Source organism: Canis aureus, chromosome 5, assembly GCF_053574225.1.
Source record: "Canis aureus isolate CA01 chromosome 5, VMU_Caureus_v.1.0, whole genome shotgun sequence".
Taxonomy (NCBI): Eukaryota; Metazoa; Chordata; class Mammalia; order Carnivora; family Canidae; genus Canis; species Canis aureus.
The window spans coordinates 81,255,568-81,326,007 of record NC_135615.1 but is presented as its reverse complement, the minus strand read 5'-3'; the positions used below and the strand labels follow the sequence as shown (position 1 = coordinate 81,326,007).

Here is a 70,440-nt window from a genome sequence, read left to right as displayed (position 1 = left end):
AGCGGCGAGTCCAGGCCAGGGCACTGGACGCAACTTTGGAATTCCTCACCGAGCTCTGGCTTTGGGAGATGAAGCCGCCCCGTGTCCTTCCTCCCTGGTGACCGAGAAGCTCCGGGGCTGGTGCTGGCCGCCCTGCCCGCCACCCTGCGCTCCTGCCTTGACTCTCCTCCTGGCTTCTCCCTTGGTGGTCTTTCCCCGTGTCGGCCTTGGTCTCTCCGCTCCCCCTCGCCTGGTGCCACAGGATGAACGTGGACCCTGCACGCGTGAAACCCGGATCTGAAGCCCCGTCTCCCGCCGGCCAGCTGGGCCCCGGAATGTCGGTGTCGCGCAGATCGGCCGGAGCGGCCACGCGGGGAGGAGGAGGCGGGGATTTCCGCCGCCCGCTGCGGTTGCGTGTGCTGTCCGGTTACCGACTGCAATGACAGTTGTGTCGCTCACGCGATGCACCTCATCCCTCTGCGTCGCTGCCACGGGTACCTTCGGGGAGGAGGAGAGGGATGTTGGCTCCGACCAGCCTGTCACGCCGGCGCTGTCTTCTGCGCCTCGTCCCCTCACTCGTCTCCTTGCCCCGCAGCAGTGGTCCACGTGGATGACGTGGGTCTGGGAGCGGAGATTCCTGCCTTTGCAATAACGCTGTTGAAAAATCTTCTCTCGGTGAGAAATCAACTTCCTAAGAAACAGCTCATCTAGAGAGCGACTGTGCACGCGGCCAGGGGATGGTTGGTTGGGCGCCACCCCCCAACCCGCCCTGGCTCAGCGGAGTGGAGCGTCGACGCTGTCATAGGTGGGATCTATGGGAAGCCAACTCTGGGAGGGGGTGCGCCATGGGGTATGAGGGCGTGTGCTCGGGAGCCATGCCTGGGGGAAGGCGACGAAGGACGCAGGACCGGCCAGAGGGAGACTGTGAGCTGGGACGCCGTCCCCCATGGCCCTAGCCGGCCAGCGCTGGGATGGCTCTTCAGAGTCTGCCCAAACTGGGGGTGTGCGGGGCCTTCATTCCCGTGTGCTAACCAGTCAGTAGGTGCAGGCCGCCGCGGAAGGGGAGTGACCCTCGGGAGAGGTGACTCCTCAGCCGAGGCCATCCCTGAAGGGGGCTGACGGTCAAGGTTTGTCAGCAGCCTGGCAGCTGGGACCCAAGCCCCCGTTTCTTCCCAAGGACCATCCAAGAGGTGCATTACAGAGATAACTACAAAAGTTCTAGAATGTCTGGTCTAGCGGAGTCCTGACCTCCTCAGGCTGGACACAATTCTGCTTCTCCTGACTCTGGTCTTCCCAGCCCCACTTGCCCTTTGCTGCGTCTTTTGTCCTCAGGATCCCGATCCCCCCACGCCCACCCCCGCTTCAGACTCAACCTGGCAACTGGACGTGGCTTTGAAATACCCAGGCATGTTCTGGCCCTTGCCTCTTGGCTCCACTCCGACCCCAGTGACCCCTTCTCTAGAGGAAGGACGTAAGCCTCTTCATCAGTCAGCTCCTGGATTTTTGCACTTATGGAAGGGAGCCATGTCACCAATCATGCAAAGCAGCCGATAATGCAGAATCATTTACATTTGTCCTTCAGTTGCGTTATGTGATTACAAGGGGATGGGGAAAGTGTGGTGGGACTAAGGGGGTGCACCCTGGATCCCGCCTGCCTGTGTGTGTATCTCGGCTCTACCACTTACTAGCTGCATGACCTTGGAAAAAGCACTACGCCTTGCTGGGCCTCGGTTTCCTAACCTGTAGCAAGGAGGCTTTAATAACGGTACCTGTCTTACTCAGCAGCTGTCGGCTCTGTGAATCCTTATGTCAGAGCCTCAGGACGGTGGCTGGCACATACTGTCCTGAAATCCCGGACAGTAACCAGTGGACAGGGCATCGAGGACCCAGCCCCAGGGACAGTCCTATCTCCCCGTCACATGCATGTTTTCACCAAACGATAAGAAACCGTGTGAACTCCGTCCACGGTTGTCTGCCAAGGCCTCCTGGCGAGTTAAGGCCCCGAATGCACTAGCCCAAGGATTCTGGGATATCAGTCTTGATCCCCGAAAGGTAGCAGAGAAAGGGCTGAAGGAGCCGAAGAGAGGAAAATCTGCATCCCGAGTCTGCCTTCAACAGCCACATGTACTCGGGGGTGGGGACAGTCAGAGCCGGGTTGTCCTCCCTGCTCTGGGACATTCCTTTCTTATCTGTGAGGCAAGGGGGTCCTTGTCGGGCTCTAGCAGACTCTGGGTCTTGTTGGGCCTCTGGACACGGAGGCCGTGGATCCCAGGGGCCAGCAGATGGCACCCTCTATCCTGTGTCCATCCTCGGGGCAAGGCTTCCCAACTGGCACGCCCTCAAGGACACCTCTGAGCATCTGTAAGGCCATGCCAGTGAGTGGAGTCCTTGAACCCCGAGCATCTCTGCTCTCCCCACCATCCCTCCTTACCCACGTCTCCGAGCCCCAAGCCCTGTGACTCCCATCACGGTGGCTGGGGCTGTCCCCCTGCTTTGGAGATGGAGGTTTTCCCTGCTTTTCGTCTGGCCCCCCGTCACTGCCTGGTTCTGCAAGGCATTTCATGACACTGTCCTCGTCCCCAGGTCTGCACTGCGGGGTTGGGGAGCCACCAGCCCAGGCCCCTCCTCCCCGTCCGCACCCCTGCATTCTCCTGCTGCAGGTGCACGGTGCTCCGAGCTCCCGCACCCAGGAGAGCAGCTCGGGGAAGCAAGGCAGTGGGGACAGAAGGGAAGGAGCTCCCCCAGCCTGGTGTCTTGTCCTGCAGCCCCAGTTCTCTCCTGGAGGGGCTGGTGTTTTGCTTCGAGCTGGAGGGGATGCTCTGGGAGCCACAGGAGGTGAGGCGGTGGAAAGCGGCCCTGAGAGGCGGGGGCGTGGATGACTTCACAATTATTATCAGGCACCGACTCTGGGCCAAGCGCGCAGCCAGCCCACGGTCGGCGATGCAGGTGCTATTGTCACGAGGAAGTCAACGGCCAGAGAGGTCAAAGCTTACGGACAGCGCCGCAGCTAAGAAGTAAGTGGCAGGAGGGAGCGTCGCAGAGTCGGCCTGGCTTGGGAAGGGAGTCAGACCACGTGAGGCGGCGGGAAGGCGCCTCGGGCAGCGTCATCCCGTGGGTTCTGCTCTGCCCCTGTACTGCAGTCCCGTGACCTCCCACCGGGCACTTGCTCCCCTTGGACCTCATAGCTTCCCCACTTGAAAACGGGAGCACTGGACCAGCACGCTCTCGAAGGATCCTCCAGCATTAGGAGTCCCCGAATAGACATTCCCTGGGATTAACGCTTGTTAAAAACTGTTTGCAAGAACCCAAGAACCCCCATATGCGCAAGCCCAGCCGTATGCACCAACGGAGGAGGCGGCAGCCTGCATGGTGTGAAGGACGGACGGCTGCGGGCTGCGGGCTGCGGGCGGGGCCGGCCCGGAATATCTCCGCCGTTCATCCCGCTGCCAGAGCGCCTGCAGTCCCGCTGCTCCAGAGTCGTGCCTTCCCCGAGTCCCTATCTCAGAATGCCAGGACCTGGGCGGGCGGGGAGGGGAGGCGGCGGCGGATTTGCCCCTTCCCTTCTGGGAGGAGCTGTGCTTTGGTTTTGATGAACATGGAAACTGGTTTGCACTTCCCGAGTTCAAAATAATTCTCCTGTGGGTGAGAAAAGGCTGCCCGACACCAGCTGGGGAGGTAGGGGGGACTGGGGAGGGCAGCAGGCGGCCTGCTGGCTGCTCTGGGAGGCAGCCCTGGCTCTGGATCCAGAACGGACCTGGGTGCGAGTCCTGACAACTGGTGACCTTCGGGGTGGGCTCCGACGCCAAGTCCCTCACTTCTCTGCGACTCAGCTGGTGGAATGTCTTCTTCTGGAGGAGGTGGGATCCAGCCCAGCAGCAGCCCGGCCAAGTGAGCATGTTCCCAGGAGATGCCGGAGGCTGGAACCGGGGAAGTGCCACTCCCCTCCCCTGGATCCGCTGGCAAGCCCAGCCCCGCAACCCTCCCCTCCCGCTCAGTCTGTCAGCTGCTGATGGACAGGAAGCTGTCATCCTCTTCCCTCATCCAGCATCACCGTCACGTCCCCCACCCGGCCCCCTCCCGGCTCCCGGAGGCTGGGAAGCCGCTCCCGATGAGGAAGTGCTCTGGACCATCTGTAACCAAGGGCAGCAATGACCCCCGCCTCGCACGTTGTGCCGCACAGGTGGGGCGATGTGCTGGCGCGTGACGGGGGCTCGATGTGTGTGGGTGACGCCCCAACCATTTCTGTCCTTAGGGCCCCCCCGTGTTTCTGAGCTAGAGATGAACATGGGGATTGGCCCAGATGGTGGGCTGAGGCCTGCGCCATAGCCACATACATCCTCTGTCATAACCAGTGGTACCTTAGGCCCTGGGAACCTCAAGAGAGGGCAACCCTCACAGTCACAAAATGATGGGCTACAGGGGCTCACAGTAGGTGCTCAGCGGGTTGTATTATACTCAGGAGAACACCTTGGGGTCCCTCCTGTGGCACCTCTGGGCTCTGGGGGATCTGGCCAGTCCCTGCACAGCCATCCGATCTCACCTCCTGCTACTTTCCATCTGGAGCATCCGCGGGCCTTCCTGCCTCCCTGGAACATTCCAGGCGAACTCCTGCCTCCAGCTTTTATTCCTTGTGGCTCCTCTCTCTCTCGGGAAGATCTTCCCAGATACCGTGGTCATTCCCTTGCCCTCTTCCCATCTTTTCAAGTGTCACCCCAGCAGGGAAGCCTTCCCCGACAACCCTGGGGACCCTAACTCCCTTCGCTCTCCACTGACCTCCTCCTTACACCCCCGTACGTGTTTCTTTATCTGCTTAGTGCAAGCGTCGAGTTGCAGGGGTGGCGATTTTCACAAGGCTCGTCCGCTGTACACCCCGGGGCCTAGGTGGGTGTCTGGCCCGTAGTAGGTGCTCCGTAAACACGTGTGGGATGAACGCACAGACATGTGAGTGAACACAGGGTGGGGGCGAGAATTTGCTCAGATCCAGCGTTTCCTAACACGGTGCTCCAGATCTCGAGGGTGCCACAGGCTGTGCAGGGATTTGAGAGCTCCCCTCCGTGGTTCAAGTGGAGCGAAGGTGATCATGCATTTACCTGGGATTAAAGCCACATCGGCTGCAGCTTCATAAATGAGGCTCCCTCTGCAATAATTCACCCCGCAAACATGAACTGAGCACCTCCTGCAGGTGGGGCGCAAAGCCAGGCGTTAAGGCTATGGCTTCGAGGGAGACACACAGCTTGGGCCTTTCGGAGCTCACGGTATCACCGGGGAACGGACCCCACCCCACTCAGAGTGGGGTCCCGGGTCCCTGCACCGACAGGGTCTCTGAGTCCACTTCGGACTTTCTGCCTACAAGGCGATTGTAAGATCCTCTCCAGTTCTGTAGCTACTGGGAAGACTTCAGGGACACAGAGGTGTGGGGTGCTGCTGATCCCGGGGTGGGGGCTGGGACGCTGAGGGACGGCTCACCACGGGGGCTCCGATGAGGGTAAACTGAGTCCCAGGCCCTCCCTTGCTGCCCTCTCCGTGGGGGCGACCGCTCTTTTCCTTCATCAGCATCCTGGCGCGGCACCCCCGGAGCTGCTTTCCCTCGAGTGGTGAAAGCCAGGCTGTGTGCCAACTTGTTAGGAATAGCTTCCCAGCTTCTCGGAGCCGGGAGGGGGCCGGGTGGGGGACGTGGTGGCGATGCTGGGTGGGGGAAGGGGGTGACAGCTTCCTGTCCATCAGCAGCTGACAGACGGCTGAACAGGAGGGGAGGGGTGCGGGGCTGGGTTTGCCAGGCGGATCCAGGGCAGAGGCGGCTGTTTCTCCCGGGTACCAGCCTCCGGGCCTCTCCTGGGAGCACATCAACCCCGGGGGGCTGCTGCTGGGCTGGCTCCTACCTCCCACATGCCACAGCCCGTGTGTGTGCTGATCCCGCACTAGAGGATTTGGCTTGCGGAGGGAAGCAGTCAGAGCAAAGCACAAAAGACCTTCCTGGGAAGAGCGGTGGCTGTCCCTCTAGAGCGCCCTCCCTCCCCAAAGCAGGAAGCATTTAAGTCAGATACAAAGAAGGACATCCTGACGCGGCCAGATGCCCAGCAGGGACCTGTGTGCTCAAAGAGGAGCGCGGACACCTGCCTGGAGACTGTGGTTTCCCATTTCTGAATCGCCTGTATGAATCCACATTCATTCGCTCATTCATTCACTCTCCCCCACCTTACTCTGTGCCCAGGGCTGCGGCCTGGGGACCTCGAGATACGAGATATGTAAGACAAAGTCCTTTCTCTCAAGGAGGGCAGGAGCAAGTCAAGGCAGGCGCCCAGCCAGCCGTAACACCCTGGGGCTGCTTGTGCCGTCACGGAGGGGTTGATGAGGGCAGCAGGAGTCAGCAGAGAGGGAAGAGGTGACATTGGGGCCAGGAGGATGACAGGAGGCTTCCTGTAGGAGGTGGTATCTGCCCCGGGCTGGGTAGGATGTCAGAGACCCCGGAGGAGAGGACAGTGTGCCCAAAGACCTGGAGGCGGGAGGGTGCCGGGTGCAGGCAGGAGCGGCTGGGGCGCCACGTGGCCAGGAGCTGTGGGTGCCAGGGAGGGCTGGGTCACCTGGCCCACGTCTGGCCCATCAGTGGAGTCCCTCCTCCTGGCTACGGGATTGGCTCCAGAACGGCATGTGACCCAAGGCGGTCCATTGAGACTCAGCCATGGGACTCTTGCATCATCCCCTCCACAGCTCCGGTTCCTTCCAACCAAGGAGGTCTGCCTTAGCTCAGGCGGCTCGAACAGGACACCATGGACCCTACGGCTTTACACAACAGACCTTTGTTTCTCCCAGTTCTGGAGGCTGGAAGTCCTAGATCGGGGTGCCAGATGGTTGCATCCTGGTGAGAGAACTCTTCCCGGCCTGCAGATGACCGTCTCCTTGCGTGTCCTCACGTGGCGGAGGGCAGCAAAAGCTCTGGTCCCCTCATCCGGGTATAAGGGCACCGATCCCATCATGGGGGCTCCACCTCCACAACTTCAGCCAAACCCCATGACATCCAAAGGTCTCAGCTCCAAACACCATCCCACGAAGGATTAGGGGTCCAACATGTGAACTGGGGGCGGGTGGAGGTGGGGCCGGGGTGGGGGCACAAGCATTCAGACCAGAGCAGAGTTATTTTATGTGCATGCTCTAACGGGAGAGAGGGATGCGGGCTTGAGCTCCAGTCAGTCTCATGCTCTCCGGTGGTCTTGGGCACACTACAGCCTCCGTCTGGGTCTCAGTTTCCGTGATCGTAGAATAAGGACCTCTAGCTAGGTGACCGTGGAAGCCCTACCAGCTCTCCCACTCTGGCGTCAGACGTCTCTAATGCCACCTGCTGTCCATCCTCCATGCCACCGGCTCCTACGGGGGTAGGGGGCAGGTTCTGTGGACTGTGTGAGCACATGAGCCCAGGGCCTCATAACAATTGCTCTCCGCGCCTTCTTAGGCCTTGCTGTGCTTGCGCTTCCACCCCGTAACAAGATTGGGGGCGACTCCTTTGATGAGACCTTGCAACTCAAAAGGAGCTGAAAGCCTGCCAGGCGGTGGGGCTCCGAGACGGCCGGCGCTCTGTGTGTCACTGGCGCAGCCCAGCCCGAGCCCAGGACGTGGAGGCCCCGGAGACTCTGGCTCCCCCGGCATCTCCCCCATCTCTGTTCTCCATTAAGACCAGGAAGTTCATTATTTCCCTGACTGGCTTTTCTGGCAAGACTCAAATTAATTTTCCATCTCTCCCCCTCTCCCAAGCCTTGCAATCATTAAATGCCAGGGAAAGTTAAATAAACAGCTGATTTACAGACGCATTTTCTTTCTTTCTTCCTTTTTTTTAAAAGCAGGGACCTCTATTAATCAGTTGTGCAGGGAGCAGTCTGATTAAGCAGTTGGCGCACCCTTCAGATGAGCGAGCCTGAGGTCAGAGGGCCTAGAGGCTGGCAAGAGGCTCCTAATCAGGAGCTAAAAATAACACAGGCTCCTGCCTGCCTCTCCCCCTCTCCCCCCAGGTCCTGGGTCAGCCCGGCCTTTTCTGCGTGGAGGGGTGAGCCCAGGCACCTGGCCCCAACCCCCTGGGCCTCCCCACTGCTCTGAGCTGCACGGATTTTTTTCATTCAGCTCCACCGCTCTAGAGAGACTCAGAGAGGGGAAGAGAATTGCCCAGGGTCACACGGCAGGGCTGTGACAGCGCTGGGATTAGAACTCTGAATCCCAGTTTGGGGCTAAGGGATAAAAGAGGTTTCCAGATTTGAACGCCTTGAAGAATAGGACAACAAAAGAAAATACATGGCAGAGAGAGCACATGCACGGGTCCACTGTCGTGTACACAGGTGCGCGGACACAGCCCCACACAGAGGCACCCCAGCTGCGTGTGCTTGTATGCACACTTGCACGAGGACCTAGCTCCTCAACGGCCTCTGCTTTTCAGCCCTGGAGAGCAGAGTGGTCCTCTGGTCTCCCAGCGCTGAGTCCCCCCAGACACAACCTCTACCTGGATTGTCCTGGCTTGGGTGGAGGACTTTTGCCCACTTGCCCTCTGCTTCACCCAATCTGGTGCCCTTAGGTCCTATGAAGCGGTTTGCAGCCTCACTGTGAGGCCGGCCCCACGAGCTCTCAGTGGGCAGCGCTCACAGCCTTGGGCTCCTGTCTTGCCTCTTCTCCCAATGGCCAGTGACCCTGGGACCCTCAAGACTCATTAAGGACGGTGAACTCCCCTTCTATAAAGTGCAGACAAAAGTTCTGGCTTCCCACAGCTGTGGCAGGGATGACATGCGAGGGTTTATAAAGCACCTGCTACCGTATTTGTTCAGCAAACATGTGTCAAGGGCCCAAAGGGGTGCTCCTGCCTGGGCACCTAGCAGGTGGAAGCGATTGTGTCATCTGGCCATGAGGCACCTCCTGAGCAGTTGCCTGAAGCCAGGGCAAGTAGCTATAGACTCATGGGTGTCTCCAGGGAGGATGGCCCAGGATGGCGGGGGAGACAGACAGTAAGAACCTCATTCCAAATGATGCAAGGGCACCTGGGTGGCTCAGTGGTTGAGTGTCTCCCTTCAGCCCAGGGCGTGATCCTGGAGTCCTGGGATCGAGTCCCACGTCGGGCTCCCTGCATGGAGCCTGCTTCTCCCTCTGCCTGTGTCTCTGTCTCTGTCTCTCTCTCATGAATAAATAAATAAAATCTTAAATGATGTGAGAAACACTCTAAAAGATGAAACGGTGGTCAGAACAAAATTCAAGCCCACAAATCTAGTTGCTTCTTGTGTGCCTGGGGGCTCCCCTAAGGGCTTTTTGCCTCTTTGTCTTAATAAATTCTCAAAACAACCCAAGAGGGGAGTGCTGTTATTGCCCTCCTTTTACAGGTGAGGAAACTGAGGCACAGAGAGGGTTAGTAACTTGCCAGGGGTCACACAGCTGGTGGGTGGTGAAGAGGTCAACAGGAGCCCAGAGGAAGGGTTACTAGCCCCAGAGGGAGAGTCAGGCAGGGGAGCACTTCCTAAGAGGAGAGTCTGAAGGTGGGCCTCCAGCCCTCAGACCCTGACACCCTCCAGAGATTCACCCCCCCCACCTCCTGACCCAGAAGGGGCAGCCCTGTGACCCAGTGCCCTTGGACCTAGCTGACTGGGCCAAGATGGGCACCTGACCAAGGAGCTCGCCAATCAGACTCTTGCTCTCCAGAATTTAAACAAGCAGAACTGGAGAACAGCTTTTGAAGCCCGGAGGTGATGGAGGAGCTGGTAATGCAGCAGCTGAAGGGGAAGGTAGGGGGATGGAGTGGGTCCTGGAAGAGGCGGGGCTGAGACACTGCAGGAGGGTCTGGGGGTGCGAGGGAAACAGTGGGAATGAACCTGGTTTGGATGGATTCGTTCCATTTCTGACCTAGAGGCTCAGCTTTTCTAGCTTCTGGGGTTCATGGGGGTGCCCTCCTGGCCTGATAATCAACCCCTCTCTCCTTAAGGGAAGCTAGAGCTTCAGTTTCTTGCCACCAAACAATGCCAGCCTAGGACAGGCGAGCGGGTGCGTCTGTGCCAGCCTGAGAAGACGGGAAAGGGCAGGGGGGAGACGGGGAGAGAGGCGCTCACTCTGGGGAAGTCTGCGGCTGGCACCTGGCGGGAGGTGGCCTTGGGGAAGGGTGCTGGGAACAGACAGCCTGGCCGGCGGGCCTCTCTGCTCCAAGTTGGTGTCCAGCTGTTGATGGGGCTGGTCCACGTGTGAGGCTGCTGGGTGCTCTGCCTCGGAAGAGAGGCCCCGGGGCTCATTTTCAATCAGGCCCCGTCCCCACCACACGCGCAGAGTTAATTAAACATAGCCTTCCCTTCTGCCAGGAAATGAAAAGCAGCCTCCTGTTAGAACAATTAGTACCTGCGGCCCCGCCCCCCTCTTCCTTCCTCCCGCCTTCTCTTAATACCTGGCCTCCATCATCTCAGACTCTGCTTCCCACCCATCAGTCAGCACCAAGAAGCCAAGAGAAAAGAGGGGAGACGGGACAGATGGCCACTGATCCCTCCCGGGACAGGGTGACTCTCCCTATCAGCAAGGGCCGGGGTTGGGGGGGGGGTGGCCACAGCGCGGGGGTAGAGAGTGAGGCCATTGAGTTGTTGGGAGCAGGTGTCCTAACCTCTCTGCTGTCTCCTCCATATCACAGGGATCGTATGGCCTCCCAAGACCTTCAGGATCCAGTGAGATCTGTGTGGAGAAAGTGCCAAGCCCAGTGCCTGACATGGATGCATCTTTTTTTTTTTTTTTTTTTTTTTTTATTTGAGGAGGGAAGAGGCAGATGGAGGGGGAAGGAGAATCTTAGGCAGACTGCACACCCAGCACAGGGCCCGATGTGGGGCTCGACTTCACAACCCAGAGATCATGACCTGAGTTGAAATCCAGTCGGCTGCTTAACCAACTGAGCCACCCAGGGGCCCCGGCATGGATGCATCCTTCGGCTGTTTCTGTGCTGCTCCCGAGGTAGGTGGGGCTAGGGACCTGTGGTCCACAAGCCTTGCTGTGTGATGTCAGGCTGCTTACTTGGCTTCCCTGGGCATCCGTGGAAGGGGAGGCTGTGGTCACCTCTCTATGTAAAGCAGGTTGCCCAGAGAGCAGGAGGGCGGGCAGGATGGCACAGAGCTCCAGGGCCCGTGGTCTGGTTAAGACTTGCGAGCACCCCATCCCCGCTGGCTCTCCGGTTTCCTGGTTGGGCCAACTCGAACAGGTGGTTCAGTCCCCGAGCCTCAGTCCCCTCGTGGGATGGACGCATCAGCATGCCTGATGTGGTCACAGCAGTGCTTAGCTCCTGATGAGCGCTTGGTAAGCATCAGCTATGTTTCTCTTCGGATTCGTGCTTTCACTGCGGTCCAGCCCCTGCCTTCAGATGAGACTGCAGCCCAACCGGAAGCCTGTCCTTGGAGGACGAATCTTGAGTTCCCATCAAAAGTGACTCCGGAAAGAAGGGTCACTCTCTTGGCCAGCCGCATTCATGTCTGGGATCGGGAAGGGGAAGGGTCAGGGGAGGTTTTGGAGGGGCCAGTTTTGTCCTCCTTAAGCCAGAGCTGGGCAAGCTCAGCAGGCAGGGCCAGCAGGAGGATTAAGTGGGATGGTTATGCGAAGTCCTTGGTGCGTGGCTATTCCCCCTCCATCCACGGCCTCCCTCTAGTGACTGGTGGGCCACTGCCACCTCGAACGGCACCTCCCCGGCAGACCGGAAGCACCGTTGAACACCTGCTGCATGCAGGCATCATGCCGGGTGCCCCCAACGGACACGGAGGCCCGAGCTGGGATTGCCTGCGCTCAGAGCAGAGGGGCAAACCCCAACATGCATTAAACTAAGCAGTAGCTTCGGGCTCTGGGATTTGAGGATGAATCCTTCTCGGGGGGCAGCACATCCAGAGCAGAGTGGTGAGATGCAGATGCAAGTGCTAGAGGGACCGAGGGACAAGAAGAGGGACCCTTTTCAGGATGGGATGGTGCAGCCTCGCTCAGGGGTTGGCCCTGACCCAGCCATTGTGACTGGAAGTGCATCCTGGGGTCTTACCTGAATCCTTCCTGCTGCAGCCGGGTCTCATTTCCCCTAATCCCATCCCGCTAACAACAGACCATGTGAACTAGGGGCCAGCTTGGCAAAGGTAAGGTCAGACTAACATACAGTGAGAGGATTTCCTGGCGGGACTCAGAAATAGCTGAGGGGGGAGGGGCGGGGAAGCAGCCCCGGTGGCGCACCGGTTTAGCGCCGCCTGCAGCCCAGGGCATGATCCTGGAGACCCTGGATCGAGTCCCACGTCAGGCTCTCTGCATGGAGCCTGCTTCTCCCTCTGCCTATGTCTCTGCCTCTCTCTCTCTCTCTGTGTCTCTCTCATGAATAAATAAATAAAATCTTAAAAAAGAAAAGAAAAGAAAAGAAAAGAAATAGCTCGGAATGCCACTCCCAAAGCAGACCCAGCCACAGTGGAAGCCCTGGTACCTGGGGCCTTCTGTGGTGGCTGCTTTGCGGTGACATTGATGGCGGTGGGTCAGCAACAGCCACGCTGGACAGCTGGACAACTGGACTGTTGTCGCTAAGATCAATCTCACTGCTTTACAACTTTGAGATGGGCTGTCATTAAAATTTTTTTTTTTAATTTGCGTTTTGCCAGAGATGGGGCCTGGACATACTGTGAGCGGACTGACTTGTCTGTAGTCTTAGATCTATACCCCTTCCCCAAGCCTCTAATTGTCATTGAGCTAATGATCAATGAACTTGGCTGAGCTGTCCAAAGCCGCAATGGTTGGGGCGGGCTGCCCGTGAACGCAGCTTCAAAAGCAACCCCTGATGGGAGAAAAGTGACTTCTTTGGTCTTCAAAGGGCTCATGAGCAGAATGTCCCTTTCAAGCAGGTCATGTGTAGGCTCTGAGGGGAGAGACACCAAAAGGCCACCGAGGTCCTGACCCCCAGGAAGCTCATGTTCTAGTCTGGAGGGGAGACACGCGAGCAGCACGTGAAGTCTCCGGCCCCGACCCCCGGCGGTCCCCCGCAGCACACGTCGCCGTCTGTCTCCCTGCAAAGCTCATCGTCTTGCATGTTGTCTGTCCCCACGCTGTGGGCAGGGGCTTGGTCTTGTTCACGGCTGCGTCCGGAGCACCCGGCCTACTCCCAGGCATACAGCAGGTGCTCAATAAACATATGCCGAATGAACAGGTGAATGAATAAAGGCAGGGAGGATGGCTCAGCAGGTCTTTCCCGGGGCGTGGGATGGCCCCAGCCGTCACTTGGGCTCTCGCCCTGTGGCGGGGTGGACACCCCCTCTCCTCCCTGGCTCTGGGGTGCTCTGTCTCCCCGGCTGTCCCTTGCCTGACTTTGGCCTGGAGCTGGGGGCTGAGCCGGGTTCCCAGGCCCTGGCTCTATTCCTTCCCTCCCCCCTGCCAGCCTGCCTGGGCGGAGCAGGGAGGAGAGCCAGCCAGTGGCCTCCCCGGGCCCGGCTCCTTCGGTGGCGGGGGGCGGGGTGGTCAGCTTCCATGGTCTATCTCTGCTCTCCCGTCCTGGAACGCCCCACCCTCCCTGATCCTGCCCTTGTCTTGTGGACAAAACCTGTGCCTGTCAGTGTCAGCGTCCAAAGGTTTATTCCTCAAGACAGACTTGCCTTCCAGCCACCGCTCACCAACATGTGACCTCGGCCAAATAACCGTCTATTACTGAGCATCAATTTATTTATCTATAGAATGAAAATAAGTAAAGATACTAATCGAATCCCATTATTTTGCAGCAAGGTTTGGTGAGATAATGCACGTGACGCACTCGGTACCGTGCTCAGCACGTAAGTAATTTATGCTTCTACTTACGGATTTCTGCTGCTACTCTTGTCATTATCATAATCTTCAGTGTTTATGTGCTGGGCACTTGGTAGGCGCCAACAAATCGATCAGGGCTTAGCCCCTTGCTCTCTTTAGAAGTCAGGGCTTTTATTTGGTTGTTGTTAGGACGGGGAGCACAGTGAGGTTTGGAATCCACCTGTTCTGCGGACCTGGAGTTTACCCTCCCGGGTGAAGGTCTCCCTCTGGCAATTGTCAGAAGAGCTCTTCTTGTCGAATTAATATTGACTAGAGGAGAATCCTGGCGAACAGGTGTTCAGAGTCCTCCTCTACCCCTTTTTTATCTGCATTTGACGGGAGTGAGCATCAGAGCCCGGAGAGGTTTGGTGCGTTATCTATGGTCACCCAGCGTGCTGATCCAACCGACCCTTCCAGCTTCTGGTTCAGGGCTCCGAGGGCCAGGCTGTTGTCACCCCCAACACCACTAATTGCATCATTTACGTGTGATTGGGATAGTTAGGTCTTCTTGTCATTTCTACAACCTCCCTCTCTCAGGATCCTGTACCAGCCCCTGGAGCAGGAAGGGCAGGGCAGGGCAGGATCAATCCAATGTCATTGCCATCTTTCAAAGGGAGGCCTGAGGCTCAGAAGAGACTCAGCCTGGCCTAAGGTCGCGCAGAGTGAGTGGCTCTAGGTCACCCCACCTGCTGTTCGAGCCTGCAGAGCAGGCCAGCTCTGGTGTGAGGCTCTGGCCCTGCTGCTTTGTGCTGCTCGGCTCCCAGCCCAGCAGCCACCTGGCCCAGCTCCTGGACCCCCGGGCGCCGCTTGCAGGAGACCTCAGGAACTGCTTTAGGGACCCGAGACCCCCAGACACCAAATAAGCGATGGCTTTTTTTTCCTTCTCTCGAGGAGCAGAAGAGAGTTATAGCTTCCGACTCTCGACTCTGCTTTGGACCAAGTTGCACAAAAGCAACAGGCATCCCTTCCTGGAAGACAGATGGTGTCTCTGTAACGGGAGATGGGAGCCCAAAAGGCTGGCAACTTCCCTGGGAAAAGTTTCTTCTTGTTTAGAAATCACCTTGGTGGTTTTAAAAAAAATAGAATTCATGGAAGAACATGGTGAAATTCGTCACAGGGACTCTCCAGGGTGTTAAAGGAGCTGAGATTTCAGGTCATTCCGGGGCCCATCATATTTCTCCCCCCGAGAAGGGCAATAAAAGAGGTCAGACCAGCTCCCCACACCCGGAAGGTGTGCTTGAATCTGTCCCCACTGCTTGGCTGCGGGCCTTGGGGAGCCCCTCTTTGACTAACAGGAGCCCCACTGGCTCTAGGGCCCAGAACCCGCCAACCTCTTCTGAGGATTAAAGGACTTGGTGCAGGTAAGGCACTTGGACCAGTGCCCGGCACCTGGCGGACTCAGCGCAAGTGTAAGCGGTTGTTACTATTATTCACAGGATTCCTATAACATCAGGCTGAGGGTAGGAGCCGCGTATGTATGAGAGCAATACTTGAGGGTGCGGGGACGCCTGGGTGGCTCTGCGGTTGGGCATCTGCCTTCGGCTCAGAGCGTGATCCCAAGGTCGTGGGATCGAGTCCTGCATCGGGCTCCCCGCGGGGAGCTTGCTTCTCCCTCTGCCTGTGTCTCTGCCTCTCTCTCTGCATCTCTCATGAATGAATAAATAAAATCTTAAAAAAAAAAAAATACTTGAGGGTGTTGGAGGGACTCAAAGCAGAAGAAAACCCTTTTGGTGTCTGTCTCTCAACATCCTGAAGCCTGCATATCATTGCATTTAAAAAGAAAAATAACAACGACAGCAAAGCAAAGCAGGACCTGACGCAGAGAAGGGGGCCTCCAGGACCCGGGCAGGTACCTGGACGTTGGTCCAGGGAGAGAACAGCCCAGAGGCAGGGCTGTGGCGCCAATGCCCGTTTCACAAACCAGCTGTTTCCCGGAGCCACACAGTGTCCCGGGTCCCTGGGCAGCAGACCCGGAGCCCATTGTCGGGGCTGCCGTGCCTACCGGGAGCAGCAGGGGCCTGTGCTTGAACGTCGGGGCCGTGCCGGGCGTCCGCCCAGGGGGCATCGGGGGGTCTGGACTCACTAGGGAAGTGTCCTCTCTGCGCCTGGGCACTTGGTGTGGTGTCCAGACCCCTGAGCGGATGAGCTTTTCCTGGGAGCTCCAGCAGCACCTCAGCCTGGGGTAGGAGGGGAAGTGGTTCCACCACCTGCAGGATCAAGGCCACCTCTCTCCTCACTGCACCTGCCTTCTCTCTGCTCTTGTCTCACCCAGAGATGGTCTAGAAGAGACCCCCGGGGAAGTGGGGGCTGCGGGAGATACCGTAGGCCTCTGTGCTGCACGGACCCCTTCCCGGCTGTGCCCACCGCGGCCCAGTATTGAGGGGCCCAGGCCAGGCTGGGGCAGTCCCCTGCGAGTGCAGCAGGACGCGGGGCCCCGGAGCAGTGACCGCAGTAGGCACTAGACCCGTGTCCATGAAGCACTTGTTTCGCGCTGGACGACAAGAGCAGAATCTCTTTTAATGCTCCAAGTCATCCCATGAGGGGCGTGTGACAGCCCCGTTTCCAGATGACAGTAACAGAGGCTCAGAGGAACAAAGCAGCTTGTCCCAGATCATAGTTTGAAAGGAGCAGATTCAGGGTTTGAACTGAGCTACGCGTGTTTCCGTTCTCAAGCCCTGCACTGCCGCGTGCTTTATAAAGTGGGAAATACTTAGTTTTCCTTTTAATTAATAAAAATTCCTCATCTTTTTTTTTTTTTTTTAACAGATTCCAAAGCTTTCCCTGCCCATTCATTTACTGGATCCTACGAGGACGACTGGGGGATTGCGTCCTCCTTTTACCAGTAGGGGAACTGAGGCCCAGAGAGGTAAGGTGACTCGGCCTGGGTGGGAGCGGGGACGCTGGGGCTCCTGGCTCCTCTCCCCGGAGCGCTGGGTTAGAGGCGGGCGGTGCTTCTGGGAGAAGCCATCGGGGTGTTCCGCCAACAGAAGGAATGATTATCATAAGCTCATTTCCCAGAGTATCATTCCCCTCTTTTCAGAGATTGGATTTTGGTCGTTAATAAGGGCCACGCTCCCCAGCCTTCCATCACCACCTCCAGTTTTTGAACCTCCTCCCTCCGCTGCAATTTAACCGAGTTATTCATTAACTGCTATGCACCCAGGAGGTATTTATATCAACTGCGCATTTGGAAATTCAGCTGCGCTTGAAATGTGGGTAAGAAGCTGATGACCTGCGTGGGGGCCGTGGGGGCCGGTAGGATCTGAGGAACCTGCTCCGGAGGCCTCACCCTCCCACGACCCTGCGCGTGCAGAACAGCACCCGGGGCTCCGAGAGTGGACGCCTCGGGAGGCGGGATTGACACCTGTGAGGGTTGTCATGCCCTGGCTTAGGTTTTGTCACTGGTTCCCACCACCTAGCCAGAGTACTTTTTTCTTTCCTTCCTTCTTTCCATCTTCCCATCCTTTTTTGCATCCTTCCTTCCATCCATCTTTCCTTCCTTCCTTTCAACCATCCTTCTTTCTATCCATCCGTCCATATTTCCTTCCTTCCTTCATTCTTTCCTTCCTTCCATTCATCCATCTTTCTTTCCTTCCTTCCTTTCTCCTTCTTTTCCTTCCTTCCATGTATCTTTCCATCCTTCCATCCAGCCATCCTTCCTTCTTTTTTTTCTTCCTTCCATCTTTCTTTCCATCTTCCCACCTTTCCTTCCTTCCTTTGTTCCTTCCATCCTTCCTTCCTTCTATCCATCTTTCCTCCCTTCTTTCCACCCTTCTTTCTTTCCTTCCATCTATCCAATCATTCCATCCCTCCATCCTTCCTTCCTCATCCTTCCATCCACCATCCATCCATCCTTCCATTCATCTTGTTTCATTACTTCATTAATTGATTTAATGACTGGCTACCATAGTCTGCTTGAATTTTCCTATTTTCCAAAGCATTTATCACCATTTAACATGCTGAAAACAGTGATCTATTGATTAATCTAGTCAATCTGTCTATCCTCATCATTGTTTATTATCTTTCTGTCTCCACCACTATTTGCCCCTCCCTGACTAGAACCAAACATCCACAAGGGCAAGAACCTTTGTTTTATTTACTTGTATTCTAAGTGCTACCCAGTAAACACTTAATAAGTGTTTGTTAAGTGAGGGAATAAACATGGATATGATATTAAACAAAACACAAATTTAAAAGAATTAAGGTAAATATATAAAGAAATGCATTTGTCTGGATCCCTAAAGGCACTATTTTCTTCCATCTGCCTCTAGTGCTTCTTATGTGGGAAGGTTCGAGATCACAGGCCAATTGGAGGAGTTCTTACCCGACATTCTGAGCTTCCAGCATCTGACCCCTGCCCTTTTCTCGTCACCAACAGGCCTTCCAGTTAGTTGGACTTGCTTGTGCTTTCCAAACACACTTTGAGTTCTCTTATACCTCAGGGCCTTTGCACATGCTTTCCCCACCCCCTGCAGGGATCTCTTTAATTCTCTTGTCCATCTGGAAAACTTTCTGCGCACTATTTGCTAGGTTCAGACTATACCTCCTTTGCTATAGTCTTCCTAGACTTTTTTTTTTTTCTCATTCTGGGCAAAATTAGACCCATCCTCTGCTTCTTGTGATTTCCTTTACTGAAGAACACTTCAGATGGTGAATTTGCTTTTATTTCTGTCTGTATCCTTCATGGCATGGGAGTGAATTATTGTAATAATAACTATTTACAGAATTATTATAATGATAGTGGCTACTGATTATTTGGTACCTATCATTTACTGTTCCAAGTGTTTCAACATTCAATCCTCATAATAACCTTATGAGGCAGGAGTTATTATTTTCCCCATTTATAAATGAGAAAATCAGTGCAGAGAGATTATGGTAATTTACCCAAGATTACACCTTTAAAAATGGTGGAGCCAGAAATAGACCCTGGGCAGGCTGACTTCAGAGTCCCTGAGCTGTGTCTCTGTGACATTGGACAAGACCTGGAACCTATGCAGGTCCCAATTTTCCCATCTGTACAATGAATTATTAGTACAGGATAGTGTTTAAGGACTCTTTCGCTGAGGATACTCTTTGGTATCTCTTCTCTCTAGAGACGATATCTCCATGCAGCAACCTCTTCCATGTAGAGAAATATGGTGAGGACCCCATAAGGTTGGGAGTAGAGGATGCAGCAAGCATTTGTTTCTAGGACAGTTTTGGTCTGGGAGGACGGGCAGGGAGATGGGTGATCCTGTGAACATATCAGACCATAACATAACACTGGACTATGTTATATTATATTGTTTTCCCTCCATTCTCCTTTCTTTCTGGCCCTTCCCATGGTTTCCCTGTGGGTTTCCTAGACTTAGCCATGTGACTTGTTCTTGCCAATAGAATGCAGTTGGAAATAATTGTGTGCTTATTCCAAGACAAGATCTTTGGAGCCGTGGCAAGCTCCTGCCAGCACTGTTGAGCCTCTGTTCTCCGTGAGCAAGTCTGAGACTGGAGGTTCTGTAACAAAGACACATGGAACAGACCCGGTTTCTACTTAAATTAGCCTGGAATCGGCCTGGCCTAAGTTAACCCAGCCAAAACCCACCAAACTATAGCTGATCGGTAGGCCTGTGAGTATGAAACACATGTTTGTCACTGCGAGTCATTGAGAATTTGGAGATGTTTGTTATGCAGCTTTGGTATAGCAGAAATCTGACTAATATATAGACCAAACACCAGACCAGCGTTAAGTGCAGCATCCTCGTTGAATTATATTGTCCTTAATCATAAAAAGGTCTCCCTTAAAGTCACATTAACAGTGATGTTGGAGCAAGCAGATAATATTCAGACTTTCTGAACTCCTTGCTAAGCAGAAGCAACATCTTGCAGGGTTGGGGTCGGGGGTGCTTTAATGGACCAGACCCCCATATAGTGGCTTTTCTTTGTCTTTGCTGTCATGTAGCTAATAAAGGTTTACTTCCTCTGCTAATCAAACATGCTTCCAAAGGAAGTGCCTGGTCTCAGTCTTCTAGAGGAAAGGGTCTGAGTGGGCAAGGCCTGTCCCCTCTGTCGCTTTTGGCATATTCATTTCAATCCATAGTGAGGACCTCCGTGGTTTGATCCAGGGCAGGGAGGAATCTGGTTTGGACTATTGGAAATATTAAGCAGTGAGGGAAGACGTCCCAGCAAAGAGGTTGATGTGTCCTCCTTGAGTCTGTCATATGGCTGTGGGTGGTTTCAGTGGTGTGTTGAGGAGGAGATGGAAATGGTGGGAAGGGACTTGAAAGGTTTCTGTGATTTTGAAGCCTACACAATCTTTGTGAAAGTCTCTCTGATTCAGGCTTGGCTTGGGCATTGCCTCTTCCCATGATTCTGCACATGCCAATAAAATCTCCTACGATCCTGCCAACCTGTTTTCTTAGTCCTTGTGACCCAGGCTTCAGGGGCATGCTTACAGTGATGAATGGGTCCTGTGGTCACGACACTGACACGTTGTCTCATGGGATCCCATATTAGTTTCCTACAGACGCTGGAATAAATGTCCACAAACCCAGGGGCTGAAAATGACATTCATTACCGCTCCTACAGTCCTGGAGATCAGAGGTCTGAAATCAGCTGGAGTCAAGGTGGGAGCAGGACTGGTTCCTTCTGGAGGCTCTGAGCTTAGGCTCTTTGCCTTTTTCAGCTTCTAGAGGAACCTGCTTCCCTTGGCTTGTGACCCCTGCCTCCATCAGCCCAGCCTCTTGCTATCATTCTTACATCTTCCAGTATTGACCCTGCATCTTCTGTCCCCCTTGTGATTACATTGAGTCCACCTGGACAATCCAGGAGAATCTTCCCATCTCAAGAGCTGCAAAGTCCCTTTTACCATGTAGGGTAACATCTTCACCAGTTCCAGGAATTAAGATGTGGACACCTTTGGAAGGGATATTTCTGCCCCAAAGACCCTGCAGGGTAGGGAACACAGGTACTGGTACCCGGTTATTTCCATTTTACAGTGGAGAAAACAGAGAAGAGTAGGTTGAAAATCCAGGACTAGAGCCCACCAGACTTATGAATCCTATTCTTTAAGCTATTAATAATAATAATAATAATAATTTTAATAATAGTAATATTCATTCAATGTTTGCAATGTGCCAGCACTTGACACCTTTACATGTGTTAAGCTCTATTATTACCCCCATGTTACTTAGGGAAGCTTAGGGAATTGGAGAAACTTGCCCAAGATCACAGAGCCACTAGGTGATGGAGTTGGGATTTGAACCCAGGTCTTCTATAACGAAAAATATGCAGTGGATGCTGTTTACTGGATCGTCTTTACCAGACCAGCCCACCCATCCCAGCTACTGTGAGGGCTGACATCTAACAGCGTACAACTGCCTTCTTCCCAAGAGAACTACCCTTGGCTTCCAGGAGCCACTTTGCTGGGAAATGCCTGGAAGATTGTCCCTCCCCCAGGGGTTCCCCTAGGAAATAGCCGTGGGTAATGGGTACGCAGTGCTGACCCACTTCCCTCAAGGTGGGACAACTCTGCGGTGTCTTTCATACTCCAGAACTCCCCAAGGGATAGAAGCTAGACTCCAGCTGACCCCACCTCTTTATTTAGCTTCTTCTCCCTCCCCCATTCTACTTCACCCACTCTCAGATTTCTCCTGCAGGCTCTCCCAGAAATCACTTACATGGGCATTACAGTCTCAGGCTCTACCTGCAGGGAACCCCACCGAGGACATGGTCTCAGTTACGGGTAGGACAAGGAAGCAGAACCAGTAGGACAGCTAAAGAGTAAAGGATTTGTTACAGGGATTTGACCTCATGCAGTTGTGGGAATTGGTTTAACAGTCAGCATAGGGTTGTTGCCTCTGCCTTCAGTGCTTATCCTGAAAAGAGCCAGGCAGGCAGTTTGGGGATAAAAGACAAATATACAATGGGGCAAACAGTGACGTCTGCAAAAACCTGCGATGACCTGCAAAGAAGCTGGGATGCTTTACCCGGGAGTTGCAAGGCAGCCGGCCTGGGGCCTGGAGGTGCTGGAGAAGGACCTGGGATGCTGTGGGCCCCATTACTACCCCACCCCTACGAGAGGTGAGCCTTGTGCTGATCCTACTCTGACCCACAGGCAAGCCTGGCTGCTGCCTCATTTCCTTTCTGCCTTCTGATGGGTTCCTAAGCAAATCCCCTTACTGCCAGTCAAACTCAGAGCCCGAAAGGGAAAGGGATTCTGGGAAATGTAGTTCCAGCTTCCTTAAACTGACCCCAGTATAAAATCATCATTGATCACTCGTGTCAGCCCGGCACACGTACACACCTCTTTCCACCATATCGAACTTCCAAATTAGGGTCATAGTGGGCATGGAAAGTACAGCCCGGGGATTATAGTCAGCAGTATTGTAGTGACTTTCTGCAGTGACTATACTTACCACGCTGAGCCCTGCGATTGTTTAGAACTTTCGAGTCACTACGTTGTACACCTGAAATGACTATAACATCGAGCGTCAATTATACTTCAATAATAAAAATAAAACATCCGAGCAAAATCATGCTTCTTCCTCATGCAATGGAGCTATCCCTGGTGCAACTGAAAACACGCTAACCTTCCCGGAAGAAGATACAAAATTCCTTTATCTTTGGGTGATGTTCATACCTTCTCTAGGTGGCTCACAATCCTTCATAGACAGTCTATCATTTAAATACTGAATGATAAGTTGGCAACTGTTAACAAATCTTATGCTAGATGGGAGGGGGATAAGGGCAGGGGGTGGGGGAGAATTAGTTAACATCCACACAATCATTGTCCTATAGAACAAGAAAGAAATACTCCAATCTATTATTATCTTTTTCCTTTCTTCGACTGGTCGCATATGTAATCGTGACTGGTATTTATAATTTCCTTCTTCTACTGCTCATTTCATATTCCACTTGCCCTCAGTGGTAACTTTGGCCTATCATGTTCCTTGCCTGATGGGGTAACTCAACTTTTATTCCATAAGGGTCTGGACCATCAGCTGTCCTACCTCATATATATGGTTGTATTTTTTTGTTTGTTTATTTCCTTTCATTTTAATTCCAATATAGTTAACATACAGTGTTATATTAGTTTTAGGTGTCCAATATAGTAATTCGACTTTTTTTTTTTTTAATTTTTAAGGGTGGTTGTGTTTTTTAAATTGCTTATGTCACAGGACCTAGGGCTACTTAGAGGTGCCTCAGAGGGATCCCTTGAATTCAGGGCATCTTCCTGTTTATCCCCATTGAACAGCAGCATCCCAATTTCCTCTGATATTCAGAATCAATCACTCTAGCCAGTATGGAGACCCACTTCTATGCCCATCAATTCATTGGCATGGGGAGCCCAAAGTAGCTAGATAGCAATCTCAACTCCAATTTAATGGACCATTGTTATGTCTCCTGGTGGAAACATTCCTCCTTTGGAAACTAAGATCTCTGGTTTAGGTCTGTCCCCAGACCTAAAGGAATGGGGACAGAAAACAAAAGCTTTGCAAGTGAATTATATAAGATAACAGTAAGAGGAGCCATACCCATTTCCACCCCAGTTCCTGAGCTTAGGAATCTTGGCTCTGAGATGAATAGCACTGTGAATTAGTTGCTGATTTTAGAGCCTAGATTGCTTTCTGGAGGATATTGCCCCAGACCTGTGAGATGTTGTCATAAGGCTGGTGCCATACAGGCCTTCAAAAGGCTCTTCCACCATTCCACCAGCTGCTTCAGGCTGAAGATCATGGTAAGACTAGTGAGTGAGCTGAACGTGAACCCACTACCACAATTTACTTGGTCAATAGCAAAACTGTGTGATATGCTGTGATCAGTAGAACATTCTGTAAGTCCACTGGTGGTGGCTTTGGCCAAAACACTGTGGGTAGGGAAGGCAAATCCACATCCAGGGTAAGGATCTGGATCAGTGAATGAGAACGAAGCACGGTGCCACACTGGGAGCTTAGTGCTGGCATCTGTGGTTGGTGCTTGGTGCTTAGTGACTGTAGCTAGATGAGCCTTGATGAGCAAGCCTCAAAGTCCTATTCATGAGCCCACGGGCAAGGATGGAGAGATCTTGGGAAAGGGTTTGGCTGAAATCTAGACAATGGATCACTTTGCCTATCCACTCCTTAGAGTCCCCCTCCACTGAAGTGACTCTCTGATGCACATTTACCCATACACAGATCTATCTATTCAGGCAGCTTGGCGATTCAGCAGGTTCTAGCCCTAGGCTTCTCCTCAAGACCTCATTTCAGCAATTTCCCCGTTATGTTTCTTCCAAGTACCTGACTATTCAGCCAACACGTTAGCCACGTCCCACACATCAGCATAGATTCATACCCATGACCATCTCTGCTTCCAGGCTGAGTAAGCAATCAGGCTCTCTGCTCAAAGTCCTGCCACTGGTAGGACTTTCCTGACCACTGGCTCCAAGGGTTGGGTTGAGGTGCTAAAGCTTCCCCTTCTGGGTAGTGCCACCATACGGTACAGAACCTCCTGTAAACGTGAACCTTTTTTTTTTTTTTTTCCTTCTTCTTTCGTCAACTTGTCAGGGAATTCCACATGAGGCCATAGGTGTGGGTTGAGGGAGAAGAACTAATGTACCATGAGCAGGAGAGAGGGGCATTTCAAGTATTTGCTCAGGTGACTTACTTGAGACTTCTTGAGCTGCTTGAGCTGATATATGTGCCACTTCCATTCAATGATGAAATTGCCACTGCGAATGCTCAATTTTATGGTTTGGTTGCTCAGACAACACTCAGTTCAGTGATGAGCAGCTCAGAAGGCATGTTAACTTGGGGCCCTCGATCAAGCTTTCAGTGTCTAGTAAGGTCCAATAGCAATCCAGAAGCCACTTCTCAGAATGAGAGTAATTATCTCCGGAGAGTAGCACGGCTTTTCTCTGAAATCTTAAGGGCCTGTGTTATTATTCGCCAATGGGGCCTGCCTAAGTCTCATACAATATCCCTATCTGCCGCAGACCCTTCAGGCAACATCAGGTCTTCTGGGCCACACAGACCAACTGGCAGAGCAGCTCACACGGCAGCCTGCACCTGTTGGGCGTGGATGAACAGGTCTTGTGTGATAAATCCATTTCAACATTCCAATATCCCTAAGCCTTTGGATACTTCCCTCTACAATCTACCGGGGGGGGGGGGGGGGGTTTAGCTGGCATTAGAGCTTCATTTAGTGTAGGCCACCTTTGCATCTAGAGCTTTAGTCAATCAACCAACCAAACAGACCCAGTCCCAGCTGCTTGAGCTAATGCGCTGAATCCAGAATCTCTGCTTCCTGCACCCACATCAATGAATTTGGCTTCATCCAACTATATTTTTTTCTACTCTGATCCAATATCCTTAGGGTTCATTCCCAGAACTACAGAGAAGGGGATGCTGGGAAATGTCATTCCCGCTGAACTGCGTTGACACGGTGAAAAGCATTGCGGACATGGTGCCTTACTTTACCATGTCACCTCTTTCAGCTTCCAAACAAAAATACTATATTTCTCTGGAAGTGGAGTGCATGTCTTCTTAGAGCTACAAGGGCAAGTGCAATAGCGTTCTCTCCCAAGATTGAGACCCAAGGTCACCCTCAGAATCAAACTCATCCTCCACAGGGCATCCCCCTCTCTCTGTAATCATAATACCTACCCCCCTCCAGCCTGCTCTTAACTCACATCATTTCACCTAATTCTGACAACCTTAGGATGAACCACTATCCCTATTTTACAGATGCGGAGACTGATGCTAGGGAGTGGGGAGGGGGTGGGCGGCAAAGTTGTGTCACTTTGGGATGGAAACGGAATTCAGGCCGAGTTTCTAGTTTCTGTAGCCACAGAATACTGCGGGGGAATCACCTCCCTCTCTCTCTTTCCTGCTTGAGTTAATATTCAATGTTCCAGGTTACTGGTGATGGATTGGATATGGAACCCCGGAACCACAGGCTGTCCTTGGTAGATGGGATCCTAAAGAGCACTTTAGAGAAAAAAAAAAAAAATTAAAGCCCAGAAAGGTGAGGCAATTTGTCTAAGGCAACCCAATGGGTCATGAACAGGACTCGGGCCATAAGGTGATGGCCAGAGCTACACCCGCAGGGGTGGGAATAAAATAGTTAAATGAGCTTGCCGTGCCACCCATGCCTGAGGCTGGGATCCGTGTCAGTCTCAGACAAAGATGCCTGTTCAGCAGTCACATACATTTTCCTGTCGTACCCTCTGGTCCTAGTACCAGGTAGGGCAGGGAGCTTGGCTCTAACCAAGGGCATCCATTGCCCACCTCATTGACCCAATGTCCGCAGAGAGAGTCCCTTTTGCTGTTCACCAGATGCTGCTTGGATTTCTTCAGCTTTATTTTGTGCAAAGGGAGTGGGGGTGCCTCTCTCCCTGGTTTGTCCGTTCTAGGAGCGGGGGCGGGGGTTCCCATGGAGGCAACTGCCCTATTCCTTGAGGACTAGCCTGGTTTGCAGGCTCAAATAAAAACACACAAGCAATGTTGTCTTATCCTGGGCTCAGCCAGGCAAAGCTAGTATGGAAACTCCTGCTCAGGTGTTGGCATCTGAAGTTCAGTGGGTTCTCTAGGGAATCCAGCAACAGTGTCATTTCCTTGACATGTGGCCCCTTCAGCTCTACACAGAGTCTGAAGAAATAGCAGGCACTGGATGAGGAGGGCTTGGGCTGGATTCACGTAGCCATTCAACAAATTTCGTTGGGCCGGCACCGCCAGAGGGGCTGGGGTACATCAGTGCCACAGCGAACAACACCTTGCCCTGTGGAGTCGTGTTCTAATGCAGAATTTAATAGGAACAACAATTAACTAAATTCCGTAGTGTGGTCAAGGTCATCTGTGACACGGAAGAGAGAAAAGCAGAGAAAGGTAAGGTGGAGGGTGGGGGGGATGGAAGTGAGGGGCAAGAGGGTGAATTGTGGAATTACAGGGGGGCGTGAGGGAGGGCCTCACTGGGAAGGTGAGATTTGAGCAGAGACTCGAAGGAGGTAAGGGAGGCTCCCAGTGGATGTCTGGGGAGGAAACTGCCAGGCAGAGGGAACAGCCAGTGCGAAGGCCCTGGGGCAGGGGAATGCTGATGTGTTCCAGGAACAGGGGAGGAGGCCAGAATGTCAGAGGGGAGGGTGCAGAGGGGATGTGGGAGAGGAAGACAGGTAGGGTGGGGACAGATCCTGCTGCCACTTGAGCCGTGGTGAGTGAGGACCAGGCTTTTGTTCTCACTGCAAGGTGCTAAGCAGACGAGCGACATGACAACGGAACTCCCAGTGCGCTAACTTATATTTGTAAAGGGGTGTCTCAGCTCAGGCTGCTGCACAGAGAACAAGCTGCCGGGGGTGGGCCGGGAGGGGCTGAGGCAGTAACCAGGTGAGAGGTGATGGGGGCTCAGACCCGGACTGCTGGAGGGAAGTGGTGATATCCTTCAGAATTGGGAAGATACTGGATTTTATTTTTATTTCCTTATTTTTAAACATTTTATTATTTAATTGAGAGGAGAGAGAGCGCATGGGCCTGAGCAGAGGGAGGTGCAGAGGGAGAGGGAGAAGCAGACTCCCCGCTGAGCAGGGAGCTTGACTTGGGGCTGGATCCCAGGACCCCGAGATGATGACCTGAGCAGAAGGCAGACGCCCAACCGACTGAGCCACCCGGGTGCCCCAAAGAGCCGGGAAGATATTTTAAAAGTGGAGCCGATCTAACCTGCTGATGGCTTAGATGTAGGGTACGGGAGCAAGAGAGGACGCCAAGCTTCTGAGCAACTGGATGGATGGAGAAAAAGTAAAGCTTTCTGTCCAGCTCTGCCACTTACTGGCCAGGCTACCTCGGGCAAGTGACTGACTTAGCATCTCTGTGCCTCAGTTTCCTCCACTGTAAATTCGAGAGCATGATAGTCCCAACTTCCCCAGGTTATTATGACACCTGACCTGGGAGACAGTAAGTGCTCAATAAATGTCAGCTCTTATTATTATTATTGTTGCTGTTACCTGGGGGAGACCGTAGACCAGGGCTTAGCAAGTTCATCCCTTCATAAATGAGGGACCCCCGGAACACGGCCATCCCCGTTCCTGTGCAGGTCGTGTGTGGCCGCTTTCCCGCTGCTGGCCCAGCTGGGTCTTTGCAATAGACGCCGTGTGATTGCAAAAGTGGAAAATGTTTACCGCCCAGCTTTTTACAGAAAGCCTGCTGACCTCTGCTCTGGGCCGAATAGGCTCTTTGTCCGAACATGTTTCAGGAAACGTTTTCATTCCCTCTGAGCTGCTGGGACAGAGGTGCAGTGCCATGGACGACCTTGGCCCCCCCACGCCCCCAGGCCTGTGGTTCACCTCTGCAGAGGTGCCGGGGCCACCCATCCCTCCTCCCGGAGCATGTGGTTGGGGGCACTCGTGTCCCCGCCCTGCACCTGGGGGGCCGTGGGTGCTACAGAACCACAGGCTGAGTGGGGGGATGAGCAGCTGGTGGGGTGCGTGGCCCTGGAGGCAGATCTGAGGCCACTGCCCACCCTGTCCTGTCACCATGTCACCCTCCTTGGCTCTGCAGGGCCTCTCCAGGCAGAGCTTACCCATCCACAAATGCGACCTGGGTGCAAGTCCCCTGGCCTCTTGGAGTCCACTTGCTCATGTGTAAGAGGGATGTCTTCTAGGCTTGGCCCCGAGTGGAAACTCATTTCCTCAGGAACCTGGGCTGCGTCCTAATATCAGGACCTAATCGCGGTGCTTGGTGCATGACAGGTGCTCAGAAAACACTCGTGGGGTGAATAAAGGAGCGCAGAGCCTGCACGGGGCAGAGGCCGCAGCTCCGGGCTGTCTGGGATCGGAGTTTTGCTACAAGATGCCAGGATTCTCTGAAGCCCCGTGTCAGGGGGGTTCCGGGGCCTGGAGGCGGGTGGTTTAGGGGCCATGAGAGGAAAGGGAGGGCTCACGGAGCCTGCGAGCACATTCCCTGGGAAAGCAGGCGGGTGGGTGAAGGCCGTGGGCAGCTCTGACACACAGAGACAGGTGATAGATGAAAAGACAGACCGAGAGGTGGATTGACAGATAAATAAATACAAGACAGAAGGAAAGGCAGACGGGCGGGTTGCCAGACAGGCAGATAAATAGGTAGATAAGTGGCAGCTGGTGTCCTCCGCAGCCTCCCCTGCACCCCCCTCCGCTGTCACACACTCCTGCTAGGACAGCCACCGCAGGGCTGACTCAGAGCCTGAGACCAGGGCCTCGGGGACCTTCTGGGGGCAGCAGGGTCACATCGCCCCGGTTGCCTTTCCGGGTCGACGTCGGGACCAAGGGAGGCCCAATGGTGGGCATGTGTCCAGAGAGAGCATGGCTGCAGGTGGGGATCTTGGGTTCGAGCCTCAGCTCTCCACTCTCCGACCTGTGACCTGGAGCAGTGTCATCTTGCGCCCCAGAGCCCGAGGCCACGGCGAGAGGCGGTGGAAGTGTCTGGGAGAGGTGCCCGCCGCCAGGTGTGGGATGACTGCTCGCAGGCACCCACCTGACACCTGGCCGGGGGAGCGACGTGTTCTGGAGCGAGGGCTGTCGGCATATGCTCGCCCACGCGTGGGCCCGCCAGCCTGTGCGCAGGAGCTCAGCGGTGCAAGCTGGGGGTGTGTGTGTGGGGTGCACGGCACAGGCATTGGCTCCTCAGCCCAACTGCCTGCCTGGAGGCGGGTGTGTGCATGTGGGGACTTTGGAGAGATCACCTGGTCTCCCTGGGTCTCAGTTTCCTTATCATAAAATGGGAATAAATAGTAGCATCCATGCCCACGCTTGTGGGGCCAGGTAAATGGATGAATGCACCTCACTGTTGGGCACTGTCCCTGGCACGGGCACCAATTAATATCAGCTGTCATTACCGCCCTGCAGACCACGTTATGGAGCCAGAGCTGGGCCAGGACGGTCGTCACCAGCCCCCGGCCACAGCCCAGGGTTGGATCCCCTCAGTTGGCCTTTCCCAGGCTCTGGGGCCCAACGTTCAGCGGGGGTTTGCGTTTTCCCTAGAGGCGCCCACAGCATGTCTCATTAGGAGCCATGTCTCACCTGCTGCCACTGGCTTTGAGTCCCCATGCCCTCCCCTCCTGAGTCTCCCAGAGCCTGCTCCCGAGGTCCACCTTCACTCCTTTCCCCATTAAGATGCCCTTGACATCTACGGATCTCGCCTGAGGCCCCAGAGACAGGGTCTAGTCACCAGGAACTATTTGGGCGGCTCTGAGCCCTCTCCACGGATGCATTTGTCCCCTCCCCCTCGTTGGCACATGAGGGTAGTTAAACGAAAATGACCCTTGATGTCATGCTCGTCGTGGTCCTGGTTTTTGGTTTCAACCTAATGAATTGCAGGCCTCCATCCGTGCCTCATCCTGCCATTCCTTCTGGAAGGCAGGGATGCTCTGGGGATGCCGATAAGGCATCATCATCTTTTGCGCATCCCAAGCCAGTTGGTGGCCAGATCTCCTGCTCCCCTGCCTGGACTGAAGCTAACTCTGAGGGTGTTAGCCCTCCAATGATGCTGGGGTCCAGAGCAGAGGCCCGGATGACATCCTGGCTGGTGATGGGGTTTATGAGGGTCCGAGCTCTTGGGGAGCAGACACTGCTGGTGATATGGTCAGCATTCAAAACTTCTATATTCCCATGTGCTTGAAGAAACATTTCCCCTCAAGTTTTGAAGCTTTCGACTCTCTGGTTCAGGACCTTGAGGAAGACCCAGGCAGATTAGTCCTGTGCATCTCAAGAAGCCTTTGGGGTGCTGCTGACATTTCTTTGATACCATTGAAACCCAGTCTGAGAGGCAGCTTTCTGGAACATCTCTGCTCTTTTGTTCTCCTGCAGCAGAGCTGACCATAGCTTCCCCCCCCCCCCCCCGCCCCAAAAAAAAAAGCTTTGTCTGGCGTCAGTGAGGGGAAGGGGGAGGAGAGTTAATGCTGGTCAAGCTTCTAAGAGCCTTTGCTAGAAACTCTCACCCCAGAGGAGCAGCTCAGAGTCAAGTCTGGAGCCAGATCACTTAGGTTTGAGTGCTGGCTCGCTTCTGGCCAGCCGTGCTCCCTTGAGCAAGTCACTTAACCTCTCTGTGTCTACTACAAAGAGTTGTTGGGGGAATTAAATAAAGCACATACATATAGTGCCCGGAACCGGGCCTGGCATACTGTGAGAGCATGTAAGTATTAGCTGCCATGTGTTCTCTTTCGGACTTTCCCCAAACCTAGTAAAGTTGGTCTTATTAGGATCCCCATTTTATAGATGATGAGAGGAAGGCCCCAAGAAGGGCATGAGTTGCCCCAAGCCATCCAGCTGAGGAAGGGGCAGGGGGTCGTGTATGCCTGGCCCGCTTCCTGCCCGGCCTGGGCCCGCCGCACTGCCCATCCCTGCGGGCGGGCTTTGCCTGCACAAGCAAGGAGAGAAGGAAGAAGCAAAAGCTGTTCTGAACCCCTCCCCCTGGCTCCAAGTAGGTCCCCAAAGTCCTTGTCAGAGGCAGTCTAGTGGCGGTTCCCAAACTCATGCTGACAGTCCTGTCCCTTGATCTCATGCCGGGCCAGCTGGGAAGGGGAGCAGCCTTCCTCCTCGCCTCCCAGACTGTCAGATCCACTCCAGCTCAGATGATGGGAGCAGCTGGCACAGGGCTGCCCCGTCCATCACTGAGGGAAGCGTCGGCTCTGCCTCTCTGACAGGCTGCCCACCCTCTCCTGGCGTGGGGGCCAGGGTGACTGGTACCTGAGTCTGGACGGTGGGACCCAAGGGGAGGGTGATGGGCAGGCAATGGCCGGCCCAAGGACCGTCAGACAAGCTTTCTGACTTGGCAGCTGGGTCAGCTCTGATGACCCGCCCTGGCTGTCCCGGCTCTGGGTCCGTTGGAGAATCCTTCAGAACGTGATGGAAGTCAACAGAATAGATGTAAGGATGGAGCTTCTGAAGGCTTCTATGTTAAGGTGAGGAAGGCAAAGCAAGCCTGATGAGCCAAATTTCCTTCAAGGTACCAGGAATCACAACCACTGACTTCCAAAGTCTTAGAGCTGGGTGGGGGGTAAGTTAGGGGTTTCTGGGTACCATTGGTTCATTTTCCAGATGGGCAAACTGAGGCTTGGCTTACCTACTTGGGGTTACTTGTCCAAAGCCATACAGTGAGCCTTACTTGACTGAGCTGGACCTAGAGCCTAAATTCTAGAGTCGCAATGTGCCCATTCCTGGGCAGACTCAGGTCTCTGCAGAGCCAGCACCCCTTGACTCCACCTCCACCTCCACCATGCTCATAACCCTAGCTGACACTTACTGAGCACTTGCTATATGCCAGGCACTCTTCCAATATCAGCACTAACTTATTTTTTTAAGATTTTATTTATTTATTCATGAGAGACATTGAGAGAGAGACAGAGAGAGAGAGGCAGAGACACAGGTAGAGAGAAGCAGGCTCCATGCAGGGAGCTTGATGTGGGACTCGATCCCAGATCTCCGGGATCACGCCCTGGGCTGACGGCAGGTGCTAAATCACTGAGCCACCCAGGGATCCCCAGCACTAACTTATTTCCCCTCACCTCTTAGGGAGCAGTTAGTAACAGGATCCTCATTTCACACGGCAATGAAATCACAGAGAATAATTTGCCCAAAATCATTCCGCCAGAAAATAGCAGTCAGGCTTTGAATCCAGACCACTGGGCTCCAGAGTCCAGTGTCTGGAAAATATAGGAAAATACAGCTTCAAGGGAGCTAGAGCCCCCTTGTCCTCAAGTAGTCTTGTGGCCTATCAGTTTAGTGTGCCACTGAATACCTTTCATAAAAAGTCCTTTTTTACTGTGTCTTCACTGGAGGGCCCTGGGGGCAGCAGCAGCCTGGATTTGAAGTGGTTTCATGAAATAGGATATAGGAAAATGGTGCCAGTCTGTGGGAAAATCCTACAGCTGGGGGGGGAAGGATGAGAGCGAGGAGGCATGCAGAGGACTCTTGTCTGGTGCCTGGCGTGGGACAGGGGACGAGATAGATGAGTTCTAGTGCTCAGCCAGCCCCTCCTTGGTGTGTCACCTTGGTCTCTCCCAACCCTTCCCTGGGCCTCAGAAGCTCCACCCGTAAAGGGGGAAGCCAGTGGAAGAAACGTGCTCTCCGAAGACCCTTCCAGCTCTGACATTTGAGGATTTGATGAGTGGCACCTGATAATCCCTGTTTTCCCACAGGCTTGCTTCAGAGTGGCCCCCTAAAATTTCCCTGCCCTCTCCACGGGCATCTGCTCTCAAGTGAGGTTTTCCACCCACCCTGGAGCTGGACGCTTCCTGTTGTTGGGAAAATATTCCTCGGGTATCGCTGAAGAGCCCCTTCCCCCATTCTGTCTATCTTCCTTCTTCAAGGAGCCTTTGTGTCTTTTTCTTAATGATGGACTAACCCCGAACAGGTTCCCAGGCTCAAATTTGCCATCACGGGTCAGGGCATGTCCAGGCCCGTCAGAGATACCACGGATGACTTCATCATGCTGCTGCTGAGCAAACAAACCACGGAGGGGAGAGAGTGTGCTACCTCCGACACCCCAATCTGAACCCGCAGGTGAGGAGGAGACTCTCTGGTCCCCCAAGTCGGGCAGGGACGGCATGGGGCAGGACGGGGGCTAAGGCCATGTGCTGCAGGCTGAGCCCCTCAGCTCGATTCGCCACATGACCTGGGTGAGGTGACCCACTCCCTCATGGGGACAGGAAACTCAGGACCGCCTGCCGTTCCCCTGCAGCCCATCATCCGAACGCAGCACGACACGCATCCCTCCCAGGCTGTGTGCACGCTCACCCAATCCACCCGCCACGCTCTTATTCCTTCTCTCAATAATTCGGCATTCGCTGAGCCCCTGCTGAGTGTCACACTCCAGGACGGCGCCTGGCCTCCCAGGAGCTCATGGATTGGCGGAAAAGACCACGGAGCCTGGACTCAGATAGGCCTGGATTTAAGCCTTGACTGTGGCACTAACAAGCCACATCTCTCTTTTTTTTTTTTTTTTTTTTTTTTTGCTTTTTGCTCTTCCCATCCTCTGTGTCCTCACCTGTAACACCGGCATGATGACATCGCCCTTCTACAGTGGGGATTTTGTTGCCTAGCATGGTGTTAAGTAAACACGAGGCCCCTCTCTACCGCTCTCTCCATCCCTGCCTTTACTCTCATATGTCATGGCTTTTGCAAGTGTGTCTCCCATTTACTGCACCAGCCTCGAGACTCGTCGTGCGCTCTCTTCTTTTACACCCCATTCCCCAATCTTCCTCCCCGTCCCCCCCACCCCCTCCCACTGCCAAAGCAGGATCTGACTTTTCTTCTCTGACCAAGAGCCCCCTGGGGAGGACTTCTTCCCTGCAGCTCAGCGGATAGCTCGGATAGCTCCCCGAATGCGGCACCGGCTAAGCCCACCGGTGGGGATGGGGGATAAAGGGATGGGAGCTGACCGTGTGCTGACTCAGTCTCCCGATTCTCACCAGAGGTGGGGAATTGTATTCCACAGATGTCTTCACACCCCTGGGTGGATCCCCTGGGTCCTCCCATCACAGAAGTGTTCCCAGGTGTGAAAGGCTCCATCAGACTCAGCTTGTATGAACAGGCCTCGTAGAAATACTCCAGAGCAGTGAACAGCTCAGGATGACCAAGCAAACAAGGGTGCCAATTTCTCATGCCCTTGTTCCTCTGTCGGTGGAGGAGGGTATGTGTGTGTGTGGGGGGGGGGGGGGTGAGTTGAGTGGGAAGTTTTATTTATTTATTTTTTTTACGATTTTATTTATTTGAGGGAGACCACACATGAGCGAGAGCATGAGCAGAGGCAGGGGGCAGAGGGAGAGGGAGAAGAAGACTCTCCACCGGGCATGGAGCCCTTTGAAGGCTCCATCTCAGGACCCTGGGGTCATGCCTTGAGCCTCAGGCAGATGGTTAACTGACTGAGCCACCCAGGCACCCCGAGTGGGAAGTTTTAAAATGCATATAAAGGACAATGGTAACACAATCTCCTGTGTGTCGCCCTGCTGTCTCCCAACCTCCCGGTACAGTGCAGCCGGATTCGTCTTCTGGAAGCCTGGCTATCATCTGATAGAGAATCACAGAATGCTCAGAACCAGAAGAATCTGAATCTGGGCTAGCCTTCCTCCCCGGCTTCGCCAGCCGAAGGCTGTGGAAGTGACGTTCTGCGCCTTTCAATGCCAGGTCATAAAAAGTTGTGCAGCTTTTACCTGGATGCTTATTTACCCAGGGGAGGCCGGCTACCGTGTAGAAACTCTCTCTGCTCTGAGACCACCGAGCTGGGAGGAAGGTCAGTTTGGCGCCTGCGGAGAGAGTTGCCAGGCCCATCCCAGGCGAGGTGCCAGACATGCGAATGAAGAAATGGATGTGCAGCAGCCGTGGGACTGCCACTGCGTGAGGGACCCAGGTGGGCCCTGCCCAGCAGAGCCCAGCCAACCCACAGAACTCAGGGAGATAATAATAAATTTGGATTTTAATCTACTAAATCGTGGGAGTGGTTTCTTACAGGATAACAGGTGGTGGAAACAGTGGGCGCCCACAGACCCTTGGGCTTCTCCTATTGTGCGCTCATAGAGTGTCACTGTGACTGTTTGTATTGGCAGGGAGGTGAGCTCTTTAACCCACACTCCACACCCCTTGCATAGATAGGGAGGTGCGGTGGTTAGGGAGGGGTCACCTGCCACATTGTATTTCCTGGCTCCCTTTGCAACTTGGTAGGTCAGGTGACTGAGCTCTGACCAGCAGGTGAGGGGTGAAAGTGGTGAACACCGCACCATCCTATCAGAAGATAAGGAAGGGCTACAAAAATGTCCTGCTTGGGGGGACCTGGGTGGCTCATCCCATTAAATATCCAAGTCTTGATTTTGGCTTAGGTCATGATCTCAGGGACATGAGGATCGAGCCCCACGTCGGCCTCTGCACTCAGCACGGAGCCTGCTGGTCCCCCTCCCTCTGTTCCTCCCTCCATCCCCTCTGTCTCTAAAAGGAATAAAATCCTTATTAAAAAATGCCCGGTGTGGTCTTCCATACTTCTGCCTCCCTCTGCCTGTCGGTTGGGTGTGAATTTGAGAGCTGTAAGTTGAACGTGAAGACGCTTCCATCTGCCTGGGTTGCTGAGGAGATCTCTCTCTCACCTACAGATTGATCTGTGTGCCGAAGAGAAAACTTTTAGTTTAAGCCACTGAGACTTGAGGGGATGTGGTGGTTCCACTCTATGTTACTTAAAACTACAATCGTAAATTATGTGTTCTCACCCGCTGGACTGTAAACACCGCAAGAGCAGATACAATATCTAACTTGCTCACCCCTGTACCCCGAGCCCCAACCCGATGCCTGGGAGATGGAGGACATTTGATAAATAACCAGCGAGTGAATGAGTGCAGGCATTGGCTACTTATTTATTATTCTGTGGGGTTCTCTGAATCATAACTTGACCCTCAGGCTAAACTTTGATGGCCCGGTTGTCACGCTCACCCAGGTGGTAGTTACAGACTGTTTCCACCCCCCCCCCGCCCATGCATGTGTTGAAGTTCTACTTCACCAAAGTGCTAGTATTAGGAGGTGGGGCCTATGGGGAGGTAAGTAGGATTAGATGAGGTCATGAGAGTGGACCCCCCCCCCATGAATGGGAGTAGAGCCCCTCTAAGGGCCAAGAGAAAGCTTGCTTCCTCTCTACTGTCTGCCATATGAGGACACGATGAGAAGTCAGCAGTCTGCAACCCAGAAGAGGCTTCTCACCAGCATCCCACCATTGCTGGCACCCTGATCGTGAATTTCTAGTCTCCAGAACTGTCAGAAAGAAATTTCTGAGGTTTGCAAGCCAGCCAGCCTATGGCACTTCGGGATAGGCCAGACTAAGTGGTGAACCTGACATGCAAAAATCCCTCTGCTCCCAGAGCCTCCCTGGAGAGGCGGGAGCTGGGGAGTCCAGCTTCCAATTCCTCCCTTTGCTTTGGCCTGATTTTAATGACTGATGTTTTTCTAGGTCTTTTTTTTTTTTTTTTTTTTTTTTAAGGTAGAGGAGGGTTAGGCGGGTGGCAGCTTCATTCTACTCAGAAGCTAAAAGGCTCGTTGATTTTTCTGATATCCTTTGAATGTGCCCCTTCTCCACAGACAGCTCCTCGCAGCTGTTAGGACTTCAAATTCCTCGTACATTGAGGGGGGCAGAGAAAAGATATGAAAGGCTTTTCAGCTGACACAAAAGAGGGGAAAAAAGTGGAATAAAAACGACAATGTGGTTAATACATAAAACGGTGAAATTTCTGGCACTCACTGTATCATTAATCTGTCTAAAGTGGCTTTGATCTCTTCTGCTTTAATTAACTTGTAATTATAACATGATGATTTTTGCATTGGGTAGAATCTGGGAGCCGGGCCCTGAAAGGGACTTCAGCCTCCGAGCGGCATCACAAAGCAGGGTTTGCAGTATCTGCCTTTCAGAGACGCGCTTCCCACATCTGTGCTCATACGTGCACAGGCGCACACACGCCCCAGGCTTCCCCGCCACACGTCGCCACGGGACAGTAGCTGTGAGTTCATGCCAGCTTCCCAGACCTTATGTCTGAGCTGAGGGTCCCCTGGGCAGGGCGCCCTCAGGGTAAAGCCGGTGCGGGAGCAGGGGCATATCATTTGTGAACGCGTCTCCATGACAACCCTGGCAGGTGGGTACTATTAGTCCCATTTTCTGGATGAGGACACGGAGGCTCAGACAGGTTGATTCACCTGCCTAAGGACGGGGCGGTAGACTGACTTGTGGGCCTCAGCTCTTCACCCCATCCTTGCTGTGGCCTCACTGGGACAGGACTCTTGCCATTGGGTTTGGCCGTGAAATGTTTGTTTTGCGTGTTGGTGAAAGTGACCACATGTGCCCAGTGTCACCTTCAGGTCCCAGAAATGCCCAAGAGGCAGACCCTGAGTCATGCCCGTGGTGGTGGTCAGCCTGGATCAACCAATACGCAGCAGACCTACAAGTGTGTGAGTATAGGAAATGATCCTGTGTAGGTCCTGGATTTGGGAGCAACAAGAGCTAAGCCAGACATTGGCGGAATTGGGATTTAAACCCAGCCCCAGAGGTCCCTCTGTCCCTAAAACCCATACGCTTTCCTCACTGCCCTGTGGCCTTGGAGCTGAGGGTCGCCGAGGCTGTCAGCCCAGGGATTCTCAGACAGGTGAGGGTGGTGGAGGGACACCAGAGCTCTGTCCCTGTCACCCCTCTATCCGAGCTGTTCCACTTCCATCTGTCTTCTATTGGCTGCTCTCTGATACTGCAATCAAAGAATGTGTTCTGCTGCTGAAACAACGTTTGAAAACCACATAGTGGCTCCCACCTCCTCATCTTACAAGTGAGGATACAGAGGCTGAGAGAAGGACTGTGGCTTGGCTGTGACCACAGCTGGTCAGGGGCAGAGCCAAGACTAGAGCCCACCCTTTCCAGGTCCCTTAGTCTGAGAATCACATCACAGAATATGTCAGGGGTCTTTGAGACAGAAGGACCAGGCAGGGCTACCGATGAGGTGTCAGGCAGCAAGGAGAGGCTCAGAGACGGGATGTCATTGGGCGTGTTGGCCTCCATCTCTCACTGCCCTGGTGGCTCTTACCTCCCTCCAGCCCCTCCACAAAATCTCCCCAGCTCATGGAGGAACTCCCTGGTATTACAGCTTATAGGGTTCCAGCTCCCTTGCACTTCTAATTACGTCATGCAAGGGGTAGCCTTTTTGTCCCAACCTGACGGTAAAGACCTCAGGGACAGGATTCCAAGTTTCATCTCTGGCTCCCTAGCATCCGGTTCAGGGCACAAAGCTGGTCCCTGGGCAAACTGTTGAATGACGTTCCCAGTTTCATTTAGTGCAGGGCTGGGAACGCGTGTCTCCAAGATCACATGTGTGTGGATGTGTCCCAGTGAGGACAGCAGGTGGGACGGGTGGACTGAACCCATAGTAATGAGTCAGTATCAGACCACACAAAGTGTCTTGTGAGCATCACCTCATTTAAACTTTCCAAAACCCTACGGGGTAGTCATTTCTTCATTCATGCATTCGTGCATCCAACAGGTATTTCTGAGCACCTTCTCTGAGTCAGCCACTGTGCTGGGCTCTGGGACACAGTGGGGTCCATGGTTTCATCTGACAAACCGAGGCACCCAGCAAGGAAGAGACTTGCCCACAGTTGCACACCAGTTTGATGTATCTGGGGTTCAGACCCACACGTTTCTCACTCTGAGTCCTTCTGCAGCTCTTACTGGCCTGGGACCTCTTTCCTGTAAGTCTCCCTGGCTTCTCTTCTTCCACCATGCCTTCACCACCCACCTGCTTAACCTCTGTCTTACTAGTTCCATCACTTGTTCATTCATTCATGCATGGACTCATCCATTCAGGTTCTTGCTAAGCTCCTGGCATGCTTAGACCTGTGCTGGGCATTGGGCACAGCACGTAATAGCTCAGCCAACATCAAGCCTGGAAGCCAACCTGGGATCTCTAGGTATTTTTCCAGGGGTGGTCAGCCCCAGCAGAGGTGAGCAGAAGGTGAGAGGGCAGGGGCATAAAGAACAATGTTGGGAAGCCTGGAGTATCCGGAGCAAATTGTGAACAAATGTCAGTATTTTTGGATGATCCCCGCACCCCCCCCCCCACGAAAAAGTGATATGCAAATGAGATGCAAAATGATGCAAATCACGGACATTCAATTTAGGTCCAACGCCGCTTTTGGTAATAAGTCTGCAGCAGGGGTCGCAATGGAAGAGAGGGTATATCAGTTGGGCCGGCATTGCCTGTCTCCCAACCCTTAGCCCGCCTTGGAGGGGGAGCACAGCTGTGCTGGAGCACTTGGGGTGGCCGTTTAAGTGGGGAGCATCATCACCCGGCTGGGCGGTGCGGCGTAGAAGAGGGAGCAAGTGCAGTCCTCGCTCAGTGCGGGCTGTGGTGGTGAGGTATCCAGGCAGGGGAAAGTGTGAAGGAAGATGTAAATCTGAAGAGTATGTCACCCACTGAGTGTTCAGGGTGCTGCGTGGGCTGGCGTGAGGGCAGGAACAGAGCCTGTGGTCATGGGGCCTAGGGGTCAGGGTGCATGGGCAGTGGGAAACAGGGGAAAGAAGACTGGAGATGTAGGTAGGCCCACAGTCTGAGGCGATTGGTCTAGGGCTGGAGTGGAAAATCCAGATGCCTCCAGGGGCTCGTATTAATGAGAGAAACCGGCTGTTGTTTGCATTTTAAATACATGGAAATATCCATCACTTCCACAAAGAAACATACTCTCTTTATTTTCCTTGAATCACGAGGCCCTCAAGGTCTAGCTTTCATTTGCCAACTTTTGACAGAGACAAGTACAGAGGAATTTCTCTAAAATAAGGAGACCGAGAGCAAATAATAGATGGTGACTAGTGCTCAGGCATGGAGTTGGGGAAACGGGAGTGGAGAGGACTGTTGTCACAGCGTGGGGATGGCACAAGTCCTAGGCTCATGGGCAGCTGCTTCTCAGACCCAGACGGTCGGTGCCATGCAGGAAGGCAAGGCACAGGATCCTCTGATTTTTCAAAAGAAAATCTTCTGATTTTTCTAAGCAATGTTTAAATGTTGGCTCAAACTCTTTTTTTTTTTTTTTTTTTTTTTTAACGCATGGTAGGATCAAAAAGAAAAGAGAAGCCACAAAGAAAGGTAAAAGAAATGAAAGAAGAAAAATCTCGAGGCCATGAGCTGCCAATTGAGGCCTCTGTGGTGGAGGAGGGATTAGGGAAGGAGAGAAAGCTGGAGGAGCGGAGGTCATTTTCATGGTAGCTGCAATTGTCATAATTTAGGGGATGTGAGCGCCCTGGCACGGCAGTGAGAATAACAAGGGGGGAACGTGTGAAGATGTATCAGTTATCTCTATGCTGCGTAACAAACAACCACAAAACGTCAGTGGCAGACTATTGTTAAACACGAGTCTGAGTCGGCTGGGTGGTTGTGCTGGATGAGTGGACCTGGGCACACTCCTGAGACGAGGGCACACTCCTGAGATGAGGGCACACTCATTGTCTGGCCAGCTGCAGCTCAGCCAGGCAGCTCTCATGGGCTCTGCTGGGCTCTCTCTCACATCTGGGGTCTGGCTGGGACACAGAGCTGTTTGGGCTCCAGCTGGGGAGCCCAGGAGTGTGCTTACAAGGGGTAGACAAACAAGGAAAAGACCAAAAGTGCAGAAAACTCTGGAGACATAGGCTCAAGACTGGCATGGAAGCATTTTTGGCACTTTTGGTCAGACGAGTCATGTGGCCAAGCCCAGCTCCAAGAGGGAGAGAAACACATTCTGCTTGCAGGGGGTGGAGCTGCACAGTCAAGTTGCAAAAGGCATGGATCCCAGGGCGGGGTAAGTAGGGCCATTTTTGGAATTTATTTATAAGAGTGTAGCTTTAGGTAAATCACCCACTCTGTCTGGACCTGCTTTGTCATCTGTAAAAGGAGAAGGTTGCATGGAATGATCCTTCCAGCTCAGCTAACCTGAGGACCCACCTCCTGTCAGGCCTCCAGAGCCCAGCTGGATTCTAGCTGGCAACAGTGACGAGAAGGGTCTTACCTCTGTCCCTCCTCTGCTGTGCCCAGGAAGTGACAGCCCAGGATTCTAGGCATCTTTCATCAGGGATCAATAGCTTTTTGCCTTCCCTAATGGGCTCCCTGAGGGTCGGCGGTTGCCGCAGAGCCATAGGGAGAGATGCATTAGCCCCCCTTGTGCTCCCAAGGGGCCTTCGTCCTTAATGGAGAGAGGGACATGGCTGATTCGGTCTCTCCATTGTTTGAGTATTAATGAGGCTTTTATAGACGGCACCTTGCTGGGTAGGGTGACACAAAAGATAGACTTTCTCACAGGCCCAGTTTCCATGTGTTGAAACCTGCAGGAACCTCATTAAAGGAATTCATCCCATCCATGCGTCCATGCATCAGTCCATCTGTCTGTCCATCCATCCATCTGTCTGTTCATCCATATATCCGTCCATCCATCCATCCATCCATCCATCCATCCATCCATCCATCCATCCATCTTAAGAACTTCTACGTGCCAGACAGGTGTAGACAGCACAGAGGTGAATAAAGCTCAGCCCAGCAGAGAGGGTGCACGAGGAAACAGTCAATGGACCATTCTGGGTGTTGGGTGGAAACTCCATCTAGGCTGAACACAGAGGGAAAAGATGTGGCTGGCTTTGTGCAGGCCCAAAGAGCTGCCTTCCAACACGTAAAGGATGAAGGGTCATCCCAAGTCAGAGTACAAACCCTGTCTTTCACGGGCCTACACTAAGATGCTGACTGGTGAGGGTCTTCATGGAAGAGCACATGGTGATGGGATGTGTGCTTGTGGGACCCATGGGGCCGAGCTCCAGACCTGCGGTTCTGTGGCCTCAGCCCCAGGGAATCGCCACTCCATCCTGCCCCTGCAGCCCCTGATGAGATGTATGTGAACAAAGGTCCTGAGCTCTCTGACTTCGTGGCCATCTGAGGGAAGGGTTGCTGAGCAGCCAGTGGGGTGAGCTCATCCACATCAACGCTCCAGAGGGCTTGCCCCTGAGAGTAACTGGTCCAATCGGAAAGATCCAGGTAAGCTGGTGCATAGCTGTGGTTATTCATCTGGGCTCCAGGCACCACCCAGCTCCTCCTGCCAGGGTGAGTGGAGGCCAGGAAGGGCCAGACAAGGGAGATACCCTCTTCCCCAGCAGGACAGAGCCCAGAGACGTGTTTACTTTTCTCTTGCAGCCCCAGAAAGATTCCTAAGTGCTCAAAATTGGGCATCCAATTTCAAGGAGACCCCTAACATCCCAGGACAAAAACCCCAACTTTAGGACTTTTAGATTAGTCACCTAATTAGACCTCCTGCTCAGACTAATAAAACTTCCTGTTATCATTAGACAAGGCCTGGTGCTCAGCCCCAGCCAAGATGAGAAGGGTTCTGAGACACTGCCTCCGTTATAACTGCGGCTCCTGGCCCCTGAGAGATGCAATCGCCCAGGAAGATGAAGGAACTCGGCCCTTTCTCTCTGTAGGCAGAACCAGGAGTTGCCTGGCAAAATGGAAATTTCACGTCCAACGAGAGTCTCTTCGCCATGGAAAATCTCAGTATCGATTCATCACTTATTGCTTCTCCAGTTCCAAAGATGGATTGTGTAGATATGTAAAATAAGTGTAACAAATAAAGGAAATACATTTAAAATGTACAAGAATTGGCCAATTTTGCAATATTTCACCTCAATTTTATATGCTGTCAAATATACTTGAAATACATGTGCGCTAAGCATGACAAATATATAGAAACTAAAGCTCTATTATTTTGCTGTAATGGGCCAGGGGAATAGCTCTGAAATAATATTCTTCTGTCTGCAATAAAGGCTTTTCTCTGAAGCTGTCTTAATGCTGTGAACAAAACCCAGAGCTCTCTCAAGGGCTTCTTCCTTTGAATTAGTGCCCCTCACCATGGCCTTCTATCACGAGGAGTTTGGCAACCACCTGGTGGGTGGATGGGGACCTCACCCATGATGCAATGGGGCACGAGGAGCATGACACCCTGGCTCAGGCTGATAAGCACGGAGAGGGTGGGTGAGTGTGAGCATGCACGCCCGGTACTGCAGCGTCTGTGTGGCAGGCACACAGTGCCCACCGCCCACCCCCTGCACATACACCTTGTGTGTCCCTATCTCTCCTTGGGCAGTAGTCCTTGGGACAACCGGAGGCACACTCGCCTTGAGAGGTTGGCTGCAGGTGACTGTGCAGCATGAAAGAATTAGGCCGGAGCACGGGGCAGGGGGGGAGGGGGGCATCTAAAGGCACCAGGAAATCGGTCTCTGCAGTTAAACACATTCAGAGCTGCACTCTGCCATTCAGTGGCTGGGAGCTTCTGGAAAGTTGCATAACCTCTCTGAGACTCATCTTCTTGGCTATAAAAAAGAGAATAGTGTGTTTGGCGTGATGGGATCGTTGTCACCCCACTGCATGGAGACAGTGCCCCTGGAACTCGTACGGTGTGCTACCTGTGCAGCCGTACACGGCAGCTCCGCAGGATGTGAAGACCCTGGCACACAGTAGGTAGGAAACAGGTAAGAACTGTCACTATCACTGCCATTCTTGGGCCTCAGCACAACTACTTCTAGGATGTTGGATGTGGGAGGGGCCCAGAGGGGGCTGTTTGACCAAGAGATTAAAAAAGAAGACCCTGGAATCAGACAGGCCTAGAGTCACATCTCAGCTCCGACACTTCCCAGCTCCATTGCCCTGGGAAAGTTGTTTTTAGCCTCTGCCTGCCTCAGTTTCCTCTTCCATAAAACGGGGATGATGATGGAGCCGGTTGCCGTGAGGATGAAGTCTGATCGTTCAAGTCTGAGCCTTTATTGGTCAGGGTCTGGCAAACGGCAGATGTAGGAAATGCTAGTCTGCACAGGCAGCTGGATAGACAGAGGGACAGTACGGCCAGCGTGAGGCTGAGAGCAGTTGGAGGCAACACACCAGATGCCCCCACAGCAACCCAGATCAACTGCAAAGCCCAGGGCTGGGGTGGAAATGCCACTTAAGTGCATTGAAAATGCACGCACACAAAGCAACAATATGCATTTCACAAAAAAGACATACAAACAGAAGGATACACATAACACACCCCGGGAGGGTTGCCTGGGGGAGGAAAGAGAGGGAGTGGGGATAAGGGGCTCCGCCAACACGAAGAACGGATGGCAGAGCCAGGTCCTTCTCACGAGGTCTCTGGACGGCACCCCTTTGCCGAGCCGAGGCCTGAAGGGTCGCTCGGAAACCGTCCAGTTCAAGGGAAAGAGAGAGAAAGACAGAGCGAGCAGCCGGGCCTGTGGAGTCCGTGGCCGCAGGGGAGGGCGTCGTGGTCAACGGGGCACCCACGGGGGTCTCCGGGAAGTTCCACTGCCACGTGCAGAGCGTGTCGCGTCTGCTGACTCCGTCTCATGCGTGGTTTTGGAAGAGCTTGGAAGGCGGGCAGGCCCCACAGCAGGGCTGGGGGTGGGGTGGGGTGGGGAGACGGAAGGAAGGTCGGGGAGGAGAGGCCCCTGGGCGGTCACAAGCCCTGCTCCCCGTGCGGTGCTCAGGAAACCCGGGAGAGCACGGCCCAGGGGCTCGAACGCCTGACATTAAAGACCAGGGGGCTCATCTTACACTGGGTCAGAAGAAGGAGCTGGAAAGGAACCGGCTGACTTGTCCCTGGGTGGGAGTATGGGCATTTTGAGGGCCTGTCATCGGCAGGCAGGACGGGGAGGGAGAACTGGAAAATCAGGACTGGGGTGGGGGAGGCGGGGGGTCAGACATAGAGACATTAATGGATTCTGGTTGAAAATAAAGAAATGAATGAATGAATGAATGAATGAGTGTTCATCGTATGCAACACCTGCTCCCTAATTTGGTAGAATTTTTCATCTTTTCAACTTGTCCCTTTGGCTATAAAAAAGAGAATAGTGTGTATAGCCCCTTTGGGGCTGTGTCACTCAACCGTTGTTCTTGGTCACCTGTTCCTCTTTCTTCTGCTCCCCCCCCCACTTTGCTTCTCTCCTCACCTGTGTCCCCCGTCTTGCTCCTCTGGCATGGAAGTGCCTCTCTGTGGACCAGTGCTGACCTCAGCCCCCGCAGTAAGAGCAAAAGTAGGAACAAAATCAAATTGCTCAAAGGATTCATATGCCTCAGCTGTCCATGCAGCCTCATGCCTTCCTGGGGGACAAGGGGCCCTTGGAGCCACCGATGGGACAGTCAGGGTCCCTGCACCCCAGGAGGGAAAGGCTTGGCCCTGGAGGTGTGGGCACACTCGCCCATTCCTGCATTCCTACAGTCCTGAAAGCGCACACACACACACATACACACACACATGCACGGACACACAAAGACCCAAGGCTTGCCTTAGCAGCAGCGTGAGCATAGGAACACGTACCCATAACACAGGTCCCAAAACAGAGGCGCACACCCAGACGCGCAGAGGCACAGTCCCACATGTACAGACGCACCCCTATACCCACCTGCACTGATGATGCTGAAGGAAAGATAGAGACACGCACGTGCAGCCAGGCGCCCACGCAGGTGAACCAGGAAGTTGAAGAGGAAGGCCCACCTCCCGACACTCGCCCTCATGCTCAGGTATCCAGCCTAACACGCCCACATGCAGAGAGCGCCACGCAGGTGCTCGGGCAGGTCCACAGCCAGTAGCCCTCTCCTCTCCCCGAGGCTCCACCTCCCCTCCCGGCACGCAGCAGGGGACGGGGCAGGCGGGGCAGGGGGGACACTGACAGTGTGCTGGGGCTGCAAGAGGCCGATGCAGAGACCCACGAGGGACCCTGGCAGAGGCTGCCAGAGACCACCTGAGCTCCATCCCCCCTTCCTGGGGTTGGGTCTGCAGCGTGTCCAAGTGACTGTGATAGGCGTTCCAGCTAATTCCGTGTGCTCTGTTGGTGGGAAAATTCCACTGAGACGGTGCATCCACGCGAGAGGTCTGCATGACCGAGATACCACTGCCCAGCCCTTCCCTAGCCGCACACGCCAGCCCAGGTGCCGTGGGGAGCAGGCCCGATGCTGAGAGGCCTGGGCTCTGAGAAACTCTTGCCAAGGCTTCCAGGGGCCCTGGGCACTTCCCTCAAGTGGGAAAGCTGGGTGTTGTCCTGTGTGTGCAGGGCTTTGGGGTGGCCATCACAAGCCCCGTGAGCTGGCACGGGGGGGAGCGATGTCGGAGCGCCAGCCAGGCCATCTGATCAGATCACGCCATCTCATCAGATCTCAGCGCTGCTCTCCCTGCCAGACCACTGCCTCGGCTTCCGGCTTCCCGGCATGCCTCTTAGCAAGGGGAGCAGCCTCTGCGTATCTCCCAGAGGATTCTGGTGACAGATAAGCTCAGTGATGCCGCTTCTCTGCACAGAACCCTCCAAGGGCTTCGGTCCCAACAACATAAGGCTAAAACCTCATAGCTTTTGGATGCCCTTTATCGTCTGGCCCCTCAGTGCCCCCCAGCCCCACCCCATCCTGTTCTTCCCCCTTTGCTCTCTCTGCTCCAGCCACCTCGGCTCCCAGGCCTCTTCCTGCCTCAGACCATGCTGATCCCTCCCCTGACAATGCTGCTGCTGTCGAGCAGTGGTGCGACTCCCTTAAATGTCACCTCCGTGGAGCCTTCCTTGGACACCTCACCTATGTCTGCGGGGATCCTATTGCCTTGTCCCTGCTTCACTTTTGTCTGTAACACTTACAAGTGTCTAGCAAACACTGCACGTCACTCATTTTCCCGGCCTATTCAGTCTCCCCACCGTCACATGAGCTCGTAAGAGCAGGTCCGATGTGTTCTGCTCAATGCCTAGGGCAGGACTTAGCATGTGGTGTGTGCTCAACATATATTTACCGAACGAAAGGACCATCAGGGGAGGCAGGCATTTCATGCTCATTTACCAGATGAGGACGCTGAGGCCATAATGCTGCAGTAATCTGTCCAGACTCACAAGGCTGGCAAGTGGTAGAGCTTGAGTTTGAACTCAGATCCATCTGGTTCACAAGCCAGAGACTGCCCTTGTCCTGCCCGCCTACCGCCTGGGACTGTGTCCACAGGTAACCATGTGCCAGGTAAATGCCACACCCACGGTTGTCAAGCTCTGGTGCACATCAAGGTCAATGCCAATCCCCGGGCTCTGTAAGTCAAATGGTGTTTGCAGAACCCACTTCGAGAAACATGCATGGACATGTGCACGCTATTTGGACGGCTACATGCTATTTTCCCAAAATATCAAAGATCCAGGATGTCATTTGGCTAAACCATCTCACGATGTTCCAGAAAGTATTATTTCCTGCACTTCCTTTTCAAAACCTACCTGCGTGGGTGAGGACAGTGGCAGGGCCCCTCAACCTGCTTCTTTGGGACCTGGCTCTCTAGGGCTAGGGCCGAGGGAAAGCAACCTTGACTGAAGTCCTATTACGTGTGAGCACTATGCTGGGAGCCTGCCTGTGCCCACGAGGCAGACGCACATCGTCGCTACACGCGTGGGCCCTGGACCCGGTCCGCTCTCTCCCTCTTGCTCGCCGTCTCATCTTGGGCGACTTATTTACCTTCTCCGAGCCTCCGTCCTCCTATGTGCGCAGCGCTTGACTTTGTCACAGGGGATGGTCTCCAACATTCAACTGCTTTCTTTTTCTTTTTGTAATGGAACTGCCAACCTGCGCGGGGGCCACACGGTCACCAGCCGGAGACTACACTTCCCATGCTCCTGTGCGGCTACATGAGCCCACGTGACGGCGTTCTGACCAATGAGACTTCAGAGGAAGGTACCGTAGCTACTTCCGGGGTCATGCCCTTAAAAGAACAAGAAGCACCCTCCACTTCCGCTCTGGGCCCTGCCTGCTGGTGCCGACGCTCGGCCACGTGCGGACGGCGGCGTGACGCTTCCTTATCGGCCGGGACCCACCGTCACGCGGGACCGCGACGCCGTCAGCTCCTGTTGGCGCAGCAGCCCAGGCTGCGTCTCGACCGCAGCGCACTCTGGCCCCGGAGCGGGGTGTGCGGTGAGCTCGGCCTGTGGTCGAGGGGGGGGGGGGGGGGGGGCGTGGCGTGAAGACAAGGGAGCCGGGGGGAGGGGCGGGAAGGGGGGAGGGGGAAAGGGGAGGGGGGACCTGGTCACCACGCGGCCCGTTGCCAGCCATCCCTCCAAAGTGGGTTGCTTCAAGCCGCCGACCCTCCCCCACCCACTCCCCTCCCGCCCTCCCTTCCCCCTCCCCCACCTCCACCCTCGCCCCTGCCTCCCCCACTCCTCCCCCATCGCCTCTCCTCCCCCACCGCCCCTTCCTACCCCTCCCCAACCGCGCCCGCCTCCCCCTCTTCCCCACCGCCCCTCCTCCCCCACCCTCACCCCCCTGACATCCCTCCCCTCCTCCACCGCCCCTCCCCCCTCCCCCACCCTCGCCCCTGCCTCCCCTTCCCCGCCTCCCCTCCCTCACCCCGCCACCCACCTCCCCACCACCTCGCCTCCCTTCCCCCACTGCCTCCCTCCCCTCCCCCACCTCCACCCCGCCCCTCCCTCCCCCTCCCCCACCCTGGCTCCCGCCTCCCCTCCCCCACCGCGCCCGCCTCCCCACCCCGCCTCCCCCTCCCCCTCTTCCCCACTGCCCCTCCTCCCCCCTCGTCCCTCCCCTCCTCTCCCCCTACCTCCCCCACCGCCTCGCTTCCCTCCCCCACTGCCTCCCCCTCCCCCACCCCCACCCCCGCGACCCCCGAGCCGCTCTCGTCCTCCAGGATGGACCATGGCAGCCGAGTCCAAGCCTCCTGTCCGCCCCTCCCGGGGCTGGGAGATCCTAGGAGGTCCAAGGCGGGGGTTTGCACCGCGACAGCGCACCTGCACGGGATCCGGGGGTGCGGTTACCTGTGGGCGGACGGTGCGAAGCAAACGGAAGGAGGGCGCGGGTCGTGGGCCGCAGCGCCCCTTCCTCGGGCGGGTCGTGGCCTGGGCAAGAGCCGCTGGCGGCGCAGGGCTTCCCGGGCCGGCACCTCCCGCCAAGCCTGGCCGCTCCTCGCTCTTCGTGCGCACGCGGGGAAGCGGAGCACGAGGGGGCGGGCGGGGCAGCGCCCAGACGAAGGCCGCCAGCCCCGCGCCGCGCCCCCATGAGCCGGGGGCAATTGCTCTCCCCGCGGGACCCGCCGCGGCCCCCGTCGTGCATCGTCCCCGGGCCCAAGTGCAAGGGAAAGACCTGGGGGTCTGTGAAAACAGTGCACGGAGGTGAAGGGGCACGGGTGGAGTCGGCGGCACCTGCCCCGACGCGCAACTCCCACGACCTCTGCGTCCTTCCAGGCAACGGGAGGCAGAGGCACCTGCGAGCCGGGACCGAGAACCCAGAGGGAAGCATCACCTGCCTGAGCTTGAGTCCGGATCCTGCCGCTTACAACCTGTGGGGACCCCGAGCAGGTAACTGGTCTCTGGGGCCCCGTCTCCGCATCTGTAACGGTCCTGCCTGCCCCACGGAGCTGTTTTAAGGTGTAGGCGAGCGAGTCGAACCGAGCGTGACAGTGGCGCCCGGCGCACAGCAAGAGCTCGGTCAGTGGCAGTTACGGCACGACCGGGTGATGAAGGCCAACGGCCGAGGTCGCAGCGGTGGGTACGGAGCCTTTCCCCGACTCCCGGCTGCCCTGCCCAAGGTCTCCAAGGAGGGGAAGAGCGGTGGAGGAGGTTCCTGCAAGCGACAGACACCCGCTCTGCCCAGGCTGTCGGCGAGGGCGCAGCCGCGTGCCAGGCGATGCGGGGCAGTGTGACTCTCCAGGCGCCCGGGCAGGAAGGAAGCCGCGTCTCGGCCCCATCTGGGCTGCAGCACTGGCCGGAGCCTCTGCATGTGTGTGGCTCTCACCATGGCTTCAGCCTCTCCGAGCTCAGTTTTTCGTTACACATGGAGCTAAGGACACCGGTTCTGTCCTTACAAAGTTCACAGAAGGTAGGAGAAGTTCGGAGCACTAGGGTGTGTGGAGGCCGCTCGGGGAACGTTACTTCCCTGCCTTGCTTGGCTCTCCGGGCTTCCTCCTTCCCCCACCTCCATCTCTCCTCCCTTCCCCTGCAGTGAGCAGGTGACAGCCGGCAGGGCCTCTGGTCCAGCATCACTAAACCAGACCATTTTCCACCAAAGGGACCAGGTCCCCAAAGAAAGCCCTAAGAGCAAAGGTGGCGGTGTGGAGTGGGTGACTGGAGCCATGTCCCCTGACCCCCCCCCCACATAAATCTCTGGGAAAGCCATTAGCAGGCCCTGCAGCCCAGAGACAAATTACGAGGCAGAGGATCAATGTTATTTTTTCCACAAGCTGAATTCATAACGGTTTATGGCAAAATCGATGCAAATCTTCATGAATAAAGTGAAGGCAGGTGCATGTTGGAGAATAATGAAGGGGCTCGAGGGGGGAACCTCAGCCAATCAGCACTGGGGGTGGGGGGGGTCCCAGGAGGAAGTCACTGGCTTGGCTGCCCTGGGGTTCGGTCCTGTGTGGTGCCAGGGGGCCCCTCCCAGACTGGCCGCAGGCAGCCTGCACACCCCAGGAGGAGGGGACCCGAGGGTGGGCGGGCAGTTCAGAAGAGATGGTACTTTCTGAGAACTTTGAGCTTCGTGCTTTGTGTTCTTACTCGATTCTCACAACCAGGCTCAGAGACTGATGCCATCATAACCCTCACAGTTCTGAAAACTGAGGCTCAGGGGAGGTGAGGCAACCTGGTGTCACCTGATTAATAACTGGCAGTGCTTTACTTTTCAAATGAGAATGGCCTGTCTGTCCTTTGCTTTCCTGTCTCTGGCCTCTGCATAGGCTATGGCCTCGGTCTCGAGGGCCCAGCTCCTCTTACCTCCACCTGAGAAGGAGACACTCATCAGCACTCACCACCTGGTTACAGGGCTGCTGGGAAGGCTGGTGGTGTCTGCCTGTCTTCAGCTGGCATCATCATGCCCTCCTGGTGGCATTTGTCCAGTGTGGACCCTCTTTCTAGGGAGGACTTGTCTCTCTCCTTAGGAGGCTGTGAGCTACTCTAGGATTGGACCGTATCCCATCTAACCATCTCTCAATCCATGCACCTGCATGCTGGCACTGACCTTCATCCTTCTATCCACCCAATTGTGCTCAGCCATCCGTTTGTCCACCCATCCATCCATCCACCCGTTGTCCATCCATCCATCCGGCCATCCTCCAACCTTAGGTTTCTCTTTCCATCTTTTAGTATTTAATGGGTGCACACTTTCAGTTTTGCAAGGTGAAAAGAGCTCTGGAGACGGACAGCAATGATGGTAGCACAACAGTATGACTGTATTTCATGCCACCAAACTACTCATAAAAATGGTTACAGTGACACATTTCATGTCATGTATATTTTGCCACAATTAAAAATAAGTTAATTAACTTAGAAAACTATCTGGAGAGGCTGTCGTCATATCCTTTCTGCAGTACACCACGCCCTCCCCACCTGCTCCAAACCAAAGTCTTGGTGGAGCTCTACCTGGAGTCCTGCCTCCCCCCAACCTCACCAGCAGGTGACTCCAGCCCTCTCCAGCTCTCCCGCCTCCGGATTCGCCAGGTGCTCACACTCACTATTCACAGGATCTTTATGACTACGCCAGCCACCCCACAGTGAGAGTGTCCTTTGGTTCAGTGTTCTCTAACTGCTTTGTGCGGACAAAGCCCCCGCCCCCCCCCCGCCCCCACGTGAGCTACGTACTGCCATTTATCTCATTCTAAAGCTGAGGAAGCTGAGGCCCAGGCAAGTTCAGTGACTTGCCTGAGCTCCCTCAGCTAGTAGGGTAAAGGGGCAGGACTCTGGCCCAGCACTGATGACACGTGTCCTTAAAGCTACTAGGTGCTGCTCCCTACAAATCTACTTATTTACCCCCCACCCCCACCACCAGGCTTTGGGCTCAAGGTGGGGGCTGGGTATTCATGCTCATATTACCTGCCCCTGACCCAGCATGGATGCCAAGGTGGGGCTTTGTAACTCACCGCCAGGGCCTGAGTAAGGGGTGGTCCCCTCCAGGGCAAAATTGCAGGGGGTATCAAAAATCTCAATGTAAGGGGAAAAAAAATGTCAGTGTAAGGGAAATTCTATTTTAATGCAATCTTTTAAGATACCAAATTTAATGCAAAAAAAAAAACCTATGATGAGCAAAATATCAAAATTTTAAATAAAGATAAGATCTAATCCTGCAGGATCCTGCCTCACTTGCTTACCTTAATCCCGATCCCTTTCTAACTGCCTGGGGTGCCCAGTTAAGATGGAACTGTGGCCGGGCGTGTTTTGGGGAAATCACTGACCCCGTTTGTTCTAATGAGTAGTCATTCCCCTCTGCTGTGAACCGTGTGGCGGGAACCACGTGCTGTGAGGCAGTGGAGCAAGGACCCTGAAGTCAGTCTTGGCTTGGCAGCCTATTTCCGGGCCTCTCTAGCTGTGTGACCTCGGGCAAATCGCTTAACCTTTCTGTGCCTCAATTTCCTCCCCCGTAAATGGTGTGTCTAATGGTACCAACTTTGTAGTGCAGCCCCGAAAATTAAATGAGATAAAGCGTGTGAAGAGCTCAGCACAGCCACTGACCCTTAGCTAACAACAAAGGGCAGGCTCTGGTGAAAATGATCCAACCGATTCCTCCACGCAGGAAACAGAAAAGTAAGTGTAACGTGAATCTGTGTCAGCAGGCATCAAAAAGCCATCAGCTTTTGTTTTTCCTTTTCCTGTTTCCCCATTGACATCCCCTGACCACGCGAGCTGGCAGGTGCCGGGGCGAGCGGAGATTCCAGGGGGGGCAGACGGGAAAGCGGCGCCCAGCTGCCTCCCTGCCTTGGCCTTGCGTGTTTCTACTATGACTTCGGCAGGAGGCGATCCCGGTCCTCCAGAGGCCTGCTCCGTCCACGTTGCTGTGCCCTGGATGGAGAAGTGCTGGGGAGAACGAACTGTTTGAGCCCTCCGTGCTGCCAGGAGTGCGCAAGGGTGAGATGGTGGTGGCCGGTGGACAGCACACCTGGAAGGTGGGTCAGATGTGTCAAGCACAGTGGTGACTTGGGGACACGTGAGGCCTTTGGTCATGGGGAGCAGCAGGGAGACGGCCAGCGCCATCCCCCAGGGTCTCTGCGAACCACAGGTGGCTCTTGTCTCCACCTCTCAGCTGAGATCTCGAGGGAGACTCACCGCCCTTGAAAGGCAGCCTCTGGCCAGGGATTTTCTGTCCATGAAGCCACAGGTAGGGTGTCTCCCTGAGGAGTCCCAAGGGGACAGAACCCAGGCCCGCGGTGGCAGAAGGCTAGGGGAAGACCTTGCCGGATGGTCCCCGGGTTGGTTAGGGAGGGGCTGGCCACCGGGCCCTCTCATTCCCGTGCCAGTCCTCCAAGGAATCTTGGGAGGAAGAGAAGTAGCAATGACTTTCTTCATAATACAGATGGGGAAACTGAGGCTTGAGAAGGTTGAGGGAGTCTGTGAAGCCACCCAGTAACATTGGACTATGCTGGGATGGGCCACATGGCTTTTGGAGGGTCCTGTGCATGATGGCACAGCTCTGCCTTCCAGAGCCCTCGCCCTGCCCCTCTCCTCTGGATCAGGGGGACGCGGGGTGGGGGGAGCGGAGGAAATGTCCATCACGCAGCTACGTGGCTGGGAGGGAACAAGGATCGAGCTCGCTTCTTCACAGCAGCCTGAAAATCGTCCTCATTTGCAGTGGCTCCTGGTGATCCCAGGGCCTCGAAGGGACCCTGTTCCAGTTGGGAACACCAAGGCCGGGGACGGGAAGCAGCCTGCCAGGAGAGGGGGTGGTTTCCTAGCAGAGCCAAGGCTGTTGCCCAGAATCCCCTGACCCCTGCGATCAATCCCTGGGCTCCCCTTGACGTGGCCTCTCTGGGGGAGGCCAGACCCCCCACTAGCCCACCCCCTGACCATAGGCAGCTTCCACTTGCTCTGAGCTCTGGTTTCCTCACGAGTTCCTGTCCCGAATGACTCAGAGCAGTTGGGAATCCGGATAATAGGTATAGACGTAAAGCTACAGAGAGCTGATGCCTCCTGAGTTCCCACCGTGCGCACTAGGCCCTGGGCCGGGCACTTGGCCTACTGGGCCCCAGGGACTGCAAGCACAACCACCTCTTCTCCCTGGACTAGCTCCTGACCCCGCTGTCCTTGCCCCTGCCCTAATCCCTTCATCCGGCCAACACCCAGTCCAGACCACGGTCTCCACTAGATGTCACCTCCTCCAGGAAGCTCGCTCTGATGACCAGTGGCCCATCTTTGTGTTCCCAGGGCCGCCTGTGCATCCCGGCCTAGCGGTGGCCACAGAACGTGTTGCCCGTTTTAACGTCTGTGCACTAAACCGTCAGATCTGAGTGCGTAGACGAGGTTTGTGTCTTTCTTGTTCACGGTGGCACCTCAGTGCCCCTCAAGGCATCTGATGCATAGTATGAATGTGACGTACATCTGGTAGATTTTACTGAGGAATCTGAGACTGTAGATAGGGGAAAACTGCAAACTATAAAGGGCTCTTTTTACTCCAATGGGGTGGAGGCGAGATGAGGCGTTGCAGTCCCACAGCCCACCTACAGAGGGTGAGACTGAGCCCAAGGGATGCCCTAGGGGCCGGGGCAGTTCAGACTAAGGTGGGGTGGAGATGTGGTGGTGTTTGGGGACAAACGGGTCTCTGGCCCTTGCATCACACCACATGGTGATGTCATAGAGCCTCCCTCAAGATTCCTGAGACCCACATGGGTTAATTCCAGCAAAGGAATAATTTCCCGGGGAATTTAGCTCCTGGCTCAGGAGCCCTGCCCGGCCTGTGGTCAGGGGTTGATCAATCGCAGCTAGACCCTATTTATTATTTTGGCCGCATTTTCTGCCTCTGTCCTTTCCTGTTGCCCAATTAGACTTAATTAGATATTGATAGGAGTTGCAGGTGGAGTGAGCATCTGTGGTCCCGGACTGGAAGATGGCAGGGGAGGCTGCAGAAAAGAGACCAGAGGAAGGGGACAGCCAGTGTGTCCGGACCCAAGTTGCTGGCATCCCCAGGGCTATTTCCAAAGCTCGGACTTTCATCCACTACCCCCCCGCCCCCGCCACCCGTCGCTCTCTGCTCTCGGCCCCCTCCCCCCTCCTCTCTGCTCTTTGCAGGAGCCGTAGCCCAGTCCATGCCTGCACTGGCTGGTTCCTCTCTCCAGCCACGTTGCTTCCTTTCTCCAAGTCCCTGGTGTTTTAATGCAGGTCCTTCCTGGAAGAGGGTGGGAGACTTTGGAGTACTGTTCAGCAGACATTCTCTCCCCTTCTTTCTTCCCACTGTCCTAGAGCGTCCCATCTACCCATGTGGAGCTTGACCATGTGGCTTGCTTTAACCATGCGACTTGCTTTGACTGAGGCAAAGTTGGCAGGTGTGACCTGAGCAGAGGCCCTAAATATGCACGCATTAGTGGCTGGATTTCTTGTGTTCCTCTGACCTGACACGAGCAAGAGATGCTCAGGGTGGCCATTGCCCAATCAGGGTAGGCTCCAGAATGACCACCCAGGAGACAGATCTGAGCCCATCATGTAGCCAGAATGCAGTAGCCCTGCCGGGTCCAGCCTAGACCAGCCAAGCCACAGCTCAGCCAGCCCCCAGGAGCATGAGAATAAATGACTACGATTGTAAGTCAGCGAGAGCCTGTGCTGTTTGTTATGCAACATGATCCCTGTCAGAGCCTGTCTAGTACAGAGGGTGGGTGGGGGCTCAGTGAATGACACAGCAAAACAGATTATTCTAGACTATGAGACAGGAGACCTGGGCTCTCATCCAAAAGTTTCTAACTCCCTCTGTGGCTTTGGAGAAGAAGGACTGAAGCAAATACTGTTTGATCATCTTTTTTGTTTGTTTGTTTGATCATCTTCTGTGGGCCAGGCCCCATGCTAAGAACTTTCCATATGTCACTCTATTTTATCACCACCATTTCTATCTTATTTTGGCCCTAATCTGTGCCAGGCATTGTGTTAAGTGTTTATCATTGCTAATTAAGATTGTGCTAAAAATAGTACCAATGCATAAATGATTAATAACTTAAAAAACCCCAGCCATTTGTTGAATGCATAACATGTGACAAGCTTACGTCAGGTTATTTATATTTTTTTTAAGATTTTATTTTTGATGAGAGGGAGAGAGAGAGAGAGAGAGAGAAGCAGACTCCACAGAGAGCAGGGAACCCGACACCCGGCTGATCCCAGGACCCTGGGATCATGACCTGAGCAGAAGGCAGACTCCTAACCGACTGAGCCACCCAGGCGCCCTTCCATCAGGTTAGTTAAATGTGCCGGTTCGACTTACCCTCAGTACAGCAACAGAGAATGACCTGGCCTGACACGTCCGTCGTGCTGAGTGAGGGGCCCCTGGGGAGCCCGGCTCTGATGGCCTGGCACTGAATGAAGCTCGGATTTGTTTTGTCCCAAAGCACCTGTGTTACTTTCCTGTGGCTTCTGTAGCCCAGTTACCGCAACCTGGGTGGCTGAAAACCACAGACGTTCATTTCCTCCTAGTTCTGGAAGCCAGAAGTCCAAAATCAAGACGTGGGCGAGAGCACGCTCCTTCCAGAAGCTCCGGGGGAGATCCGATCCTTGCCTCCTCCAGCTCCGGTGCAGCCAGCGCTCCAGCCTCTGCTCCCGGCCTCACGGCAACTTGTCTTGGTCTCAATCTCCCTCAGCTTTTTTCTGAAGGACACCTGTCACTGGATTTAGGGCCCACCTGGGCCCTCCAGATTATCTCCTCATCTTCAGACCCTTTAAGATAATCTGGTCTGCAAGACCCTTTTTCCAAGTAAGGTTATATCACAGGTTTTGGGGATTTGATGTGGATGACTTTCAGTCTATTATCTGTCCTTGAACATGGACCCATCCTGTCCTTCCACAGCTATTATTAATATTTCATCTTCACGGTGACCCTCCAAGGAGTACATTTTACCCCCTGGGGCACTGAGGGTCAGAGAGGTTGTGTAACTCTCTGGGAAGAGTCAGCACCACCAGGGTCCAGATTTGGTCTCTGGCTTTAAAGCTCTTGCTCTCACACTTAAACTTGCTCCATGAACCCCACCCACCCACCCATCTGGGCTCAGAGATGCCCGTACTCTGAGGAGCAGTTGGTGGCCAGCGGGCATCCTATCTGGGTGACATGAGTCGTCAGCAGGCTTTTCAGGGGAATAACTGGGGATGCTGGGCAGAGCAAGCCTCAAGATCAGCAGCTGCCTGGGGGAGGGGGTGGGGAGAGCAGGCCACCTGGCCCCGGGGGGACTTTGCCATGAGAGTCAGGCACAGGCTGAGGGCGGCCTTTCAATCACCGTGATGCAGGTGAGCCCCTCTTCCCCTCCCCCCAACCACCTGCTCCCCCTCCCCCCCACCAGCGCTCAGGTGGGGAACTATGTGCCAGCATGCTGCGGGGTGGGAGCGGAAGGATGACGGGAAGGGGCTGGTCTGGCCCTGGTCAGTGTTTGAGGGGGTGGATGGCGCCAGTTCGGGGCACAGGTGTGAGCCCCGCCCTCCACCCTTTGTAGTAAAAGTCCCACCAAACACCACAGAGATGAATGGGAGCCACTGGGTATTACATCATTTAATAATCTGAATAAAATTCGTTTCCCCTCCTTTTGTAATTGTTTTATTGAATCATAATTTACACGCAAGAAGCTGCACATCTTTAAAGTGATCCACTGGATGTATTTTGATGTGTGGATGCATCTGTAAAGCCGCCGCCACAATCAACATAATGAATATATACATCACTCTCCAGAAGTTTCCTTGCGCCCCTTCATAATTAATTTCCCCCTCCTCGCTCTCCCTGCCATTTCCAGGCAATCACTGATCTGCTTTTCTGCCACCATGGATTAGTTTGCATTTTCTAGCGTATATATTAGACAAACGGAGCCGTCCGGTATGCGCTACGTCTCGTGTGGCTTCTCTCCCTCAGCGTGATCGTTTCACAAATGGACCACCTTGTGTCGCGTATCAGCACTCCCTGCTTTGCGCGGACGGCTCCTGGTCCGTCTTGTGGCTGTTCTGCAGGACGTTTACCCATTCACCTGTTGATGGACCTTGGATCTTTTCTGGTTTTTGACAGTTGGCGAGCCGAGCTGCCGTGCACACGTGTGTAAAACGCCCGAGTACGGATGCTTGCTTTCTTTGCTCTTGGAGTGGCTGGATCATGTGGTGGGTGCATGTTTAATTTAAGAAACCGCCAACCCCGTCTGCCGCGTGTGCACCGATTCACGTTCCCACCGGCTGTGTGCGTGATTTCCCATCGCCCCACATCTTCGCAGTGCCCAGTATGGCCCGCCTCGTTCTCCGCCATGCTAACAAGTCCGTTGGCCTCTCTGCGGCCCTAATTGGCACGCCCTGTGTCTAATAATGTTGAGCGTCTTCCTGTGTGCTCATTTGCCATCCCTACATCTTCTTCGGTGAAATGTCTGCTCAAATCCTTTGCCCCTTTTTAATTGGGTTGTTTATTTTCTTCCCGCCGCGTTTTGAGAATTCTTCATATATTCCAGATACGTCTTTTTAGCAGATGTACGATCTGTGGATATTTTTTTCTCAGCCTTTGTCTTGCCTTTTCATCCCCGTAATGGTACCTCTCAAAGAACATGAGTCTGCCATTCTGATGAAGTCCCAATTTTTCAATTTGTTCTTTAACAGACTACGTTATTGATGTTGTTAGGAAATCTTTACCGGACCTGGAGTCTGGAAAATCTTTGACGGCAGTTACAGGGCCTGCCATGTGTGCCTCTTGTTTCTCGGGGATCAAACTCTTTCACTGGCTGGCGGCCCATGTCTTAAAAACCATTGTTTAGTATATTTGGTCTGGTTTATGCTGTGGTTTTGTGCAGGCAGGTAAACCCGATCGCTGCCATCCCATCTTGACCTGAAATCCTGATAAACTTTGAAGGCAGGCATGATTTTGCTTGCGCCGTCACCCATTTCTTGGCTCGAGAGGCACAGTGACTTACCCAGGGCCCTCCAGCACATACGTGGCAGTGCCAGGATAGAAGCCCAGGGTTGCTTGACTCCAAAGCCCCAGCCTACAGACCTGGTGCTCAGACTTCCAGGGTTGGTTCAAGTTCCACTTGCTGCTGGAAATTCCAGGCTCGAGAATGCATCTAGGGTGTGGGGTTGGCCAGGCAGGAGACTCTCCGTTGGTGTGGCTGGCTTGGCACCCTGACTTTATTTATTTATTTATTTATTTATTTGGGCACCGTGACTTTAGAGCAAAAGTAACCTCTCTGACCTTCATCCATCTCATCTACCAGAACTGTTCGTTCTAACTTGACTTGCTCTGTAAGGTGCAGTAAGATGCAATCACAGAACCATAGGCTTTCCATGACCATGTAGGTTATAGAGCCCAACCTCCCGCCCAATGCTATTCCAACTTCAGGATCAGAAATCTAAAAAGCCCAGGGCACCACCTACCCTTCCTGTGTCCATTGTGGACATCACCAATCAATAAGGGGACTCTTTCCTGCTGAGTTAGACTTTACCTCCAAGTCCAATCTTTGAATCTAGTGTGCAGGGTGCTCACCACCAGTTGACCGGATTGGCACACGAAATGAAGCCCATTTACACCCCAGCTCCCGAGCGCTCCGATCTTGTGGCCCTCCAGCTTTGCATGCACACCTCATTTGACCAAGCCTCCACCACCTCCAAAGGTAGCCCGTCCCATTATCACCCAGCTGCAATGTCTGAAACTCTCCTGCATGTGACAAATAAGCCCACTGTCAACTCAGCATTATTCCTTTGGTTAAGTTGTGCCTGCTGAGGACTCAGAGACCAGACATCACACCTTCTAGAAAAACTGGAGTCCTTCAGATACATCGTGAGCGTGATGGCCACGTCCCCTCTTGGCCTGGGGAAGTATTTCCAATTCCCTGCATGTGACCACAACCCTTTACAGACCCGCTTTCCCTTTGTTCTCAGACACTCTACCCTAAAACGTAAATCGGAATTTGAAAAATACCCAAGGTACGATCTGATGAGAGTGCAGAAGAGGAAAAAACTCAGAGCTCGGTCTCAACGTTTGGCTTTTATTAACACAGCCGAAGACCTTCATAGCTTTTCAGGCAATGCTCTCCTATTTTGTTCATGCAAGAAAACGTGAGCTCATATTTATGTGAATGGAAGTGAGGTCAGACGTGCTCGTTCGGATAGCTGTGTGAGTTCATGAACCCGATGCAGCGCCTGACACCCTCCCCCTGTCACATTTCATCAGAGAGGCCCGTGGCTGTTTGCAAAGGACCTTTGTCTCCGGGCCAGCCCAGTATTGATTGTAGTAACAATATTGGCTAACGTGGACATGGCACTTAGCGCATACCCAACATGTTCTAAGCATGTTACGTGTTTTAACTGACTTAATCCTCACCACAGCCCTGTGAGGTTGATACTCTTTGGTTCCCAGTTTACAGAGGAGGAAATGGACCCAGAGGAGGTTACATAAGCTAGTAAGGGAAGGAACTGGGATTTGAACCCAGCTCTGAAGTCTCTGTCCCCGGTCACTACATTACACTGCCCTGTAGGGCCTGAAGGTTCATATAAATGCCTTCTCTAGGCTATTCATGCTCTGCATGCAGTTCTCAGGAAAGGCTTCCTGGAAGTGGCAAGAGAAAGTGAGACGTAAAAGGCTGGCCTCCCAGCTGGTCCAGGCCTGTTTCGCCTTGTCCCCCCTGGACAAGAAACCTCAGTGGGGCAGAGAGAGGAAGAGAATGTCACCCTCTGGTCATATCAATTCTCTACTCAAGCTTCTCTTACACTGCAGACTGCAAACAGGTGAGCGCAGGTCAAAACCCAAATGTGATTTTCCCCAGAGCCCAGCCAGCCCCTCGCCGACACCTGGAGGACCGTGGCCTTTGATTCGTAAACCAGAGCTCCATGCCCAGGTGAGTCACAGGGCTCAGGGCGCAAAGGGACAGCCCAGTTTGAGATGAGGACTCAGGTTCTCTGCCAGCAAAGTCACCGGCTCACTCCCTCCTAAGGAGCCCTGGGGCGGGACAGCGAGCCCATCGATGCTGCATCTCACCCTCAATGACGTTGTTTCTGCCCCAGGCACATGACCCCAGTGGTCTAGTGAGAGGCAGGCCTGGGCCTGTGATAGAAACCGTTCTTTTTTAAGGACTTGAACCCAAGAGGAGGCAAACTTTGAGCCTTCGTGTCTGTAGGAAACGCAAGAGGGGTGAGCAGAGCCCAGAGGCCACGCCGAACCCCAAATCCAGCCACGCTGGACCGCCCAGCTGTCTGAGCCTGTCGACCTCCAGGTTTCTTAAGCTGGGTGGGCTGGCTTTTCCGCTGCCGGCTGTCCGAAGAGCCAGCCCCAGGCCCTCTCTGGCTGGTATGTGGTGGCCCAGGGCCAGGGACCATGAGGGGATTCGCCACCACCATGAAATGTGAGCCCCAACAACATGTCAGACGTGTTGGGGTCCAGCGACGAATCAGACCTAGTCCTTGTCCCCGAGGAACTCACGGCCAGTTGGCAATTTGCTGTCACACACGCAGTTAATGTCTGCAATGTGAGGCACATCACAGACACCCAAGGTGCCCGGGGAGGGTGGCAGGGGACGGAGCGGGGAGCCCCCCACCTCCGAGTGCCAGGGGGACCATGAAGGGGATCCCCAGAGAGGCCAGCGTATAAGGCAGTTCGGCTCCTGCCTCAGTTCTGTGCTCGAATCTTGGCTCGACCCCTTGCCCCCGGCTCTGTGACATCGGGCACTTTACTTCATGTCCGTGCCTCAGTTTCTTCATCTGTAAGTGGGCAGCTACATCTGGGTTTGCCGAGGATTACACACGACGATCTAGGTGCGGTGATAGCAGTGGCTGGCCTCGAGCAAGCGTACAGTAAACGTTCCCTTCCTACCATCGCTCTTCTGGTCTCACCTGAGGGCAGGAGCCCCGCAGGTGCAGGAGAATGGACACCGAGGGACACACACTCGTAAGGGGCAGGGGTGTGGGATCCGGGTGTGCGGGAGGTGAGAAGGGCTTCTGGGTGGGAGGCCAGCGTGCAGAGGTGGGACAAGACAGGGACAGGCCCCAGCAGGCGCCCGGCTCCGCAGCAGCAGGTGGGCTTCAGGCCGACGGGGGGACGGGAGCTGAGCGTCTGGGGTGGGGTGGGACGGTGAAGACCCAGGGTGGAGCTGCAGACAACATGCCACGGGGGGCGGGAGGGGGGGCTGCATCCACATCCCCAGAAGCCGCTTGCTGATTTGATCAACTCAGTGAAGTTACCTGTGCATCCAGTAGGAAAGAAGCCCCGTCGTCGGGCCGGCAGTTTGGCTGAAGCCAGCGTGTGCCCCGCGTGAGGAGTGTGAGCTCCCCTGTGCAGTTGTAGAAGCATCTGGGTGAGGTCACCGAGCACCGGGCACACGGGCCCGGGAGCCCAGCCTCCGGGGAATGACAACACAGCACCGGACCCAGACGGTGTTGCATTGATTTCTGCTCTTTGTTGCCTGGAACACGATGGTGTTTCCGTCTGTAAGCTCCGGGACCCCCGGGACCCTGAGTCCTGGTGAGGCCCGCACCCCTGCCCCGCCGCTCAGTCACCCAAGGGAAGGTCCTTACCTGGCCCGACGTCCAGCACCCCAACTTCCGGGGCGACGGGAGGTTACATGGGCCGATTTGGACAAAGGTCCACATGGGCGGGGAGGCCACCCCGCTGGACTCGCCTAAACCCTTCCCCCACCCCCACGCCCCGTCCCGTTGGCTCACTCCCCGGATCGCTGACATCCCCAGGGTCTCGTGTGTGCCCGAACCCAGCCTCCTGATGGCTCAGGTTGTTCACTCAGTCTGCCTCACACACTTACAAGCGCTCTCGCCACTTGGGCACTGGATTCCCTCCTCGTTCCCGAGGCTAGAAGTCCACAATCAAAGCGTCCGGGGCTGTCGTGTGGCCTCCGAGGCCCGGGATAGAATCCTTCCCTGCCCCTTCCGAGCTTTGGGGTAGCCGTCGGTCCTTGGCGCTCCTTGGCTCCCAGACACCCCACTCCGGTCTCTGCTCTGCTGCCACTTGGCATCCTCTCTGCGTGCCCCACGTCCAACGTCCCTCTTCTTATAAGGACACTAGCCATGCTGGTTGAGGGCCACCCTAAACGTCCTGGTCCTAATATGATCACATTTGCAAAGACCCTATTTCCAATGAACGTCATACCCACAAGGACTGGGGGTTAGGACTTCCACATACCTTTTAAGGGGACACCTTACAACCCAGAGCACCTGATATGCACTGGCCCGTGACAGGCATGGGAGGACAATGCCTGTCCCGGGGAGACTTCCCGCTTCACCCCCACCGCACCCCCACAGGGCAAATGCTGTCCCCAGCTCCCGGACTCACTCAGCTGAAAATTGCCGGGCTCCAGGCTGGCCTGAACGGCAGTCCTACCTCTGAGCCACACCTGTCTGGTTGCAGCCCCCAGGTGGGCCTCCGCAGCTCGCCAGTAACCGTAAAAAGAACAGTGGGCAGAATAAATCTCACAGTGAAATTAATGTAGCTTGAGAAAAAAAAAGTACATTTACTCATTTCAACTTCTTGTTGCCAGACTCATAAGTGAATAAATCCAAAATAAATGTAACCGGGACAAAGGGAGAAGCCAAGAGAAATGCAATCCCATCACCCTAAATGAAGACAAAGACTCCAAGACAATATTAAATTCCATCCCCAAAGGCTCATTTCATTTCAGACCCAGATTTGCACAAAATCGAGTTTTCCTGCGAGCCAAGCCCCACTCCCGCGCAGATCCTCCCCTTCCCCTGCTCCCTTCCCCGGTCTGCTCGTCCCCTCCTCCCAGGCTCCTGGGTCTTGTCCCTGAAGCTGGAACACTGTCTACTCGAGAGCCAGCTGGGCCACCAACTCCCGGAACGTGGTGACTCCCTCAGCTGGAGGGACAGCTTTGCGGGACTCTGGGGACCCACAGCGTCTGCTTGGGCTTCCAGGAATTCACATCCTTGGTTGCCCCAACCCTCTTGCAGCTCTCGCCTGCGGGGCTCCACAGAGGGGGCTTAGGGCCTTCGAGCTTGGGGGTTGGGGCCTGCAGGGGGAGGCCCGTTGGTACTGAGTGGCTCTCTAGTGAAGGGTTAAGCCCCGACGCAGGGCTGCACACCTGTTACCCTGTTTTATGTCATCGTAACAACTACAGACCTCATGCCCCACATCCCACAGAGCTGGTGTGCCGGCATCCTTGGAGATGGGACACCCAGGAGGATGGGTGCGGGGGATGCAGAGGAAGGAGCTGGCAGGTGTCTGCCCCCAGGGCTGACAATGACGTCTCTGTCAGAATTGTGCCGGGGTCAGGAACCCTGTTACCTGTACCGAGCTCTTCCCAGGTAGGCCGTGGGCGTTGATCATGCGGTTGGGGTGGGTGGGGAGCAGGCTTACTATTTTTTTTTACACCCAACGTGGGGCTTGAACCCTTGACCTCGAGATCAAGAGCCTCATGCTCTCCCAACTGAGCCAGCCAGGCACCCCCAGGTTTAGTTCGGACAAAGGCGATAGCTGCCATGACTTGGCACCTACTGTATGCCGACTCCTTTCCACGGGCTCATCCTCTTGTTTCTTCAGGACATCTCATCTGAGTGCCTACTATTTGCTGGGTTCTATTTTAGGGGTGCTGGAGATTTGATCCAGTGTCGTGAGGTTTATATTCTAGAAGCGCGTCATATATTCTATCTCTTTCTATTATGTTCTAGGGGAAGGAGTTATACATATTATAACATATTATTATCAAATACATGTTGATATTACATCAAATCTAATTATATTGGAATTTATTGTATGATATAAAATGTGTATTATGTTATATTGCATACTGCACACGACACCATATGACGTCCCGTATCCTATCGTACTCTTCCCGTTCAGTCTTCGGAACAGCCCTGCCAGGGAGGTATCATTATCTCCGTGCTGTCGCCGACAAGACAAGGTTGGAGAGAGGATGATGTGCCAAATGCCCAGAGCTCGTGAGCCAGCAGGTGGTGGGTGCAGAGAGAGCCTAAGGGAGGAGGGTGGCTTTTGCAGTGGGAGGGGCCTGGATCTGATCCCCAGCCCGGGCACCTCATACTCTGTAAGCCTCAGTTTCCCTGCTGGACCACTGTGAGACTCACCTGGGCTGATACCGGTGCCCCGCCAAGGGTCATTCTTCACTGTGGCAGTGACCGTGGTCCCCATGCCCGGGCCACAGGGCAACTCAGGTGGCAGGACCCGGGCGTCTGCTCCCTTGTGCTACAGCAGCTGATATTGTCCCCTGGGGTGAGAACCCAGCGAAAATCAAAAAGCGTCGCCCCCCGACACTTGCACTCAAACCCCAAGGTCAGGCAGGCAGCCCCTCCAGCTCCTTGGCTGTCACTTGCCACCCGAGGAGCAGCAGGTGTCAAGGTTAAGAGGACAGACTTGGGGCTCAGGCTGCTGGGTTCCAGCCCTGGCTCAGCCACCCCCTCCCCGTGCCTGTGAACCAGGGCAAGTCACATGGCTTCGCCGTGCCCCGGTTTCCCTCTCTGTCATGGGATTTCCCCTCGTGTGGTTGAAGGACCAGCTACAGGTCCGGGCCCAGGGCAGAGCACCTCCCGAGGGCAGGTAGCACGCGGATGCGGGCCTGGCCCACCCGGCGAGAAGCTGGAGTGACCCTGGCCGAGCAGGAGGCACAGTCCCCGCCACGGAGAACCGCCAGTGAGTCTCGAAAATGAAGCTCCGGGGGATGGTGGCTGTTGTCAAGGAAGTCGGGAGCCAGACAAACGTTAGTCTGGAAATCGTGGCCCAGTGGCCAGGGCTCTGGGTGCAGAGTCCAGGAAGCCCGCCCTCAAGCCTGACCTCTTCCTGCCTCCAAAAGCCCCACTGGCTAGAGAACGAAGCAGGTTCTCACGGGCACGGTTCTCACGGCCCCTGTGGCGGAACACGTTAAATCAGACTTGCTTTTTGTTGTTGTTGTTTTTGTAACAACTCAGTGGGTTTTAGTATATTCACGAGGTTGTGAAACCATCACCATAATAAACTTTAGGACATTCCATCTCTCCAGAAAGAAATTATAGCATTCAGTTATCGCCCCTGCCCTGCCTCCAGCTCCCCAGCCCTGCCCCTGCCCCTCCAGCACCCCAGCCCTGGCAACTACTGATCCGCTTTTGCTTCTGTCCACTTGCCTGTTACAGATATTTCATATGAAGGGAATCATACAATATGCGACCTCTTGTGACTGGCTCTTCCGGATTTATTTACAGCCTCCTACACGTATAGTTGGGAGGACTCCCCCCATCCCACCGATCATCTAGCTCAAATCTTTCATGTTTCAGGTGGGAGAGTGAGACCCACAGAGGCGAGGTCCCTTGACCATGGCCAAGGGCAGGATTGGAGCTGGTCACCCCTCTCCTCCTTGCCTGCCTGCCTCTCCCCGCCTCCTCAGGAAGCCTGGGTCAGGAGCAGCTTAAAGGCATGATCCCTGAGAACTAACCAGGCCTGTTTTGGGGGTCATAAGTAAGCAACCACATCCATCCATCCATCCATCCATCCATCCATCCATCCATCCATCTGTTCACCAGCAAACATTTGTTGGATACCAGTGTCCTGCCAGGGGCCGGTCCAGGCGATGGAGAGGCAGAGAAGGAGATGGAGAAGCCCAGAGCTTGACTACAGATGACTAATATGGAAACAGATGTACAGAAGGGGAGCGTCAGGTGCAGCCAATGCTGTGAACGTCATAGGAGGGAAGAGGGAGAGTGACTGGCCTGGCGGAGGGGTGCCACGTCCTCTCGGGTGGGCAGAGAAGCCTCTGGGAGGAGGGGATGTTTGGTACAATGGAGTCGGCCCCACAAAGGTCTAAGGGGAAGAGCATTGTAGGAGGAAGGAACGGAGTTTGGGGACCGAGCTTAGAGAGGCAGGGATGCAGAGGAGGCCCGTGTGGCTGAGTCATCCTATGGGCACAGGGGCAGGAGGTAAGGTCCACTTTCCCCCTGACCTTCCCAGCACCACTTGCCCTTATTTGTTTATGGTCATGTCTCCTTCGCTGGCCTGGACAGCTGGGCCCAAATCCTAGAGACCTCTTCCTGCCCGGTGCCCAGCCTGGGGCACGGTGGTCCCCACCGCAAGGCACTGGGTCGGCGATGTTTGAACTCCCATTATAGGCCTTTCTGAGAGCAGGTTTGCATAAATGATGGTGGGGTGGGAGGCAGACCCCAAAAGGGTGTCAAGGGAGGGGAAGGGGGGCAGAACCAGGCCACCAAAGATAGGCTTGACCCGTCAGTCCTTGCCTGCTTGCTGCATTTGGGTTTTCGTGTTTGCCCTTGTCTCTCCCGTCATTCTCCTTGAGAATCAAGTTGTTTGGGAAAGAGAAAACCAGTTGCATAACTGTGTCCGTTGGCAGGCGCGTTCTAATTTTAAAAAATGTGTCACTCTCCAAACTGCGCGTCCCTTAATCAGGCAATTACTTTATGATGTAGTATAGTTAAGGAGATGGAAAAAAAAAAAAAAAAAAAACCACAAACCACCAACCCTTGAAATCCCAAACATTTTCTTGCAGAGAATTAATTTGGTAAATGTTTGACTTGAGCTCGAGAATGTCTTTTGTTTCCATTTCTAAGACAAAAAGGACACAAAAAAAAAGGTACTAATTTGGTATTAATCAGTCTTCTTCATTAAAAGTAGCTCCCCAAACCAAGGGTGTCATGGAAACCGCGAATGTTGGGAGAAGGGCTCGGGGGTCTGGAGGGAGCGGGGCATGGGGCCATCTGCGGGGTGGCCATGGCCCTGGGGGACACAGGACGGGATGGGATGGGTGGCAGCGCCCACAGGGAGATAGTAACCATCAGGGACTGAGTGCTTCCCTCTTTCCAGCCCGTTCTAAGCCCTTTCAAACAGCCTCCCGTTTCCACCCGGAGCGACCCTGGGATGTAAGTGTGGCTACGCCCGTTCCGCAGCGGAAGGCACTGGGCTTTGCGGGGTGAGAGCCCATTCTCCTGCGAGGCCTCATTCTCCGTGTTTCCTGTGCCCCTCACTTCATCGCAATACCCAGGTCTTTCTGTCCTGCCCCTTGGCCTCCTGGGTCATGGTGAGTCAGTATGTTCCTTGCCCTGCGTGATCACTGTGTTGTGAGACCCAAGAGACCTCAAAAGCTAGAGATTCCCCTTCTGTACAGGCCCGTGGAGGAAGCATTTGGACCTGGAAAGGCAGAGGGGATGGGGTCCACTTTCCATAATTTGGATCTATCCCTCATCCCTCTCTCTCTCTCTCTCTCTCCAAACCCCAGCACCCAGACTCTTTCTCCTCCTCCCCCCTCTCCCCTGACTCTTGATTATGTGGAGCAGGCGGAGATGTCTGGCCAGGTGTCCCCTCTTTGTTCTTCCTGTTTTCATCCTGTCTGCTGCGGGGCCCCACGCACAGGGCCGGCCATCCCTGGGGCGGGGGGGTGAGTCTGGGAGCTGAGGCTGCAGAGACAACATATTCACCGGGAGGAGGGGAGGGTGGGGGGAGTCCGCACCTGTTAAGGCATCCTGTCCCTGTCACAGGATCACATATGTCTCAGCAGTAACGCTGCCACCTGGGGAGCCAGCAGCACCCTTTATCTGCTAAAGCACAGACGTGTCTGGAAGCAGGAGGACGGACGTCCGAAAGGCCCGCTGAGACATTCCTGCCAAAGGATGGTTGGCGGCTGGTTCACGGAAAAGGTCATGGGCTCCTTTAGCCCAGGTGGCCCCCAAAGGACCCCAAGGCCTCTGACAAGTAGAAATGGGAAATGCTAAGCGAGTAATTGTCTCGGGTGAGGCCTCAGGCTCTGTGAAGAGAAGCAACCAATTATGGAGCACGGGCTGTCTACAAAGTCCTGGCTTCCCTGCAAGATGCATATCACTGCCCCCCTCCCCTGCCCATTTTCCAGATGAGGAAACAGAGTCTCAGAGAGGTTATTTCACTTATTCAAGGCCAAACAGCTTGTAAGTGGTGGAGCAAGCAGAGCAAGGCCTCAAACCTGAGTCCTCCCGATGTTATCCCCCGTTCCCTGACCACTACACCCCCTCGCTGTTCCCGCCGTGGGCAGAGTCTGTTTTCTTAGCTGCTGACTTTCCCAGCTGTACAGGCTGACGGTACCCTCATGGGCTCTGACACTGCGGGCAGAGTGTCTCTTTCGGGCATTTGGAGAGAGCAGACTCCAGGCGGCCTGGGACCCCTCCTTGGTTGGCCATCTTCCTGTCCTGAGAGCATTTGATGATCATGGTAAGAATTTGCAGTAGTCGGGGGCGCCTGGGTGACTCAGCAGTTGAGTGTCTGCCTTTGGCCCAGGGCGTGATCCTGGGGTCCCGGGATCGAGTCCTACATTGGGCTCCCGGTGCATGGAGCCTGCTTCTCCCTCTGCCTGCGTCTCTGCCTCTCTCTCTCTCTCTCTCTCTGTCTGTCATGAATAAATAAATAAATCTTAAAAAAAAAAAAGAATTTGCAGTTAGGCAGTGCAGGAATCCACGGATTCAGCTGTTCAGGGCAGTATATGCTGTGCCCCTACTGTGTGCCAGGCACCGTGGTGGAGGCTGTCGTGAGCACAGCTCATTGGGATCTTGCAGGCATGCAATTTGTGGTCGGGAAAGTTGCATTTGACTGAGCAATTGAAGCATTGCATCTGCCGGGCTGCAGGACTGTATTTTAAGGAGGAAGGAATTTAATACAGGGGATTATGTGTTTCTAAAACCACTGGCAGGTCTGAGGAAGCAAGGCCTTGGCTGGGCCTCCAGGAATGACTCTCAGAACAACATAGGCCTGGCTTGTGAGGGGGGTTGGGACCCCTGATGTCGCCCTGGAGGCACCGCGGTCTGGGCTTGGAGCCACCAGCACCGATGAACCTGTGCACATCAGAAGGTGGTAGGGGACACGGGACACGCCGCGGTCTGACGATGAGGGAGTCAGCTCAGGAAGCTGGCTTGGCACATCCGCCACTCTTGAGTGACCCCCAGGAGGCTGGCAAATTAACCTGGGAACTTGCCGCAGGAAAGTCATGGCTCTCCTAACCAGCAGAGAGGGTCAGAAGCCACAGACAGAGGTCATACACCTCAAGTTCGTCTTCCAGATGTCACGCAAGAGCACATTACTGGCAGAAATTTCACTTGTAATCCCGAATCTGAGCCACAAAGGAATCTGAGAGATGAGGAATTTAGCCTCCCAGACCATAAGGTGTAGGGGGTGCCAAGAGGGGCTGGGAATGTGTGCCCTGGGTCCATAGATGGCATCCAGGGCAACCATGACGAGGGGTGAGAGAGAAGGCCCCCCCTGGAGTGAATCCACACTGTGGGGTCAGAGGCACCTCCTCTCATGAAGGTTGGCTTCCAAGCTGAGATCTGAATGGTGCATTTGAGTGTTCCAGGCGACATGAAC

At 54.5% G+C, this 70,440-nt stretch overlaps 2 long non-coding RNA genes across 5 annotated transcripts; one reads left to right on the top strand and one right to left on the bottom strand.

Moving 5' to 3' along the window:
* Positions 1-35,126: 35,126 nt before the first annotated feature.
* LOC144314842 (uncharacterized) lies at positions 35,127-47,913 on the bottom strand. 2 transcript variants are annotated; one of them, XR_013380705.1, is made up of 3 exons: positions 47,704-47,913; positions 42,489-43,559; positions 35,127-35,817 (listed from the first exon to the last, which is right to left on the bottom strand). It is a non-coding gene; the product is annotated as an uncharacterized LOC144314842 (long non-coding RNA). The 2 variants fall into 2 exon arrangements; XR_013380706.1 differs by lacking the exon at positions 42,489-43,559.
* A 74-nt stretch (positions 47,914-47,987) lies between these two features.
* On the top strand, positions 47,988-51,523 carry LOC144314841 (uncharacterized). 3 transcript variants are annotated; one of them, XR_013380702.1, is made up of 2 exons: positions 47,988-48,149; positions 49,437-51,523. It is a non-coding gene; the product is annotated as an uncharacterized LOC144314841 (long non-coding RNA). The 3 variants fall into 3 exon arrangements; XR_013380704.1 differs by lacking the exon at positions 47,988-48,149 and adding an exon at positions 48,883-49,000; XR_013380703.1 differs by lacking the exon at positions 47,988-48,149 and adding an exon at positions 48,895-49,023.
* The last annotated feature ends 18,917 nt before the right edge of the window (positions 51,524-70,440 follow it).